The sequence below is a fragment of the Scyliorhinus canicula genome, chromosome 19, assembly GCF_902713615.1.
Source record: "Scyliorhinus canicula chromosome 19, sScyCan1.1, whole genome shotgun sequence".
Taxonomy (NCBI): domain Eukaryota; kingdom Metazoa; phylum Chordata; class Chondrichthyes; order Carcharhiniformes; family Scyliorhinidae; genus Scyliorhinus; species Scyliorhinus canicula.
The window spans coordinates 11,073,836-11,145,924 of NC_052164.1; the positions used below are offsets into that span (position 1 = coordinate 11,073,836).

The 72,089-nt window shown below is 47.5% G+C and overlaps 1 protein-coding gene across 3 annotated transcripts; it reads left to right on the forward strand.

Moving 5' to 3' along the window:
- Positions 1–2,810: 2,810 nt before the first annotated feature.
- Positions 2,811–55,476, forward strand: LOC119954494 (transcription factor CP2-like). 3 transcript variants are annotated; one of them, XM_038779776.1, is made up of 15 exons: positions 2,811–3,008; positions 12,473–12,624; positions 15,069–15,145; positions 16,249–16,354; positions 25,203–25,309; positions 26,308–26,460; positions 27,555–27,665; positions 27,758–27,858; positions 31,940–31,994; positions 34,372–34,465; positions 41,968–42,058; positions 47,039–47,136; positions 52,036–52,178; positions 52,312–52,363; positions 54,525–55,476. In XM_038779776.1, exons 1-15 carry the CDS (start codon positions 2,923–2,925, stop codon positions 54,560–54,562), a joined length of 1,464 nt encoding a protein of 487 aa, XP_038635704.1. In that variant the 5' UTR covers positions 2,811–2,922; the 3' UTR covers positions 54,563–55,476. The 3 variants fall into 3 exon arrangements, with proteins under 3 accessions (XP_038635704.1, XP_038635705.1, XP_038635706.1); XM_038779777.1 differs by having other exon boundaries at positions 31,943–31,994; XM_038779778.1 differs by lacking the exon at positions 2,811–3,008 and having other exon boundaries at positions 12,543–12,629.
- Positions 55,477–72,089: the final 16,613 nt, after the last annotated feature.

Sequence of the window (72,089 nt, forward strand, 5' to 3'; positions counted from 1 at the left end):
GTGATTCTGGGAAAACAGCTAACAGCTGTTTCCATTGGGGGTCAATGGGTGTCAAGTCCGAACTGAACTTTGACCTCCGCATTTCCAAACCCAATCAGCCTTGGGCAGCAGATCCCATGGGTAGCTATCAAGCTGGCAAACACCTTTCACAGTTCAACTGTTTCCAATGTGCACGAGCAAAAACCATAAAAGAGCAGCCACTCTCATTAGATACATCACCACAGAGTAACCACATTGGACTTCTTTTCAAACACTAATCCTCACGTTTTTAGAAGATTCCTTCTTGTTTTTCTTTGATTTTCCAGTTTTGGTTTCACCAAAGCTTCTTAACGGGAGAAGTGGGAGTCCTTGGAGCAGAGATGGTGAGGGCCTTTGACCAAAAGTCTTCTCAAAGAGAGAAGGAAAGAGAGGTGGAAATATATGCAAGGCGAGAGACTTGTCAAAATGAATAAATAGCATTTGCAAAGTTAATCCTGAAGGTGCATGAAATTGTTTCACAACTCCAGGGTCCCAGGTTCTATTCCCGGATTGAGTCACTGTCTGTGCGGAGTCTGCACATTCTCCCCGTGTCTGCATGGGTTTCCTCCGGGTGCTCAGGTTCCCACGGTCCAAAGATGTGCAGGTTAGGTGGATTAGTCATGATAAATTGCCCTTAATGTCCAAAAAGGTTAGGTGGGGTTACAGGAAAAAGGTTGGAGGTGTGGTCTTAAGTGGGGTGCTCTTTCCAAGGGCTGGTGCAGACTCGATGGGCCAAATGGCCTCCTTCTGCACTGTAAATTCTATGATCTATGATCTATGATCTATGACCGCACATTCTCAGGAAACAAAATGTACAGCTGGAGCTTTCTGTCCAGCTCTGGGCCCAACACAATAGGATGGACATCAACGTTTTGGCGTGGGTGCAGAGGGGATTTATTCAAATCCCAGGGACAGTGGCTTTTATTTCTGTGGAGAATCTAGAGGAGTTGGTATTGTGCATCTTGGAGCAGAGATGGTGAGGGCCTTTGACCAAAAGTCTTCTCGAAGAGAGAGGGAAAGAGAGGTGGAAATATATACAGAGGGGATGTCAGTAATTAAATTCTGGCCACCAATGGTGCAACAATTAAAATCTGGGTTGTGCATGATGCTTGAATTTCCAGCCCTTCCCGCTGCTGGAATCTTCTGGTCTTGTTGAAGGTGACCTCCTCTGCCCCCAGGGCTGCGCAGGTCAGGGCAGGGCAGCTGGGGGAATGGCAGGGCAGGTTAATGAACACAGGGGTGAAGCGTGAACAAGAATTGGAATGGGTGAGAATACCAGCAGCGAAGCTTTGAATGGGCTGATGTGTTCAGATAAGACAAGGTTGCAAAAGTGCCTGGACTCACTGATACCTCACTCAAGCATATCACCCGGATGTCCAGTTGAGTTGCACCACACTATTCCACCTAGTGGAGTATCATGGCTAGCCCTATCCTCGTCCACGTGTCAGTGCAGGTGGAGTTTTCCACTGGGATCATGATCAGCGATGTGAATATTCACTAATTCTGAGCCACTTGCCACAACCCCAGTTGCCACCTTGGAATCAGCAAACTCCACAACAGCCTGGGAATCAAAGTTAGATTGTTCTGCATTGTGTAGCACACCATGCACTGTACGCTTCACCCACTAGAGCAACCAAGTCAGCATTGGGACAAGAACCACATGCATTTGTACAGCGCCGTTAATATACTAAAATGTCCCAAGGCCCTTCTTCACAGGAGTGTCATCAATCAAAATCTGACACCGAGCCACAAAACAAGCAGTTAAGTCAGGTGTCCACAAGCTGGGTCTGATGATTCGGTTTAACATCCCAGTCTAGAGGTGGCACCTCTGGCAATGCAGCACTCCCTCGGTGCTGCACTGGGGTGTTGGTTTATATGCTCCGAGCCTAGAGGGAATTCTAACCCTTCTGGCACAGTTTCAGGAATGTGATCACTGCTTCCCAATGGAATGAGGGGGACATTTTCAGAAGGAGATCTATGTCAGTATGGGCTCCGTTAGAAAAGGTGAGGTGGAGGGAATGTGGATCCATAAGGATAGCAAATCTTTCTGAATGAGTAACTAAATATTGGAAGAACACATGATATTCTTCCCTCCATTACTGGGCAGCACGGTAGCATAGTGGTTTGCACAATTGCTTCACAGCTCCACAGTCCCAGGTTCGATTCCTGCTTGGGTCACTGGCTCTGCGGAGTCTGCACGTTCTCCCCGTGTGTGCGTGGGTTTCCTCCAGGTGCTCTGGTTTCCTCCCACAGTCCAAGGTTAGGAGGATTGGCCATGCAAAATTGCCCTTAGTGTCCAAAATTGGGGTTACTGGGTTATGGGAATAGGGTGGAGATGTGGGCTTGGGTAGGCTGCTCTTTCCAAGGGCCGGTGCAGACTCGATGGGCCGAATGACCTCCATCTGCACTGTAAATTCTATAAAATTATTTTAACCAATTGATTTTAATCAGTTCAGCTGCCCTGTGGAGGTGCCAATATTGCCAGCAATAACAGGTCAACTCATGAAAATAAATGGACAGAAAATAAAAAGAAGATTTGTTGCGTAAAAGACGTATACTTCTTTGCAAAATTCTGGACCAAAAAGCTTTCTTGTTGCTGGTTTGAGTCAAACTGTTGCAGCAATGTTTTGGGCCAGTAGCCAGGTTTCCCCAGGGCGTGCACTGATCATTCACCTGAAATGGCGTTTTAATGCAGTGCCTGAGGGGGTTGTTTCTTCTCTATTTGCATGTAAATTGCTGCGTAGAACTTTCCACCCAGTCCCCTCCCGCTCCACCTGCTGCAAGGTACTGCTTGCAGAATATAAGGACAGGCGTGCAGGTGCTCAGTTTCCAGCTCCCTCGGACAGCCAGCAAACTTTTGCTTACCCTTGAAACTTTCCCAACCTGGAAATTCATAGGAACGCCATGTTGTACTGGCACAACCAGACAGAGCATTACTGGCCAGCTCAAACTGAACACTACCACCAGTATGTCACTGCTAATGGAGGACGGTGAGTAAGAACATCGATTAACGTAAATCCAGTGCACTGAAGGCTATTTCGGGTTCTTTTTTAAATAAACCATGTTTGGTTGTTCATTGTAAGTGCAGCTTTAAGAAAGTTTTTGACAATTTGTGTGTGAACTTTGGTTTAGAGGTTGCGGGTTGGTTAGCTCTGTTGGCTGGATGGCTGGTTCGTGAGCGACGGCCACAGCGCGGGTTCAATTCCCGTACCGACTGAGGTTATTCATGAAGGCAACCTTGCCCCTCACCTGAGGTGTGGTGACCCCCAGGTTAAATCTCCACCAGTCAGCTCTCCCCCCTCAAACAGGGAGAGAGCAGCCTGTAGTTCTCTGGGACTTTTGCCATTTACATTTTTACAGCGGTCGCAGTTTGACTCGAAGGCTGTGGATTGAAAGTCATACTCCAGCGCCGTACTGAGGGAGGGTCGCACAGCCAGAGTTGCCAACTTCTGGGTGAAACATTAAACCAAGGGCTGGACTCTCCAGCCGCGTGTAACTCAGCAGTGCGGCCTTTGCTGGCAACGGGATTCTACATTCCTGTCGCTTGTCGATGGGATTTCCCATTGTAACCACCTTACACCGCTGGGACACCCATGGGCTGGGGTGCGCTGCCGGCGGGAACAGTGAATCGCCACAGCCGGAGAATTCTGACCCAAGTCTCCACTTGTCCCCTCAGGTGGATGTACTAGTTCCCATGGAACTACTTTAAAGCAGAATCCTGGTCAATATTTAACCCACATTCAACATCACAAAACCAGATTATCTAATAATTCTCTCATTGCCGTTTGTGGTATCTTTCTATGATTGCAGAGATTGCGCTACAAAAATATTTTATTGGGTTTAAAGTGTTTTGGGACAACTGGTGGTTGTGTAAGGTGCTATATAAATGCAAGTTTTTCTTATGACCACAGTAGATTTGTTGAAATGCTATTTACATGCAAATTAAAGTCATTTTGCTTCTGGGTCAAAAAAGTTGTTGATCCATATCCCGTGGGATTTGGACCACATCAACTAATCTGATGTTACAGTGCAACAGGGAGCGAATGCTGTAGTTGGAGCTGTCATCCTTTATCTAAGGTTTTCAACCAAGGCTCTATCTGCTGGTTACTGTGGTTCAGACAAAGGCTAAAGATCCGGTTAGGCCACACTTGTAGTACCGTGAACAGTTCGAGGTACCACACCTCAGGAAAGAATTATTAGCCTTGGAGGAAGAGAGGCGTAGATTTACTGGAATGATACCTGTGCTCCACGGGTCGTGTTATGAGCAGAAAGCAATCAAACTAAGGTCACATTCCCTGGAATTTAGAACGTGATTAAAATATTTAAACTTTTAAGGTAACAAATAGGATAGATTAGGAGAAATTGTTTCCACTGGTTGGAGGAGTCTAAGTCTCAGGCTCTTACCCTAACATTTAGAGATGGTCCCTTCTGGAGTAAAATTAGAAAACATTTCTTAGGGCAATAGAAGATTGGAATTCTATCCACAAATGATAATTTATGACAGATAATTGTTAATTTTAAAACTGAGATTGCTAGATTGTTGTTAGTTGAAGATATAAAGGTAAATGCAACAAAGTTAGGTAAGGTGTTACGCCACAGATTAGCCATGATCTTACTGAACGGAGCCACAGGCGGGAGGGACTAAATTGCCTCTTTCTGTACCCGTGCTTCCCTGATCCGAATGCCACTATCTGTAGAGCAGTTTCCAACATTACTGTATCTGGAGTTGCCCTGCTGTGTTTCTCTGTCCACTTCACCCCACCTCATAAAATTAATTGAATGTAAAGTGGTGTTTCTTAGTGGCATTAAGGTGGAAATCTCTTTTTGTCTAGGATGTACAGTTGCTGATATCTTAAATGTAAATAAATCGTATATATTTAATATTCTACATATGTTGCATGCCAGCTATTACCCATTTGGCGAATCATGACTGCATCCTGAGGAAAGCGATTGATTCCAACTACTGCCAATGTTATAAGAATCCAGAGAATCCATAGAATCCTAACAGTGCAGAAGGAGGCCATTTGGCCCATTGAATCTGCACTGACCCTCTGAAAGAGTACCCTACCCAAGCCCACTCCCCCACCCTATTCCGTAACCCCGCCTAACCTTTGGACACTAAGGGCAATTTATCATGGCCAACCCACCTAACCTGCACATCTTTGGACTGTGGGAGGAAACTGGAGCACCCGGAGGAAACCCACCCACACAGACACAGGGAGAATGTACAAACTCCACACAGTCACCCAAGGCCAGAATTGAACCCGGGTCGCTGCGCTGTGAAGCAGCAGCAGTGCTAACCACTGTGCTTTGTGATAGATTCAGTAGACCGAGTAGGGATCCAGCAGTTAGCAACTGAGTCCTGTGTTTGTGTGAAATTTCTCTGTCCATTATTTTAATGGACATATTTGCTATAAATTGATTAATGTCTCCATTAATGCAATAGTAAATAATTCCATGCAATCCATAAAGCAGTGATAACTAACATTCCTGACTATCTTTTTAGTGAGAGAACACTTGCTTAAAATAAATTCCCTGCTCCTGTGGTGATTCATGCTGGCTTTCACTCCAGATACACTTCACAAACCCACTGGTACTTCTGTGTGCAAACTTTTTTTTTGTAAATTTAGTGTACCCAATTCATTTTTTCCAATTAAGGGGCAATTTAGCGTGGCCAATCCACCTACCCTGCACATCTTTGGGTTGTGGGGGCGAAACCCATGCAGACACGGGGAAAATGTGCAAACTCCTCACGGACAGTGACCCAGGGCCGGGATTGAACCAGGGACATCAGCGCTGTGAGGCAACAGTGCTAACCCACCACTGCGCCAATGTGCTGCCCCTGGTGTGTGCAAACTTTATGGTGAACGACTATCAAATACTCCCAAGACTTAAATCCTGCTCTCATATCCATGGAGCAAGTTCTGAAAGTCACATTCATACTCCAGGACAGGATACAAGTAAAATCAAAGATCTACATTAATATGGAGCCTCTCTGGGCAGCACGGTGGCCTAGTGGTTAGCACAACCGCCTCACGGCGCTGAGGCCCCAGGTTCGATCCCGGCTCTGGGTCACTGTCCGTGTGGAGTTTGCACATTCTCCCCGTGTCTGCGTGGGTTTCGCCCCCACAACCCAAAAATGTGCAGAGTAGGTGGATTGGCCACGCTAAATTGCCCCTTAATAGAAAAAATAATTGGGTAATCTAAATTTATAAAAAAAAAAAATATGGAGCCTCTCATAATCTCAGGATATCCTAAAGCTTTACGTCTGAAGTGTACTCATTGTTGTAAGACACAGAGTAGTTAACCTGCACAACAAGATTCCAGTAACAGTAACTTTACAATGGCCAGGTCATCTGCTTTTGTGACGTTGAATTAGGGTTGAATATTGGCCAGGACATTGGGAACAATTCCCTTGCTCTTCTTCAAAATTGTGCCATGGGCTTGTTTGCATCTATTCAGAGGGAAGACTCACTGCAGAGTCTCCAGGTGAAAGTGAACTTTTGGCAGCCTAAATATTTGTGCTCAAGTCCCTAGAGTGGGACTTGAACCCACAACCTTCTGAATCAGGAGTACTACCGCTGAGCCAAAGGTGATAAACTGTAATCTCCCCCTCCATTCGAATTGTTTTCATCATTCTCTGCTTTATTGCACATACCGTTTCGGATCCTTTACATTTCCCTTTCTCGGTCCTTCTGAGCTAATGCAGCATGCCACACATTAATTCTTCTCACAATATCCAGATTCATTGCGCAACCTCTGATACTTTATTCTTTCCCATTATCGCAAAACTGTGGAATTCCTCGCTTAACCCCGCCTCCCCTTTAATGTGCACTCATCGTCTTTTTAAATGCTAAACTTGGTATCATTGTTGCTGTTTGGGTCACCTCAGCCCTTTGCTAAACCTCCACAGAGAAGCTGCACGCACACCGGGGACAATTGGATAACAGTGGCACTGACTGATCGCTCCCGTCTTTAACTGGAGCAAATGGCATCACCTCCATTTCTCCCTCGATTGAGATTAGTTAACATACATCCAGTACTAAGGCAGGGAGACTTCCTTGTCTGTATGGTGCTGCATTGCAGTGTGACCTTATCAGTCCATAATCTATGCAACTGACAGGTAACGTAAAAGACATGCATGTGTACTAATGGTAACCTCATGGTATTGCTAGCAGTCTGTTGTTAATATGAAAGCAAAGTAACAATATTTCATACTGTGCAAAACATATTAATCTGATTGCTGCCTACGGCACTGAGGACCTGGGTTCGAATCCCGGCCCTGGGTCACTGTCTGTGAGGAGTTCGCACATTCTCCCCGTGTCTGCGTGGGTTTCGCCCCCACAACCCACAGATGTGCAGAGTAGGTGGATCGGCCACACTAAACTGCCCCTTAATTGGAAAAAATAATTGGGTACTCTAAATTTAAAAAAAACATATTAATCTGTTGCTAAGATGACCATGAAGTTGAATTGTTGTTAAGTAAGCACAGTGTGAGTTAATCTGTTTAAGCTGCTGCAGATATTCTGGCTCTAGGATTTTCTACTGCTGGACAGTTTCTCTGTATACACAAAACCAGGGCAAAGCAGCCCATTGCATCAGCACCCCATCCACCACCTTAAATAACAACTCCTCCACCAACATTGCATGTGGCAGCAGCGTTAAGCTTATACGAGATGCACTCCAGTAACTCATAAAGCCTTCTTTGACAGCAACTTCCAAACCTACTGCCTCTACCTAGAAGGAGCAGGGTAGCAGATGCATGGGAACACCACTATCTGCCAATTCCCCTCCATGCCACTCAACATCCTGACTTGGAAATATATCGGCCGTTCCTTCATTGTCCCTGGAACTCCACCCCTCCCTCCCCCAGGAGCACTGTGGGTGTACCTGCACCACATGGATTGCTGTGGTTCCAGAAGGCAGCTGCCCACCACCTTCTCCAGGGCAGTTAGGGATGGGCAATGAATGCTGGATGAGCCAGTGATACTAACATTCATTGAAGAATCTTTAAAAAGCTAGGTTTCTTTAGACTATTTGTAAGTGTAATGGGCAAGTGTGGTGGGAAAAGGGCAGCACGGTGGCCTAGTGGTTAGCACAACCGCCTCACGGCGCTGAGGTCCCAGGTTCGATCCCGGCTCTGGGTCACTGTCCGTGTGGAGTTTGCACGTTCTCCCCGTGTTTGCGTGGGTTTCTCGCCCACAACCCAAAAATGTGCAGAGTAGGTGGATTGGCCACGCTAAATTGCCCCTTAATTGGAAAAAATAATTGGCTAATCTAAATTTATAAAAAAAAAGTGTGGTGGGAAGAAATGTATTACAGCAAGTGAGAGCGACAACTAAATGCGTTTGATGTAAAGAAGAAAATTCTTGGATTTTGTCCAGCACCTTTCACATCCTTGTCATGTTTCAACGCACTTGACAGCCAATGAATGTCTTTCAAAGGAGGAACATGGTTTACACAGCAAATCCAACAAATGAGATAAATAATAATTCACACTTGGTTTTGTAGTATTTGCTAAAGGAAAGAACATTGACCGGCACACTGAGAGAATTCTCCTGCTCCTCTTTAAGTTGTGTCACAGGATTTTTACTTACAGCTTGTAAAAGCTCGGGATGCCCCAGAAGGTAAACTCAAAAGAGGTTTAACTCGACAATAGAAGTAAAGGCTGCATCATGGCTGACTGCTCCAACGTTCAAACCAGGACGACTCTTCTACCCGGTCCCATTCCGGACTGGCTTCTATAGGTCAATCTCCACGAGCCCCTGCTGAAGGGCCTCCACCCCCTCATATTCCAAGAGCCCCAGGGGGGAGATCAATTGGGTTGTCCCTGTGGGATCTGTGAAGATTATTGCACAGCTGGACAGGCAGAGACATCCCCAGTCAGTCACATGAGCTGAAAGACGGCATCTCCGACAGCCGCTCAGCTCTGTGCTGACATGTCAAATCCAGACGGTAGCTCAGGCCTTGAAGTGGGGCTTGAACCCACAACACTCTGACTCGGAGGCAGGAGGACTATCCTTGGGCAAAATACGCCGTTCTTGTTCCTGGTCATAAGAACAAAAGAAATAAGAGCAGGAGTAGACCTCGCGGCCTATCGAGCCTGCTCCGCTATTCAATCCAATCATGCCTGATCTTGGGATTTAACACCATTTTCCTCCCCCGCTTAACCCTTAGTTGCCCGAGACACCAAACATCTGTCCATCCAACCTTAACCGTAATCAGTAATGGAGCCTGTCAACTTGCTCATAGTTAATCAGAGTTTGTATCCTGTTCGAACAGACCAAGCCCGATTGCAGCTTCTCCAAACCCGATGAGAATTGATGTTGCTGTGAGACTAATTTTGAGAGATTGCAACACCAATCTGTGAGGAAAGTAAGAACTAACTGTGGTACCACTGCCATTATAGCATCATCTATTATGCTAAGGGGGAGCTTGCATTTGTATAGCACCTTTCGCAACCTCAGAACATCCCAAAGCACATCTCAACAAAGTGCGGCAGCTGATTTGAGTGTAGTTATCTCCTACAAGCAGCAATGAAACAAATTACAGGATCACCTACTTCTCCACAGCCTCATTTGAAAGGCATCATCCCCTGTAGTGCAGTACTCCCTCGGCACCAGGAGTGAAATATCAATTGGTTGAAGGATAAATATTGGATGGAGACTGAGGGGAATCTCCCCTTCTGCCCTTCAGACAAGTGCCTTGGGATCTTTTACATTCACCTGAGACGGGGTTCGGTTTAATGTTTCACCTGAAAAAAATCACCTCCAACACAGTGCTGTACTCCCTTGGTGCCATACTGGAATATTAGCCAAGATAATGTGCTCAGGTCTCAGGAGTAGAACTTGATTTCAATTATGCTGGAGGAATGACAATATTACCCTTTGATTCCAATGAAAGAAATATCATGCCAAACTCAAAAACCCAAGGATTTTGATGCATTATTCACAGTCACAGATATTTTGGAGGTCTTGTGGGGCAGTGCGTAGCGTTCCTGCCACTGGGCCAGAATCTCCGGGTTCGAATCCCATCCCAGGACTTGACGGCCAAGGAAGTTGCGTTCATAACGCGGACAAATAGGTTGAGTGACAACCTGCAAATCCCTCCAAAACACGCCAATGGCTGGCGGTAAGAACAGGAGAGACTCCCGGTCAGCCTTGCTTGATGTGGATCGGAGCCCCTCAAGCTATAAGCCCCTAACGACAGGCTAGAGGGCCGTTCCAGGAATAACTAGTCACGGAAACAGACAAAAGTCTGCCTTACTGCATCACCAGGTGCTGGAAGGGAATTGGAATTTGGGCATATACTTTGATCCAAAAAAGCACGTGACTTATTTCCACATCATCCTGAATTGTAAATGATTTTAAAGGTTTTAAAAATTCTGAAAGACATATCGATATAATATGTTGACTGAAAGAGAAATTCCTCTCGAGGAGGTGAAGAGCATTGAGAAGTTAAAAATTAAGATTTCAAAAAATCACGGTCCTTGAGACTACAAAAAGCAGCTATTCGGAAAGTGAGTGCTTATTTTCCCTAGAATTTCTCAAGAGATGTTTTAATATCGTTAAATATCTCCCATCATTCTCGGAAGGTTCAAACCATCATAGGTTTAATGGTATGCCCTCGGTTTTACCGAGCCCCAAATCAGCATTCTTTTTGTTTGATCCTAGACAATGAGCACTAGTGAGCTATTCAACTGTAGCTGCATCACAGCAGAGCCCAATTTAGTCTGTATCCATGTGCTTAGGGGCATAGAAAATTGGTGTGGGAGTAGGCCATTCGGCCCTTCGAGCTTGCTCCACCATTCAATATGATTATGGCTGATGCGGTATCTCAAAACCATACTCTCACTCTCTCCCCATACCTCTTGATACCTTTAGTGTCTAGAAATCTATCTATTTCTTTCTTAAATAATTTCAGCAACTTGGCCGCCACAGCCGTCTGTGGAAGAGAATTCCACATGTTCGACACGAGCAGTGGCAGCTGTGTTGACACTTTTCCTGCAGATACAGAGCGAGGTGGTGACACCTCTCCGATTACCCAGGCAGAAGCAAGCGATTGAACATCACACCTGCCGACTCCATGCCTCAGCATCCTCCAATCAGCAACGAAGGAGGTCACTCGAACCGTCGCCCTTGTGTTTGCTCTTTAAAAGAACTATCCAATTAGCCCCATTGCCTTGCTCTTTTCCCAGAGCCCTGATTGTTCTTTTTTAATTCCTTTTTCAAGTTCCTTCTGATAGTCACTGTTGAATCTGCTTCCAAAGTCTTTGAGACATGGATCACCGATCTATCAGTGAAACTAAAAATAGGAGCTGTCCTGCACCAGCAATTTAGCTTAGTTGGTTTAAAGAAATAGAAACTGCTTCAATCTAGACCCACAGTTCAGCACCTTACTGAGAAAACCCTGCACCGTCAGATATAAGATAATAACATGAGGCCCTGTCTGCCTCCTAAAGTGGCAGTAAATGATCCCATGGCATAAATTCAATGAAGAGCAGGGGTGTTTACTCCTGGTTATTTATCCCCCAGCTAACATCATTAAAATCCAGCCATTATCGTATGTGTCTGGGAGCTTGCTGCGCAACATCACAACTCCGACACAATTTCAATTCCCTACTTCGGCAGTCCCTCGGGATCGAGGATGGCTTACTTCCACTCTGGTTTGATGGGTTGCGAGATGGCTGACGGGTCCTGGGCGGGAAGTGCGCACTCTGCCACAAGCGGGGTAGGTGGTGCTCGAAGGGCTGGGTTGTCGCTGCACTTTCCGACGAAGCCGCTCGACGTGCCTTCCCGAATGAGCCTCCTCCATCATGGTCAGTGTGGTGAATGTGTAACCACTATAATTCACACTGTACATTACTGTGTCCCTGTGGGCTCCATCTGTGAGCCGTTGCGCGGCTCTGCCCACAGGGGGAGATGAGGAGCATGTACTGGGCTCCACCCTCGGCTCCAACCCCTTCAAGAAGTATAAGTGCTGCGGTCCTGCGAGTCCACCTTCAGTTCAGCATAGTCGCAGGCAGACTCAGTTGTAAGCTGATTAAAGCCACAGTTTACTCCAACTCATATCTCTGGTTGAATTGATGGTCGCATCGGTCAGTCACAGGCCAGGGACTCCCATGAGTTAGCCGGTACAGTTAGCACCTTCAGGAATGCTTTGCGGTCGATCCTAAAACCTGGGGAATCTCCTGTTGCGACTGAGTTCCGAGTGGAACAGTTGCTTCCGGAACCTGGTGTTAGCACTCTCATTGGTTGTAAAACATTTTGGGATGTCCTGAGGCACTGTAGAAACGGAAATTCTTTTGTTTGTTTCTATCTCATGAGAAAACTGGTGTGCCACAGAGGTAGTATAGACAATGAAACCTCACTTCATCTTACTCCTGATATCAGCACTAGCGAAATAGTGATGGTTTTACTCTGTTCTGTGAAGTGACCAAGTTTTCTTCTTTCAGTGACATGCTGCCATTGCCGCTGTTTAAGCATGAAGACTCCACACTCTCTTCAGACCACGAAGCTAGTGCTATCACATTCCAGTACATACTGGGCGCTGCGACATCACCTGCCGTTAAACTACATGAGGAGACGCTCACCTACCTCAACCAAGGTACGGTGAGTAAAGTAGCTGAATTACACAAGACAGGCACAGGAGAGGAAAGTCATTCTCGTTCAAGCATCTAAATAAAAGCTGGCATATCACCCTCCCTAGCAAAGGGATCCTCTCCCCATTCCTCCCTCTTCAGGTACCATCTTCCCCATTAATCTACCTAAAAGCCCAGTTCACTTTTCTCTTTAAGTAAAGTAGAACTTCCAAACATCAGTTCAAATTAACCTATCAATTGGTTGAATCCATGCTGCCTTGACCAACTTGACCACAGTCCAAAGATGTGCAGGCTAGGTGGATTGGCCATGCTAAATCGCTTGGCCAAATCGCTGGCTTTGAAAGCAGACCAAGGCAGGCCAGCAGCACGGTTCAATTCCCGTACCAGCCTCCCCGAACAGGCGCCGGAATGTGGCGACTAGGAGCTTTTCACTGTAACTTCATTTGAAGCCTAACTTGTGACAATAAGCGATTTTCATTTTCAAATTTCCTCTTAGTGTCCAAAAAGATTGGGTGGGGTTACTGGGTCACAGGGATAAGGTGGATGCATGGGCTTAAGTCAGGTGATCTTTCTAAGGGCCGGTGCAGACTCAATGGGCCGAATGGCCTTCTTCTGCACTGTTGTTGATTCTATGAACTGTTACTCTTTAGTTTGAAATCATGTTCTGGATTAGGTTTTTAAAAAATTGTTTATTATCTCACATCTCACTCGGAGGTTGTCTCTCAATCATCTCCTTTTCAAAGTCCAAAGCCCCTCAATCTCTCCTCATAAGTCAGACTTTGTTTCGATGAAAGGTTTGCAACATAATACCACTGCTCTGTAAGCAGCTTGTCCCATTTGTTTTTTTTTTTTAAATAATTTTTATTGAGAAATTTTGATTTTATACAACATTGACGCACCTTAGTAAAATACCGAAAATAACAATAATATTAACAATCATATACATTCGCCCCATCCCCATGAACAACCCAGCATTTTAACAACAAGTCCCATTTGTTTCTCATTGCTGGACAGTCACAATCAATGAGGCACACAAGGAGGCCAATCGGCCCATCGAGTCAATGCTGGCTCATTGCAGTCAGTCACATTCCTCCTCCACATACCAGCGCCCTGAAAGTTTCTTCCCTCAAGTGCCCTCCAATTTCCTTGTGAAATGATTGACCTTCCCCACATCTGCCCCCCCCCCCGGATAGGCAGCAAGTTCCAAATCATTACCACTCGCTGCGGTGAGAAGGTTTTTCCTCACCTTTCAGACCATGTGTTCTTCACAGAATCGCAAAATTGTGACAGGGCAGAAGGAGGCCATTCAGCCCAATGTGTCTGCATCAGCTCCCTCAATGAGTAACTCGCGAGTGCCATTCCCCCGCCTCACTAACCTTGCACGTTCTTTCTTTTCAGATAACAGTCTGATTCCCTTTTGAATGCACTTGTAGTGTTATTACAATCTTTTTTCTTCCTCACTAATGTTCTCCCCTCATTGTCTGGAGATGTGGAGGTCTCCTTGTTAGGCAGCCTCTTGCACTTTGCACAAATGATAATCCTGATGGGGAACCCTGACCATCTGAGTGTTGCAAGGTTAATTGATCTGGGACAGTCCCACTGTCAATGCCAATCGTCTTTTCCTTCAGTATCCATTTCCGACAATCATCTCTGGATTAATCAACGTCAGCTTGCATTTATATAGCGCCTAAGGCACAGTAAAACACCCCAAGGGGCTTCACTGAAGCATCAGCAAACAAAATCTGGCATTGAACAACATTGAAAGGACAAGAGGTCAGGTGGCCAAGAGCTTGATCAAAGAGTTAGGTTTTTAGGAGCATCTTAAAGTGGGTTTTAAGAGAGGTGGAGAGTTTTAGGGAGGGAATTTCAGAACTCGGCTGAAAGCACAGACGCCAATGGTGCAGCTTTGGGAATCAGACTGCACAAGAGGCTGGTACTGGAGGAGCACAGAGATCTCGTAGCATTGGAGAAGCACAGAGATCTCGTAGCATTGGAGGAACATAGAGATCTCGTAGCATTGGAGGAACACAGAGATCTCGTAGCATTGGAGGAGCACAGAGATCTCGTAGCATTGGAGGAACACAGAGATCTCGTAGCATTGGAGGAGCACAGAGATCTCGTAGCATTGGAGAAGCACAGAGATCTCGGAAGATTGTGGAGCTGGAGGAGGTTACAGTGATGGAGAGGGGACAAGGCCATGGAGTGGGAACACTGGTTGACTTCCAACTTTGGACACTGCACACTGAGGACAATTATATTTCCGCTATCGCTGCCCTTCTGAGAACAGGTGCCTCAGTACATGCTGCACTTTGAACTTGGGCCCTGCCAAATACCTGTGGTTCCTTAAACGTAATGGATAAAGTTGCTGAGGCATCAGGAGAGTGATAAAGATGTTTGAAGGCATTTGAGTTGTTTCCTTGGCTACACGTGTCTGTTGTTTCTTATTCAGGTCAGTCATATGAGATTCGAATGATGTGTAATCAGAATATGAGAGGCCTGTTGGAACCAAATGGGAAGATGCTGAAGGTGAGTGTTGGGGGGAGGGGGGGGGGGGGGGGGGGGGAGAGGGGGGGGGAGGGAGAGGGGAGAGGGAGAGGAAAAGGGGAGAAGAAGGGAGAGGGGAGGGGGAGAAGGGCGGGGGAGAGGAGGGGAGGGGGGAGGGGGGGACAATAAAGAAGGATGTAAAGAATAAAGATCTGGGCCGGGATTCTCCGAAATCCCGGCCAAGTGTTGACGCCGGCTTAAACACCGGTGTCCATCGGTATCATCGGGCCTCCTGGCCCAGCAATTCACCGTTGTTCAGGGGGCTAGCATAGCGACAGAGAGCTGCGCGCTGCTCCGGCGCCGAAAGGCAGCCCTGCACAGTCAGCGCAGGTCTGTGCATGCGTGCGATGGCCTCCGCCCAACATGGCGGAGCCCTACAGGGGCCCGGCGCGGAGGAACAGGAACATAGCCCCCCCCCCAGAATGAGCATGCCCGCCGATCGGTAGCCCCCGACACCGTCCTGGCCACCGTGGAGGCCTCACCAGAGTCGGAGGTCTGTGGGCAGAAATTCCTAAGCATGGGGCCGAGGCAGTTAAAGGCATGACCACCAAGGCTGGAGTGAATGAAGTGAAGGATGGCCAAGAATGATAGAATCCCTACAATGCAGAAAGAGGTCATACGGCCCATCGAGTCTGCACCGACCCTTGGAAAGAGTACCCTAACTAAGCCCATTCCCCATCCTATCCCCGTAATCCAGTAACCCCACCTAACCTTTTGGACATTAAGGGTAATTTAGCACGGCCAATCCACCCAACCTGCGCATCTTTGGATTGTGGGAGGAAACCGGAGCACCCGGAGGAAACCCACGCACACACGGGGAGGATGTGCAGACTCCGCACTGTGACCCGTGGCTGGAATTGAACCCAGGACCCTGGTGCTGTGAGGCAGCGGTGCTAACCACTGTGCCACCGTGCCGTCCCTGGACTCCAGAATTGGAAGAAAGCAGGGTTCTCAGAGGGTTGCTGATTGCAGATGGCTGAAGATATAATATCAGGCGGTTAGGGAGGGAAAAAATATATCGCCATAACCTGTTTGAGTTCTGACTCCCCCTTCCCCACAGTCAACTTTGCCTCTTTCTTTTGCAGAGCACAGTCAGGGTTGTCTTCCATGACAGGCGTCTGCAGTACAGTGAGCACCAACAGTTCCAAGGCTGGAAGTGGAATAGACCAGGAGACCGACTGCTTGATATTGGTATGTTCCATTCACCGGCAGCATCATGGCTATGTTCTATTCACCGCCAGCATCATAGCTATGTTCTATTCACCGGCAGCATCATAGCTATGTTCTATTCACCGCCAGTATCATGGGCGGTGTGCTGAGACTCCGCTGAATCATGTTGCCATGACGCGAGTTCAAACGCAGGGACCCTTCCAGATATCAAAGAAACTGCACCAGCTATAGGGCTAATTCCACATTCTGCAATCCCAACAGGGCTGCAATGCTTAAAGCTGGCATGGGATACTGGACTCAATTATGTCTTCATAAAACCTAATTAGACGTTCCAATGATGCCTCAGTAGCTAAAATATATCGCGCAGCCCACGGTGAGCCATCCAAACTGTGAATACCCAGATTGGAGTCCCAGTCTGTGCTGGGCTAGTCTGCGAATAGATGATTGTGTTGTATGGAGATGCCAATTGTTTAAAGACAGCACAGCAACTCACGACAACAAACATTTGCATTATGTAGTACTTTTAATGTAAATAGTTGCTTTGTAGTGCAGAATTTGAGTGTTGCTGAAAGAAGAGTCAGGGCTATTGGACATTTTTGGTTCCCCATCGGGTATCAGGACAGATGAAAGAATGCCAAAATTCAAATTGAACAACAATTCATATTGCTTGAGAAGAGGGTGCTGATCGATTGGCAAGTTGACTTTGGTCAAGGGATTTGCACCAGGAATGCAACAGGAAAGTATTGTTCCCCACGCTTTTGCCTCATTCAAAAAAAAGCGCAGTGCCCGGACCTGTTCCTTTTGCCTGCAGAGGACAGGTCACCGAGTATGAAAATATGTAGCTTCTAGCAAACGGAAGTGAGCTACGTTGCGAGCCCAACCGATAATCTTAAATTGTTGATGTAATTCATAGTACACTTGGGATTGTTCAGTAAGTGCTGCCCCAATCGCAGAAACATTAGACATTATGGTGTGAGTTTTGCAAGCACGGGTTGACACAGGGGCCTTTTGGTGTCTCAAGGCACTTTGCAGAGAGAAACCGGACCAAAAAAAAGGAAAATTCAGCCAAAGAAGCAGATATTCGGATGGGTGTCCAGATGTTTGATGATGGTGCAGGTTTAAAGAAGTGCCTTAAAAGGAGAGAGAGAGACAGAGGCCAGAATTCTCCGGTTGTTGCAATTCAATTTTCCCACCGGCAGCGCAGCGGCTTTCCCAGCGGTGTGCGGTGGTTACAATGGGAAATCCCATTGACAAATATTATTGTTATATAGAATTTACAGTGCCGAAGGAGGCCATTCGGCCCATCGAGTCTGCACCGGCTCTTGGAAAGAGCACCCTACCCAAGGTTAACACCGCCACCCTATCCCCATAACCCCACCCAACACTAAGGGCAATTATGGACACTAAGAGCAATTTATCCAGGGCCAATCCACCTAACCTGCACATCTTTGGACTGCGGGAGGAAACCGGAGCACCCGGAGGAAACCCACGCACACACGGGGAGGATGTGCAGACTCCGCACAGACAGTAACCCAAGCCGGGAATCGAACCTGGGACCCTGGAGCTGTGAAGCGGTTGTGCTATCCACAATGCTACCGTGCTGCCCCCCACAATGCTACCGTGCTGCGGGAAGATAGAATCCCGCCACAGGCGAACAACGCGCTACCGAGAAACATGCGGCTAGAGGACCGGAAAATCCCGCCCAGAGAGTTTAGGGGGTATTCCAATGGAAGTGGGAATGCAACCTGACTGTCCTTATCTAGAGCCAGGATAACAAGATCAGTGGCAAATGCTTGAAAATCTTCAGGAAGATCTCAAAACAAATCTGCTTGATCAAGGGCAGGATTCTCCATTTGGGAACTCTGGTCAGGATTCTCCGTTGCCTGGCGCCGATATCGTAATCAGCGAATGGGCGGAGAATCCACTCCAACGCCCAAATCGGGGCCGGTGCGGGTTTGACGCTGGTCAGCCATGCTCCGCCCCCTTGGAAGTGGCGTAATCGCTTCGCGCGCTGTTGGAATGGCATTAGCGCATCATCAGCATGCCCTCCCGCGATGCTCCGCCCCCGATGGGCCATGTTCACGACTGCACGGTTGATGTGCGCCTAGAGCCGCCACACTCGGCCGGACTTCGTGCCGCTGGCCGGGAGGAAGCTTCCCGGAAGGCTGGGGGGGGGTGAGCGTGGGGGGAGTGGCCTGTGGGGTCGCAGATGGCGGGTCTGGTCCAGGCACAGGGGCGCCATGATGTACGCGCGACCGCTCCAGGTCGTCACCGTGCGCATGCGCGGTCAGGGACCCAGCCATTCTCCGTCTGTTTACGACGTGGGAGCCGGGAATTTCACCCGCCGTCGCTGCTGGCTCCTCACCAATTCCAGAATCGGTGAAGATTTGGTGCCCATTTTGGCGTCGTAGAATGCCCGCGAATTCTCCATTTGAGCCAGCACTTAGCCACTGAAACAAAGATTCCAACACCATGTAATGCTGCTGGGACTGAATTGTGTGCGGTTCCCACTCCTGTTGGGGGCGCTATTTGGGAAGGGAGTCAGGACATGCAAATGGGCCAGCACCCTGCCCATGTCAATCTAGAGCAATTCCTATTCCCGTTGGCGACTGATTCGCTGGAGCCAGAATTGGCACTGAAGGGCTGGACTGCCTATACGCACAAAGGAGGGCTGCCCGAGATTTACCGATTCAGAGCTCGATTGCATGCTGGACGTGCTGGAGGAGAGGAGGGACATCCTATACCCGAGGGTAGCAGGAGACTCTAGCCCATCATTGTTAACAGGGCCTAGGAGGAGGTGGCAGAGGAGGTGAGAGCTGCCAGTCTCACAAGGAGGACTGGGACCCAGTGCCGCAAAAAGAGGAATGACATCCCTTGGAGTAGATCGGGGGCCATCGAGCAGCCGAGGGAGGAGGAGGTGAAAGGGTCCATGTTGGTGCCTCCCCAGGGGATGTGCTGGGACACCTCTCTAAATCCCGCCCCCACCTTGCACCGACACATCTGATGGGCAGCAGGCAGAACAAGGTGGCACCTTGCCACCTGTGACATCTGAAGGTCGGCCGGGCCACACAGATTCAGGCCCTCCAGAGAAGAGCCACCAAAGGCATTTCAGGTCAGAGGGCGTGAGACGCCTCCATGTCTGATGTGCTGTCTGGTCTAACACCGAGACGATACGGTAGAGCACGTAATATTAGAAGGCTATACACTGTGGCACAGGTGTAGCACAAAGCAGTCACCGTTAAATAACTTTCTCACCAACATTCCGACCTGCCTCTACCCTCTGTCCAATGTGTGTTCAAGATGGGCTGGGCTGGGAGTAGAGAGTGTGCCATGTGGGGGTGTGAGGTTGGGGGGGGTGTGGCGGTTTGGGGAGATGGTTTGGTTTCTGGGCGGGGGGAGGGGGCTGGAGGTTGAGGCGGGACAGGAACACTTGAATGTCCCACCTGGGGTCACCCTCAGCGAGAGGTGGCAGGGTACGGGGCCAGAAGTGTGAGGCCGTCCTCTATGATCGTTTACCCAGTGAGTGAGCCCTAACTTCCCACCATCTCCAGAACCACCTGGAAAAGATATATAGGCCCGTGAGATGGAACGGCCGGCACACGTGCAGGGATCACTCGGGCAGTCGATGGAATAGAACATAGAACATAGAACAGTACAGCACAGAACAGGCCCTTCGGCCCTCAATGTTGTGCCGAGCCATGATCACCCCACTCAAACCCACGTATCCACCCTATACCCATAACCCAACAACCGTTAACCTTACTTTTTATTAGGACACTACGGGCAATTTAGCATGGCCAATCCACCTAACCCGCACATCTTTGGACTGTGGGAGGAAACCGGAGCACCCGGAGGAAACCCACGCACACAGGGGGAGGACGTGCAGACTCCACACAGACAGTGACCCAGCCGGGAATCGAACCTGGGACCCTGGAGCTGTGAAGCATTTATGCTAACCACCATGCTACCCTGCTGCCTGTTAACCTAACAGCCGCGCTTAGGAAACCTTGCGTGGGCGCCGCTTAGCACTGGGTTTCACTAATGTGGGCCAGGCATAACAGCACCTGGTGGGTCTCCCAGGCCATTATAGACCCCCTGGTGATCAGGGGCAGGGCACAGTGATACCCTTGCACTCTCACTGCCACCCAAGTAGCCTGTAAGTGCCTGGGTGTCACTGCCAGGCTAGCAGGGGCACTGCCATGTTGCCAGACCGGCAGTGCCCAGGTGCCAGGTTGCCCACACCACGGATCATTCCTAGGGATGCCTTACCCATAAGAGGTGTGGTGAGGTCGGGCCCGAGGACCCCGGAAGAGGTAAGTTGGGTGCAACGGGGTCTGGAGGCCGCAGTGGGGTCGTTCGGGGGGAGGTCGAAAGAGCGTGGCTGCATTTTAAAATGGTGCCTCAATCCGCAAGTAGTCTTCCTACGCTGTCAAGTTGGGCCTGCCTGTGCAGGAAATTAATAAAGTGCGTTCCTTCCCGACGCCAAAAGAAATGGGAAAGTACTGTTGAATAGTGGGATCTTTCTCAGCACTGCAGGCGCCTGAAACCAGACTCTGAATTTTAATTGTGAAATCACGCCCAGAGTTTGGGGGTATAGTGGCACAACATGTGGCTGCAGATTGAGAAGTGCCTGGTTCAAAGCCAGGTGCCCCCTATCGTTCACCTGGAATGCACTGTCGGAAAGTGTGATGGAGGCAGTTTCAATTGAGGCATTCAAGAAGGCATTAGATGATTATTTGAAGAGAAACAAAGTGGAGGTGGATGGGAGAAAGGGCAGGGGAATGGCACAAAATCACTTGGGGAGCTGGTGCAGACACGATGGGCCAAATGGCCTCCTTGTGCGCTGTAAAAATTCTGTGATCCTGTGAAACATCAACCAGCATGGTTCCCTTCGACAACAAGAAACCCGGGCAGTAAAAGGAAAATAGGAACGCGTTCAATGAATTAGAGTGATAATTAGTACATTATTAGACTCTGTTAGTGAGAATATTGGGACAACTTTGTGAATTTGCCCCCAGTGAGGAGCATTGCTTGTCGGGAGTACATATTGCGATTTGGAATGAAGATCAGCGAGCTTCATTATAGTTGCCTAGAGGGAATGCTAACCTGCACAAAGCTGTGGCGTGCACATTGGTAAGGTTTACCCTTGTAAGTTGTCAAGCGTTGATTAATGATTCAGGTATATAGGGAGTAGATAGGGTGCAGATAGGGCTCTGGTTGCCTTATGTCTTGTTTCTACTGCACACAATGAGACTTGTTCCCCCCCCCCCCCCCCCCCCCCATACCTGATAAGATCAGAGCATTGGCTGTTTACATGAGATGGTGATGGTGATAAGACTGCACAAGAAAGAACTAACGAGAGTGAGAAAAGAGAAAACAACTTTTGCTATTTCTGTTTTCAGAGGGAGGATTCAATACCGAAAGACCCACATTTATTTATTTTTTAAATATAAATTTAGAGTACCCAATTAATCTTTTTCCAATTAAGGGGCAGTTTTTAGCGTGGAGAATCCACCTAGCCTGTACATCTTTGGGTTGTGGGGGCGAAACCCACGCAGACACGGGGAGAATGTGCAAACTCCACACGGACAGGGACCCAGAGCCGGGATCGAACCTGGGACCTCGGCGCCGTGAGGCAGCAGGGCTAATCCACTGTGCCACCGAGCTGCCTGAAGACCCACATTTATTAAACACCATCTGAATTTGCACAGGACTCCAACGTAAAAGAGTGTCCGTCGTTGTCCTTGTTCCTTAACAAGAAAGACCTGCATTGATGTAGCACCTTCCACAGCCACATGATGTACCAAAGCACATTACAGCCAATTTTTGAAGTGTATTGTCATGTAGCAAATGCAGTTTGTGTCCAGCAAGATCCCACAAACAGCGGCATGATAAGGAGCAGGTTATATGTTTGGCTGATGTTGTTTGAGGGAATTCTAGAAGAAATTACATGATTAACTTAGGACTCTTATTAGCAAGTTTCCTTCCCTTTGAGTTAGGGCAGGAAGTATTATGATTCAAAATATAATTTCACTTTTGGTAGACGTGTATCCTTAAAATCGATAAGATTTAATGCGGAGGGTGCTCCTTTGATGGGAACTGAGTTGGGGAAATCTTTGTACTTGAGTAAACAAATACCTCACCGATTGGGGCAGCATTATCAAAATGTTAATATATACAAATTCCATCACAAAAATGTGTAATTGCCAATTGCCATGTATTGTGCCAGTGTACTGCAGGCAACAACATTGCTAGGAAAGAACGTGTACTTTGGTAGGAAGAATAAAGTAGCTGAATATTATCCAAATGGAGAAAGACTGCAGAAAGCTGCAACACAGAGGGATTAAATTACAAATGTCCAGCAGGAAGTGCAAAGGGCATGTTGGCCTTTATTTCAAAGAGAATGGAGTATAAAAACAGGGAAATCTTGCTGAAATTATACAAGGCACTAGTTAGACCTCACCTGGGATACCAGGAACAGTTTTGGTCACCTTATTTAAGGCAAGATCACAGAATCATCATAGAATTTACAGTGCAGAAGGAGGCCATTCAGCACATCAAGTCTGCACTGGCCCTTGGAACGAGCAACCCTACCCAAGCCCACCCCCCCCATCCCCACCCTATCCCCGTAACCCCACCCAATCCTTTTGGACACTAAGGGCAATTTAGCATGGCCAATCCTGCATATAAGATATACTGGCATTGGAGGCAGTCCAGAGAAGGATCACTAGGTTGATCCTTGCTACTGACGGTATTTCTTATAAGGGGAGGTTGAATAGGTTGGACCTGTACTCATTGGAGTTTAGAATAATGGAGGTGACATTATTAAGACAAATAGGATTCTCGGGGGGCTTGACAGGATCGACGTTGAGAAGTTGTTTCCCTGTGTGAGAGAGACAAGAGGGCATCATCTCAGAATAAAGGGGTTGGCTATTTGTTGTAAGACCTCTTACTGTGCCCACCCCAGTCCAACGGTGGCATTTCCACATCAGGGCCCATTTAAGACAGAGATAAGGAAAAATGTCTTCTCCCAGAGGATAGTGAAGCAGAGGAATTCTTTACCGCAGAGAGCTGTAGAGGTTGGGTCATTTGCTATGTTCAAGGCTGAGATAAACAGATGTTTATCAGTGAAGGAATCGAGGGTTACGGCGATAAGATGGGAGAGTGGAGCTGAGGATTGTCATATCAGATCAGTCATAATCTCATTGAATGGCAGAGCAGGCTCGATGGGCTGAATGGCCTATTTCTACTCCAATGCCTTATGGTCTTAACATAGATACAGTGAATAGTACAGCTTTCACGGCAATGTTTCCTCTTTCAAGTATTTAACCAATCCCCTTTATTACTGAATCTATATCAGTCACCCTAATTGAAATCCTACCCACTCATAACAGATATATTTCTATATAATACAACATAGATTTCTTACAAGCCAATATCCCACTGAAGGCTTCGCTTGACTTCGGCAATTAAATTGTTTGAATTTCTTTGATGAGAAGGAGAAATATCCTGAACACTTGAAAATAATCTAATGCTCAACAGATTTCTAACACAATTATATGAACAATGGAACACAATAGCTCCATGAGACTGCCTATATATCTACCGCTGTGAGTGCTGTACAGTCTTGGAGTCAGAGAGCCATAGAATTTTACAGCACAAAAAGAGGCCCTTCAGCCCATTGTGTCCATCAAACACCTATTAGTTCAAATCCCATTTTCCAGAATTGGGTCCATAGCCTTGAATACTATGGGGCTGGATTCTTCGCACGCCGCGACACATTTCTGCCCCGATCTGCCGGTCAATAGCTTAAATGCTTAAATACTATGAGGGTTCCTGCCTCTACCGTCCATTCAGACAGTGAGTTCCAGATTCCCACCGCCCAGTGGGTGGAAAAAGTGTTTCCTCAAATCCTGCCTGTCTTGTGCCTTTGCAAGAACTTGCCAGAAGGAGCTGGCCAAAATGAATTCTCTGAAACAGATCATTCCTGTTAAAAAAAAAATAATTGCAAATTACTAGTTGTTCATTTTGGAATCATACCCACATGTTTGTGCTGTCTGTGAGTAAATCTCGGCAGCAGTCTGATATAAGGCAGTGTAGCATTCAACATGCTTTCTGCCTTCCAGACCAGCAGAGCATGAGTTGTAGCTGGGCCGCCTGTGTGATCTGCAAAAAAACAATTTGCTGCAATTGGGGTGAATTGTTTGAGCTGGAATAGACAAGCACAGTGCAGTGGAGAAATAGCAGGTTTTTAACTCATTGAAGGACACAGCCTGCCTCCGTCAATAGTCAGCAAGGTATTACAAGAAGCATAAGCGATTGGGTAGTATGATGTACAGTATTGGTATGTTAACCAGTTCTGCCGCAAAGCTTATCGGCAACAGGTTTGAAAATGGAAAATAAAATGAAAATCGCTTATTGTCACAAGTAGACTTCAATGAAGTTACTGTGAAAAGCCCCTAGTCGTCACATTCCGGCGCCTGTCCGGGGAGGCCGGTACGGGAATTGAACCGTGCTGCTGGCCTGCTTGGTCTGCTTTAAAAGCCAGCGATTTAGCCCAGTGAGCTAAACCAGCCCCTCAGCTAAACCAGCCCCAGGTTTGCAACTACAATCCCTCAAATGGTGAGATGTCAATTTCCTTTGTGCCATCAGATGGGGGTTTGGGGGGGGGGGGGGGGGGGGGGGTGGGTCTATTAGGCCATTTTATTCCACACCCGTCAAGTCAAAAACACCCAAAAGCCTGGAGCTTGCTGCCAACTATTCTTTGGTCTGAAACATTCGGACTTAATTGAACTAATCCATCATTTGCTATGGTTTTCTTTCACACTGTGACATTCTCTTTCTTTCTCAAATGATTTTGTCACTTCAGATATTCCTCTCTCAGTTGGAATTGTCGACCCACGAATAAGCCCCACGTTGCTGAACGCTGCAGAATTCCTCTGGGATCCAAAGAAACAAACCTCTGTCTCCATCCAGGTTTGTGTCTTTCTGTCTCTTGTTCCTTTCTCTATTCCACTCCTTTTTTTCTTTCTTTAACTCCTCACAGTCTCTTTCCTTTTTCATCTATTCGAGTATTCCCTTACACTTTTTTTAGTCTCCTCCCCCCTTCCTCCCTAGCCCCACCACCCCCCCCCCCCCCCCCCCCCCCCCCCAACCCCCCACAGTTATTCCTCTCATTTTTGGGTCAGTCTATCTTCAGCCTCTCTCCACATTCTTTTGTCCCATGTCTCCTTGGGTGATGTCCTGTCCCTAGGGTGTATGTTTCCATAACCAGTTTGGCGATTAGATGTTTTTGCGCAGAAGCAGCCCACTGTGACCCAGCTTTAGCTTTTCTCTTCCTCTCTGGCATCATGTTGGCATCTCTGCTGCTTTGGCACAACAGAAAATGATGGTCTATTTATTCCACGGCACAACGCTTTGGAACTCAACTTGGTGTAACGCCGAGTTGCCGATCTCCAGAACGTCACAAGCAGCCAAAGTCTTTATCTCCTCACTTCCTCTTCATTCACACCTCGCACAGAGGAAGGAAACATAAGACGACTGCCACTTAGTCACAATGAAGTGATGCAATGATGTGTTTTTGTATCGGTGTATCTTACAGGTTAAAAAAAAAGAATTTTGTTAATGCAACCAGTGCATTTTTAATAACTACTATGCTGAGAGGGGAGTATTCTTCACTTTTAGTCATGAGTGCAGTCCAGGGTCTGGACCAAGAGAGGACAGTCTGACATTCATTCCATTCAGCACCAATAGCCAAACTCTGCCAGTTCTCAAAATTTACGTATTTAACATATTAATTTTCTCTACTAGCCATCTCTTACATTGAGATTGCAGGTGGAGTTCCAATTAAATAGCGCAGAGACGCGTAAATACTCATCCGCCACAAGAAATAACAGGCTCCCCCCCCCCCCCGCAGACTAAGGAAAACCCGCTCTGATTGCACATATTTCATTAACTCTGCTCCTCATCTTCAGGTTCACTGCATCAGTACGGAATTCACGCCCAGGAAAAATGGCGGTGAGAAGGGTGTCCCCTTCAGAATTCAGATCGACACCTTTAAGATGAATGAGAATGGAGACTTCACAGAACATCTGCACTCTGCGAGCTGTCAGGTTAAAGTTTTTAAGGTACCGAACTTTCCCACTACATTTAGAACAGAATGTGGTTAGAATCCATTCATCATTGTCAAAAACCAGCCACGGCTGCAAATAGCCCTCTCTGCTTCATGACGTGAGACATGATTTTGTTGTACAGTATTAATAACACAACCAAGTAATTAGATGAAGAATTTAATCAAGCATTGTTAGAAGATTCATGTTTTTTATCGGTTCCTTTTCAATTCATCAGATCCATTAAATTCCATTGAAACCTTTTGTGTTTCTGTCATTTTCTTCTTGCACTTATAGGGGGGCACATTAGTACAGTGGTCAGCACTGTTGCTTTATAGCGCCAGGGACCCAGGTTCGATTCCCACTGTGGATCACTGGGTCACTGTCTATGCGGAGTTTGCATGCTCTCTCCAGGTCTGCTTGGGTTTAGAACATAGAACAGAACCTTCGGCCCTCGATGTTGTGCCGAGCAATGATTACCCTACTCAAACCCACGTATCCACCCTATACCCGTAACCCAACAACCCCCCCTTAACCCTACTTTTTAGGACACTATGGGCAATTTAGCATGGCCAATCCACCTAACCTGCACATCTTTGGACTGTGGGAGGAAACCGGAGCACCCGGAGGAAACCCACGCACACACGGGGAGGACGTGCAGACTCCACACAGACAGTGACCCAGCCGGGAATCGAACCTGGGACCCTGGAGCTGTGAAGCATTTATGCTAACCACAATGCTACCATGCTGCCCCTTTCTTCTGGTGCTCCGGTTTCCTCCCACAAATCCCGAAAGACTTGCTTCTTAGGTGAATGGGACATTCTGAATTCTCCCCCTGTGTACCCGAACAGATGCCGGAGTGTGGCGACTAGGGGCTTTTCACAGTAACTTCATTGCACTGTTAATGTAAGCCTAATGTAAGTGTCACTAATAAAAATTATTACAACATCATTCTTGATTGAAGGGCATCCCAAAGGAGCATTTGAGTCAAGAATTAATTTGTTTGACGAGTGATCACTGTTGTAATGTAGGAACAATTACAGCCCATTTACACATAGCAAGGCCCCATAACCAGCACTGTAATAATAACCAGATCGTCTGTTGAATCCTAGCCTAAAGGTGCCGACAGGAAGCTCAAGACCGATAAAGAGAAAATAGAGAAGCGCTCACCACAGGAGAGGTCCAAGTACCAGCCAGCGTACGAAACCACAGTCCTGACTGAGGTGAAACATTAGCCCTTATCAACCGCAGGGTTGTGGAGATCTATTCTTGCTATATTCTTGATACATGACTAATCTATCTTTTCTTCAATTAGTGTTCTCCCTGGCCTGACACCCCATCCTGTTCAAGCATTAGCCCAGCTGGAAGCCCAGGCTATAGCCCTGCCTCGCCAATTCCATTCAACCTTCCTGAGGGGTAAGTTCATTCTGATTGTGAACCTGTTGCTTGTGCAGAACCTCAACATGCCAAGACTTAGCTCTGTCAAAGACAAAACATGAGATTAGAATGCAAGGGGGCAGGATTCTCCGTCGGTGGGATTCTCTGTTATGCCGGCAGCCCGGAAGTTTCCCGACGGTATGGAGCTGCCCAACAATGGGAAACCCCATTGACCGACCGACGTAACAAAGAATCCCGCCGGCGTGGTGAACCTGAAATGTGGCGGGTTGGGGGCGGAGAATCCAGCACAAGGCCATTCAGCCCACAAAATCCCATTGCTTTTTTCAATAAATGTTTTAATTGGGCAACACGGTGGCGTAGTGGGTTAGCCCTGCTGCCTCACGGTGCCGAGGTCCCAGGTTCGATCCCGGCTCTGAGTCACTGTCCGTGTGGAGTTTGCACATTCTCCCCAAAGATGTACAGGCTAGGTGGATTGGCCACGCTAAATTGCCCCTTAATTGGAAAAAATGAATTGGGTACACTAAATTTATTTTTTTAAAATGTTTTTATTGGGTTTTTCAAACATAGTATATTTACAAGTGTACACAAAAAAGAGAAAAAAGTGAAGATAATACAAACAAGATAAAAACAACAACGCTATATAATTAGCAAAATCACGTAAATAAAAAGTAAAAAACCAAGGTGTGGGGAAGTAAAAACTGGGGGAGTGTATATACATCGAGGTACTGGAGAGATATTTGCAGTGTACATGTATACATGTATACAGGGGCAGCACGGTAGCATGGTGGTTAGCATAAATGCTTCACAGCTCCAGGGTCCCAGGTTCGATTCCCGGCTGGGTCACTGTCTGTGCGGAGTCTGCACATCCTCCCCGTGTGTGCGTGGGTTTCCTCCGGGTGCTCTGGTTTCCTCCCACAGTCCAAAGATGTGCGTGTTAGGTGGATTGGCCATGCTAAATTGCCCGTAGTGTCCTAAAAAGTAAGGTTAAAAGGGGAGGGGTTGTTGGGTTACGGTATAGGGTGGATACGTGGGTTTGAGTAGGGTGATCATTGCTCGGCACAACATCGAGGGCCGAAGGGCCTGTTCTGTGCTGTACTGTTCTATGTTCTATGTCTTAGGGGGGAGGGCGAAGTCATATTGTTTAGATTTGACAAATAGTTGTTTTTCCGTTATTCGTTAATGGGACCTGGATATCACTGGCAATGCCAGCATTTGTTGTCCATCCCTAATTGCCCTTGAAATGTATGGTTTGCTGGACCATTTCAGGGGGCAGTTTAGAGTCAACCACATCGCTGTGGATCTGGAGTCACGTGTAGGCCAGACCGGGGAAGGATGGAAAATTTCCTTCCCCAAAGGGTAGCGAACTAGGTGGGTTTTTACAATAATTAATCATGGTTGTCATGGACACCTTTAGTAATCCCACTAGCTCTACTTTCCAGATTTGTCAATTGATTTTTAAAAATTTCCTCAGTGGGATTTGAACCCATGTCCCCAGAGCATTAGATTGGCCTTTGTAGAGTAGCTTAGTGTCATTACCACTAACATCTTCCCCCGGGATATACAGAAATCGTGAAGGGTTTTGTTGAGCACAAATACCAAGAAGCTGTTTTTTTGACGGCAGAAGGGTTGGTAATTAGAGGACACAAGTTTGTGACAATCGTTCAGAGCTGGAATGCACTGCCTGAATGGATGGCAAAAGCAGGTGCAACAGTAACTTCCAAAAATGAATTGGATAAATATTGAATGGAAAATAACGACAGGGATGTGGAGAAAGAGCAGGGAAGTCAGATTCATTGGCTAGTTTTACCAAAGAGCTGGCACCAGCATGATAGACTGAATGGCCTCTTCTGTGCTGTGTGGTTTTCTGGTTCTATGGAAGCACTGGCTTGAGGGGCCGAAGGGCCTGTTCCTGTGCTGTACTTTTCTTTGTTCTTTGAAAGAGCAGCGTCCTGCACCTTAGGCCCCACAACTAATCAGAGAATCCACTGAACAAAGAGGCTGGATGTTTTCTCCTTCCCTCAATAATAAATCAAGTTAAATTCCGGCTGCTCAAGGTGGAGGAAGAGCTGCTGAATGATGAGGACTGAACAAGAGTTTGACATGAAGCACACTCTGGTTTTGAAGTGATTTTCACTTTGTAGGTTGAACAGGTCAATTGAGATTTGAGGCTCTGTGGGGTTTCACTCCCACGGCCCAAAGACGAGCAGCCTAGGTGGATTGGCCACATAAAGACCAGATATGAGGGGCGCGATTCTCCCAAAGGGAGACTGAGTGCCGACGTTGGAGTGAAACCCAGAGTGTTTCACTCCGGCGTCAGAGGCCGCTCCTTGCCCCCTATTCTCCCCCCCCCCCCCCCAACCAGGGGGTGCGTGAATCCCGAACGCCCGGCCTTGGCGCTTGCGTCAATGCGGGGCGCCGGGAATGACGCAGCCGGCGGCGCCGAAGTGACGTCAGCCGCGCATGCGCAGGTTGGCCGGCTCAAACCCGCGCATGCGCGGTTGCCGTCTTCCCCTCCGCTGCCCCCACAAGACATGGCGGCTTGACCTTGCGGGGCGGCGGAGGGAAAAGAGTGCGCCGTTTACAGACGCTGGCCCGACGATCGGTGGGCACCGATCGCGGGCCAGACATCTGCTGAGCTCGCCCGTGGTGCTCGATCCTCCCTCCAGCCCCCACAGGCCCCACACTCACCTGTCGCGCGTTGTTCGCGCCGGCAGCGACCAGGTGTGGTTGGCGCTGCCGTGAACCGGTCGGGTTCGGCAGGCCGCTCGGCCCATCCGGGCCGGAGAATCGGCGGTCATCATGAGAAACAGCGAGCGGCGATTCTCCGAGCGGCGTGTCGAAAAATACGACACACCATTTGTGGGGGGGTGGGAGAATCGCAGGGGGTGCCAGGGCGGCGTGGCGTGATTCGCCCGGCCCTCCCGCGATTCTCCCACCCGGCGTGGGGAGCGGAGAATCGTGCCCGAGGTTATATTTGTGCTCCCATGAACGTGCATGTATCCCAAGTGGCTTAGCTTTGGGTTTCAGCTTGGCATTTACCCATCAAGAGGGCAGAGTGCTTCTCAAAGACACACAATTCAACAGGGCAAACTAAGAGGTGAGGAACGCCAGTGTAAATAGTGCCGAATAGAGGTTGAGGGTATCTTGTGATTTATACGCTGCAGTATTTGATTATCCCTCGTCTAATGGACAGGGTGAAAATGGGCGTGCATAAAGATATTCTCCCAGCTTTCTTATCTTTTGTGATAATGTAAGAGGATGGATTATACACAGGCGTGACCGGAATTTTGTTATTCGTTGCCAGAACATGAGCTTTGCTGGCTAGGTTAACATTTATTGCCAGTAGAAATTGCCCTTGAGAGGGTGGTGATGAGTCGCCTTCTTGGACTGTGGCAGTCTGTGGGGTGTAGGTACACCCACAGTGCTGTTAGGGAGGGAAATCCCAGGAATTTGGGCCAGTGATAGTAAAGGAACAGCAATAACATTTCCAGTCAGGATGGTGAGTGACTTGGAGCTGGTGGAGTTCCCGTTTGCAAGCTGACCACCTCCTGGTTGTAGAGTGGTTAATAACCCTGCCTCTCATGTGGGTGATGGGGCTTCAATTTCTCGGCCGGGAGAAGCTGTTAATTATGGGAAGGAAATCCAAAGGCGGAATTTTCTGGCTGTTCCCGCTGGTGGGATCTCCCCGTTCCTCTAACGGTGAGGCCTCCATGGATTCCCTGGTGGCGGTGGGCACAAACAATGGGAAACCATGTTGACAGCAGTGGAACTAGAAGATCGCGCCCACTGGATAATGGCAGCCCTCCTCCGCTGCCGTGATACACCGCGGGAACGCATAAGACCCTGCCCAATGGGCTGTTTATTCCCAAATTGTTTTCCAGCTCCACATGGAGAGCATTGTAAAGGCAATGAGCATGGCTGCTAGAAGGTCACAAACTGCACCAGCTGTGTTTGCTCATCTCCATGATTGAGGTCAAGGGTTTGGAAGGAGAGTGATGACTATTGGCAGTGGTTTTGTGTGTGTTTGATTTTACACATGGAGCAAGTCCAGAGCTAATTAAGTGTAAGTGATGTCTGATAGATATTTTTCTTACTGCAGCAGCTGTTCAACTCCGAATCATCAGGTGGATGGATCAGTACAGAGCACCGTGGAGGTCAGTATTCCCCTTCCTATACGGGCCTGGGCAGTAATATTTGATGCAAGTTATTGTATGACAGAAGTCCCGATCAAGTAAAGCGCTGATGTCTGGGCCATGCACCTGATGGGTTGGTTTAGCTCAGTGGGCTGGACAGCTGGTTTGTAATGCAGAACAAGGCCAGCAGCACGGGTTCAATTCCCGTACCAGCTTACCCGAACAGATGCCGGAATGTGGCGACGAGGGGCTTTTCACAGTAACTTCATACTTCTGACAATAAAAGATTATTATAATGCTCGAAAATCTCGAGGACTCGACCACGTGTGACATAAAGAGAAATTCTGAGGGGGTGAATTATAATTTTTGGAAATCACGGGCTGGATTCTCCGGTCAGCCAGCCAGGTGTTTCTTGGCCGCTCACTGGCGACGGGATTCTCTCTTCCCGCTGCTTGTCAAAGTGATTTCCCATTGAAGCCGCCCCATGCCCCCGGGAAACCCATGGCCAGTGGGTGCGCTGCCGGCAGGGAAAGAGAATCCCAACGGCCGGAGAATTCCGGTCCAGTTCTTGACATTTTGATGATGCTAACACATTCGCAGTCATTATCCATGCCGGGGGTGTTATGGCAATGTTGGTGAGCTTTCTTTTTGAAGAGAGGGCAGCAACTCTTCATTTTCTTTTTAATTTGCTATTTTATGGGATGTGGATGTCACTATCAAGGCCAGGATTTGTTGCCCATCCCTAATTGCCCTTAAACTGAGTGGCTTACAAGGCCATTTTAGAGGACAGTTAAGAGTCAACCACGTTGTTGTGGGTCTGGAGTCACATGTAGGCCAGACCGGATAAGGATGGCAGATTTCCTTCCCTAACGGGCATTAGTGAACCAGGTGGGTTTATTTCATGGTCACCATTAATGAGACAAGCTTTCCAATTCCAGGTTGTTAATTGGATTTAAATTCCACGGTGGGATTTGAAGCCATGTCCCCAGAACATTTACCTGGGTCACTGGATTACTAGCCCAGTGACATTACCGCTATGCACTGTCTCCCCAACTTTATAAATGGTTTGCTGGCCCACCTCAGAGGATATTAAGAGTCAACTTGCGTTTATATACCAACTTTCACACATTTGCTAAGATGCTTCACAGGAGCGTGAGAAAGTAAAATTAGCCGCATTTGGAGATATTAGGGCATACGGCCAAAAGTTTGGTCAAAAAGGTAGGCTTTAATAAGTATCAAGAAGAAAGAGAAGCATAGAGGTGGAGAGGTTTAGCAAGAGAATTCCTGAGCTTAGGACCCTGGCCGCTGAAGGAATGGTCACCAATGTCGTCTGGGCTAGGCGGGCAATTGAGCTCCTTTACCTGAAAGATAATGGTGAAGTATCTGAGCTTTAAAGGACAATCTGCTATTTTCCACAGTCATTTACCTAGTGCCAATCCACTGATTAGCAAAATGTACTGAATTCAGTTGCATAGCCTGCCTTGGGATTTGAGTTTGCGACCATTTCACTAAGCTCCAATTGTACAGAAGAATGTCCAGGCACTGAATCGTGGTTGGGCAGAGAGGTTTTGGACAGCTAGGGGCTGAACTGTGTGACGTTCAAGGGGTCATCAGAAGGGCAGCACTGTGGCACAGTGGTAGCACTGCCGTCTCACGGCGCCGAGGACCCGGGTTCGATCCCGGTCCTGGGTCACTGTCCATGTGAAGTTTGCACATTAGAACATAGAACATAGAACATTACAGCACAGAACAGGCCCTTCGGCCCTCGATGTTGTGCCGAGCAATGATCGCCCTACTCAAACCCACGTATCCACCCTATACCCGTAACCCAACAACCCCCCCCCCCCCTTAACCTTACTTTTTTTAGGACAATTTAGCATGGCCAATCCACCTAACCCGCACATCTTTGGACTGTGGGAGGAAACCGGAGCACCCGGAGGAAACCCACGCACACACGGGGAGGACGTGCAGACTCCGCACAGACAGTGACCCAAGCCGGGAATCGAACCTGGGACCCTGGAGCTGTGAAGCATTTATGCTAACCACTATGCTACCGTGCTGCTACATTCTCCCCGTGTTTGCGTGGGTTTTGCCCCCACAACCCAAAGATGTGCAGGTTAGGTGGATTGGCCATGCTAAATTGCCCCTTAATTGGAGAAAAATTAATTGGGTACTCTAAATTTATTTTTAAAAAGGGGTCACCATCATCGAGTAAACCCCTGAAATGGCACAAGAGCATCACCGGAGAATATTAATTTCAACACCTTTAACAAAGTGGAGAATGCGTGTAATCAAAATTCACGTTAATTGGAATGAACCGTGGTAATTTTGAAACAACTTAAAATCTTAACTAATCTTGACTGAATGCTATTTCAAGGGATTTCCGTCTCTTTCGCAGCACCTCTCGCCAACACTAACCATTCAGGAAACACAACAGTGGCTTCACCTACACCGATTCACCACCTTCTGTAAACTGTTTGCAAATTTCTCAGGTAAGAATTGAGTGTTCCGTCCACCTGACCTGAAGGTAGAATGGCAGAAAGAGAGGTGGATCTGCTCAAGGAGAGGACTGAGGTTAGGCAAGAAAATGAGGAAGATTGGAAAGAAGTCATATTCTTTGAGAGAATTCTATTGCAGCCCATCGTCCAGTAAATGAAGTAAAACACTTTGAATAATTTTGTTACGTTGGGTAATCATTCCAATGTAGAAATTCAATCAGGCATTCAAAATTATTTTCCAAACAATGAACATTTTGCAACAGACTTGGTGTTCCCTTGCATGATCATCTCTTATTACCTGTGATTTGTACTGCTTCAAACTTGCAGGACATTTATTTTGGCTTGTCAGACGTCTGTTGAAAATGTACCCCACTCATATCAATTATGATGGCTTTTACACAAGAGGTTAGGTTTAGCAGGAAATAGTGAGTGGCAACGAACACATGTTGATCGATATGTATCGCCGCCTCTTCGGTCAGGTGCCATGCATTAAGAGGGCGTTGGCAACCATGACTCCCCTTGGATTGCTGCCCATTATGTTTGGCAAAGTGCTCCAGTGGGTTTCTGTTGCCTCTGCAGCATGGCTGACCAGGAGACTCTCCCGCTCTTTACAACCAGTCAGCTGGTATATTGGAAGGATGTACAGGCTGAACATTAACCTGTTTTGCATATGATTGCAGCTACCATAGTCATCAGGTCCTTGGGACACAGAGCGTCTGGCCTAGGGGTAGGTTTGTTCCCCACCTGCACCGAAAGAGCTCCCTACATGTGTCAGATTTACTTTAGTGCTATATTTACTTTAGGTTTTTAACGGACAGCCTTGTTTCTCTTGTTTTCAACAGAACTTTCTAAAACTGTAAGCCTCAGTCCACATGTCTTCCCACGGTGTTTGCAAAGAGGCTACACTCCACATCACCTGATATTTATCTTGCGATTTATCCCTTTCACTACGTTGACCCCTGGAAGTATTCTGTGCTGTGGGCCATGAACCTTCACTTGTGTTTCTCAATGGAGAAAGAATATTTTAAAACCAGAAGTGCATTTTATCATTCCATTCTGCAGCCACATGGATAACACGCTGTGTGTGGGATCTCTGGACTGACTTTGATCACCTGAGCGGAGTCAGGGTGAAATTTTCTAAAATGCTCCCCCCCCCCCACCTCCCTCTTATTGGCCTGGTGGTGGGGGAGGGGGGGTTCTGCTTTTGTGCCTCTTGCAGGAGCTGCCGAGGGTGGCTGTGCAGTGGGGTGGGGCTGGCGCAGTGTTGGGGGCAGGGTGGAGGGAAGAAGGATAGGCTTCCCGTCAGATCTTGGGACAGGTTAGATGGATCAGCTGATGTTTCCCACCAGTCAGTTTTGCCAATTCTTACCTCGAAGTGAACCATTCGGGGCTAATGCAGCTTTGGAAACCAGCTGCTCTCCCCATCCCTCAACCTGCCCTTATTTTGCATCTATCCAATTTTGAATGTTTGTATCGGCAGCACATAACGTTAGCGTAGTTAGCGGAGAAATGCTAATAAAACAACAGGGCTAGAGCCTTGCTAATGTCTCAGTGAGTTACTGGTGATTTTATTCTTGCTTCCAGCTAACATTTAATTGACAAGAGGGCCAACTTAGCTCTTCTCCAACTAAAGGCCGTGTGTGAAGCTTGCGGCAGATTGCTGGAGACAGCAAAGGCAAAGCACGTCAGGTTGTCACACCTATCAGTGCAGGGAGCTCCACACTGCAAACAAAACAAATCACAGAAAATTCTGACTCACCGTATTAGCATTAGTCGGACAAAAAGAATCATAGAGAGAAGGAGATAATGGGAGCTAGAAGGTGAAAAATAGCAAGAGAAAAGGCAAAGGAAGGAAGAAGGAATGGGAGGGAAGAGAACAGGAAGGAAGAGAAAGAAACAAAAAGCAAACATGGAACTTTTGAGAGGCTCTGGCCAAAGAACTGGGGCAGCACGGTAGCATGGTGGTTAGCATAAATGCTTCACAGCTCCAGGGTCCCAGGTTCGATTCCCGGCTGGGTCACTGTCTGTGTGGAGTCTGCACGTCCTCCCCGTGTGTGCCTGGGTTTCCTCCGGGTGCTCCGGTTTCCTCCCACAGTCCAAAGATGTGCGGGTTAGGTGCATTGGCCATGCTAAATTGCCCGTAGTGTCCTAAAAAGTAAGGTTAAGGGGGGGGGGGGTTGTTGGGTTACGGGTGTAGGGTGGATACGTGGGTTTGAGTAGGGTGATCATTGCTCGGCACAACATCGAGTGCCGAAGGGCCTGTTCTGTGCTGTACTGTTCTATGTTCTAACTTGGATCGAATGGATGAGGACAAGAAGGTTGTGATGGCAAGAGCTTGGAGGCCAGAGGTCAAATGAAATTGTCTATCAGATGGGTCAAGGGAAATGGCAATGCAAAAAGACTAAGACATCAGTCAGTTAAAGACGTTTGCTCAACTAGGTGGGTGGCACGGTAGTACAGTGGTTAGCACAGGTGCTTCACAGCTCCAGGGTCCCAGGTTCGATTTCCCAGCTTGGGTCACTGTCTGTGCGGAGTCTACACCTTCTCCCCGTGTCTGCGTAGGTTTATTCCGGGTGCTCCGGTTTCCTCCCACAGTCTAAAGATGTGCAGGTTAGGTGGATTAGCCACGCTAAATTGCCCTTAGTGTCCAAAAAGGCTAGGTGGGGGTTACTGGGTTACGGGAATAGGGTGGAGGTGCGGGCTTAAGTAGGGCGCTCTTTCCAAGGACGGGTGCAGACTTAATGGACCGAATGGCCTCCTTCTGCACTGTAAATTCTATGATTCTAGATCGAAGAACGTTATTGACTTTGCCAGCACCAGCAGCCCGCTTACGTGTCCAGGCTATTTGGCTATCTGATTTGTGAACAATCTCTTCCTGCTCTACTGTTAGACTAGGCTCCTCAGACAAGGAAGTCTTGGAAAGGCTTGGGTTGTACAAAGAGTTCAGATGAAAATAACTGTTTGGTGTGATCATGGAAAGAAAGCGGTTAGGAAGATAAATGGTATGCTTGCCTTCATTGCAAGAGGATTAGAGTACAGGAGCAAGGACATCTTACTGTAACAGGAGGAGGGAATGCTGGAAAAACCCACCAGGCCTGGCAGCATCTGTAAGGAGAGAAACAGAGTTAATGTTTCGAGTCTGTTTGGCTCTTCGTCCAGATTTGATAAAGAACCAAATGCACTCGAAGCGTTGACTCTGATTTCTCACCACGGCGTCGAGGGTTCGGTTTCCATCGCAGCCTCGGGTCACTGTCCATGTGGAGTTTGCACATTCTCCCCGTGTCTACATGGGTCTCACCTCCACAACCCAAAGACGTTCATTATAGGTGGATTTGCCACGCTAAATTGCCCCTTGATTGGAAAAATAAAATGGGTACTCTAAATTCAAAAACAGAAAAACTATTTTCTCTGCCAGACCTGCTGAGTTTTGCGACATTCTCTGTTCTTGTTTCAGATCCCAGTGTCTGCTGTGGTTTGCTTATTTAGATGTCTTACAGCCCCTGCACACGGCCTTGGTGAGATCACATCTGGGGTATTGTGCGCAGTTTTGGTGACCTTACCTAAGAATGGATATGCTTGCCATAGAGGGAGTACAGCAAATGTTCACTCGACCGATTCCTGGGTTGGCAGGATTGTCGTATGAGGACAGATTGGGTTGACGAGGTCTGTATTCACTGGAATTTAGAAGGATGAGAGAGGGATCTCCTTGAAACATATACAATTTTGGCAGACCTGGACAGACTGGATGTTGTTTCCTCTGGTCGGAGGGTTTAGAAAAACGGGTTCCAGTCTCAGGATACAAGCTAGGCCTTTAGGATTGAGATGAGCAGAAACTTCTTCATTCAGAGGATGGTGAACCTGTGGAATTCCCGAACGCAGAAAGCTGTGGAGGCCAAAACACTGAATATATTTAAGGAAATAGATGGATTTTGAGACTAGGCATCAAGGCTGAGGGGGAGAGAGTGGGTGTATGGCATTGAGATAAGAGGATCAGCCACAATCATAATGAATCGTGGAGCAGGTGAGAAGGGACTAATGATCTCTTCCTGCTCCTACTTTCTGCGATAAAAGCAGCTGTAAGAAATAGAGAAGGTGGAGAATTCTATTTGAGTTCAGGAAAGATAATGATAGGCGAAGGAACCATTGACTGCAGGGGATTGGCTCTTTGCTTTGTCCTGAAGACATGAGAAAAGCCCGAACAATTGAAAGCTGAAGAGCACGGAGATCAAAGTCCAGTTACTGCAAGACAAGATTTCTGGAGTTTGTGTGAAACGTGAGGTCTGAGGGGTTCTGAATGTCGGACAGATTTATCAGCAAGGATGCACAGGCCTGGGCAATGAGTGGAGGAGATTACTGATATGAAGGGGCAATGTGGGAATGGGGGGGGGGGGGGGGGGGGGGGCGGGGGAGGAGTACAGAATCCTGGAGGACCCTTGATTAATGGAAACGAGAATGCAAGAATGCTGTAACACATCAATCATTGCAAAGAAACTTGTTCAACTAAATGAGACGAGCAGAATGTTCCAGTGGCCTGAGGCATTTCTTCCGTCAAGCCAAGGACACGTTTGGAGTGGGGAGGGGCACTGACCAGTTTATTTGGCAACTGAGACTCCTCCACGTTTGAAATGTCACCAAAGATTGAGTGGGCAACGCACAAGGTGTGACTGGTTTGACCTTTACGTTTCTGCACTTTCAACCATTTGGAAAAACTGGTCGATCGAACTCATTTTGAAGGAAAAGGATTTCAGAAGTTTGAAAATTGTTCGCACCTGCAAAATACCTGTACAGCCCTTTGACCGGCAGTGTTCAAAAAAGGCAGAGCATGTCAGACATTACACTGCAAACACCTCCCAGTGAATGCAGCAAGGCACAGCCAGCTGAAACCCACCTGCATTGCAGTATTAATAATAGTCTGACGGGAAGAATGAGAGAAAAGAAAATGAGAACAAGGAGGTGAAAAATAGGAAGGGAAAATGCAACTCAGGATAAAAGAGAGACTGCCAACAATCCCAGGACAGTCCTAGAATCACAAATGATAGATTAATGGCCTGGACACTGCAGTGGGAAAATTGTGCACTTTCATTTCATTTTCTTCGAACATTTCTGTTTACCAGTTCTAAGGATATTGGAGAGGGGAGAAAAACCTGACGGGGCTGAGTCATTGGAGGCACAAAATCCTGTGACAAAGTCTCCAGTAATAACATCAGACAATCGTTGACACTCATTAATTGAGAAGACTAGGATGTTGGATTGGACAGAACAAGAACCAGTTGGAAGAAATTAAATGAAAAGAAGAATGAGACAGAGCAGCAAAGACCAGTGAAACACGCTAAAATTAGACAGATTTTATAAAAAATACTATTAACTCATTGAAACATATGGGCGGGATTCTCTGATCCTGAGGCTAAGTGTTAACGCCGTCGTAAACGCCGGGGTGTTTTACGAAGGCGTCATCTGGCCCCGGGGAGCAGCGATCCTGCGCCGCACAGGGGGTCAGCATGGCACTGGAGAACCTCGCGCTACTCCAGCTGCCGATATCGGTTTCAGAACGGGCGTCGCGGGTCCGCGCATGTGCACTAGTTGCCTTCTCCACACCGGCCCCGACGCAACATGGCGGAGAGCTACAGGGGCCCGGCGCGGTGGAGCATAGGCCCCTCACCAGGATAAGCTCGCCCGCCGATCAGTCGGCCCCGATCGTGGGCCAGGACACCCTGTAGGACCTCCTGGGACGGATCCCCCCCTCCTCCCCACCAGGTTGCCCCCCGCAACATGAACGCTGAGGTCCCGCCGGGTAGGACCACACGAGAACGGCGCCGGCGGGACTCGGCCTAACCCAGCGGGCACTCGGCCCATCGCACGAGGAGAATTGCCGGGGGTGCAGCATTCAACGCCCCCGACAGGCGCCACGCCAACCGCGCCAGCGCCAATGGCACCGGTGACCGGAGAATCGGCGGACTGGCTTCAGAGCAACGTCGGGTGAATCGCGCCCCCCTTCCTCCCCCCCCCCAGCGATTCTCCGACCCGGCGCGGGATCAAAGAATCCCGCCCATAGAATTCATACAGGTTTCATGAACGTAGATGCAGAAAGACTTTTTCTCTGGCTAGGGAATATAGTCTCAGAATAAGTGGTCATCGTTTATAATAATAAACTTTATTCTATGAAGTAGGCTTACATTAACATTGCAATGAAGTTACTGTGAAAAGCCCCTAGTAGCCACATTCCGGCACCCGTTCAGGTACACTGAGGGAGAATTCAGAATGTCCAAATTACCTAACAGTACGTCTTTCGGGACTTGTGGGAGGAAACCCACGCAGACACGGGGAGAACATGCAGACTCCGCACAGACAGTGACCCAGCGGGGAATCGAACCTGGAACCCTGGCACTGTGAAGCCACAGTGCTAAACAGTGTGCTACCATATTGCCCTTAGAATTGAGGCGAGGACGAAATTCTTCACTCAGAGGGTGGTGAACCATAGAATTTACAGTGCAGAGGCAGCCATTCGGCCCATCGAATCTGCACTGGCCCTTGGAAGGAGCACCCTACTGAAGCCCATGGCTCCACCCTATCCCCGTAACCCAGTAACCTCACCTCATCGTTCTGGACACTAAGGGCAATTTATCATGGCCAATGCACCTAACCTGCACATCCTTGGACTGGGGGAGGAAACCGGAGCACCCGGAGGAAACCCACTCAGACACGGGGAGAACATGCAGACTCCGTCCAGACAGTGACCTAAAGCCGGAAATCGAACCTGGGACCCTGGAGCAGTGAGGCAACGGTGCTAACCACTGTGTACCGTGCCACCCCGTAACCTTTGGAATTCTCTTCGCCAGGGCGTTATGGAAGCTGATGATCTGATTGGATGGCAGAGCAGACTCGAGGGGCTGAATGACTTACTCCTGCTCCAGTGTTGCTATGGCGAGACGCCGGATGCCTGATGTGAAAGGACGCAGCATTCAAGGTGGAGCTTGACTGGACACCTGCCCCGTGTAACGTCTTCGGAACTATAGTCTGATGTTTGGTTATATCCAGAGTAAAGTTGCCCAGCAGGTTCCCAGTCATCTTTCAGTCTCTACAAAAAGGATGACTTGAATAGTCTCAAGGAGAGGCTCCCTGGCTAATATTTCCCAACAATTTCAATAGACCTGTGAAGAAAGAATGCGGAGGAGTTGAATGATTTATTTTTTCAAATAAAACATGAGAATGCACTCAGATTTAATTTGCTGAAAAATGTTTTTGGCATTTGAAAGAAGTTAAACTGGAAATCTGTTCAGGAAATTGGATTAAAAACCACCCTAATGGAGCGAGCGGGTGTCTGTGTGAAGTGTTTATTTTATAAAATGACTCATTCCTTCTCTGGGTTTTCTGCCCAGCAACCGACCCACGCTAACCTATTACCCGCCCAAGCCCATGAGCCCTAACTTTCTGCAGCACGGTTGAATTTTAATTTTTTTTTTAACACTTGCTAAATTGTTCCGTATTCAAATCCCTAGGTGCCGATCTACTTAAACTCTCACGCAGTGACATCATTCAAATCTGTGGCGCAGCGGATGGAATCAGACTCTTTAACGCACTCCGGCTAAGGTACAGCTGTCACCATCAGCCAGAATCTCTGGGCAGATTAATGACTAATCAACTCTGTTTTGACAGGTGGCAGCACAACACCTAAGGCACCAGCTGAAACCTTCAGGATAATGAAAGGATAGGCTGTGGAGAAGAAACTTGCACTTGTGTGTGTGGGGGGGGGGGGTGACCGAAAAAAGGGGCTATAAATATTAGATCACTCCAATAGGGAATTCATTTTTTTTCCAATTAAGGGGCAATTTAGCATGGCCGATCCACCTAACCCCGCACATCTTTTGGGTTGTGGGGACGAAACCCACACAGACAGGGGGAGAATGTGCATACTCCACACGGGCAGTGACCCAAGGCCGGGATCAAACCTGCCCTGAGGCAGCAGTGCTAACCACTGCTCCCGCCGTGCCACCCGTCCATTAGGGAATTCTGGAGGACCTCCTTGGCCCAGAGAGTGACAGGAATGTAGAAACTTGTACCTCATGGAGTAGTTGAGGTGAGTAGATAGATATGTTTACTGGGAAGCCAGATGAGGGCCTGAGGGTGAAATGATTGGAGGATGATGTCAGTTGGGTTCGATGGAGAGGTGGGAGGAGGTTGTTGCGGAGCAGGAATACCAGCAAAGATCAGCTGGGCTGGAAGGTCTGTTTCTGTGCTTCAACCTCTGTGTAAGTTAAAATGTTGTGATAGGCTGGGAACAGGCATTATTCCCTGTGATCAGCAGTATACATTGCCTAATCTGGGAGAGCTGGAGATGACAACAATAGGTGGTGGATCCATAACCCATTCACACAATCTTTCGATGATGTATTCCACTATGCTAACAGCAACACAAACCAACCTGTTAAAATAAAGGAGCGGACGTATATGACAACTGGTTCAGTGTTTGTCATTTGTATCACCACCTGTTATTGCTAGGATTCAGGATTACCTGGTGTCATAAGATTTAAGGTAAAACTTTATTGATGGGTCTGCCACATGTCCAAACTGAAGGGAAATAATCAAGGCTGGTCCCTGGGCATGGATTCTTGGATATTCTCTCATATAAACTCCCTTTCCAAGATAAAACAACTGTTTACAAATAATTAATTAATTATTATACTGCCATTTAGCATACTTCGATAACTCGCAGTAGCACAGTGGTTAGCACAATTGCTTCACAGCTCCAGGGTCCCGGGTTCGATTCCCGGCTTGGGTCACTGTCTGACCCAACTCCACTGTGCGGAGTTTGCACGTTCTCCCCGTGTCTGCGTGGGTTTCCTCCGGGTGCTCCGGTTTACTCCCACAGTCCAAAGACGTGCGGGTTAGGTGGATTAGCCGTGTTAAATTGCCCTTCGTGTCCAAAAAGGTTGGGAGGGGTTGCTGGGTTACGGGGATAGGGTGGAGGTGTGGGCTTAGGTAGGGTGCTCTTTCCAAGGGCCGGTGCAGACTCGATGGGCCGAATGGCCTCCTTCTGCACTGTAAATTCTATGAAAAAAGTTCACGTTCTGTTTTGTCCAATATACAGGACATGATAAATACAACTCTGTACTTGGGTAAAGATTGCCCCCTAGAGGCAATGCAAGTCCTTTGCTGTTGGCCATAGAAACATAACGGGCTCGAAAACTTCAGCAGGTCTGGCAGCATCCGCTGCGGCAAGAGAAAGAGTTAACACTTCGAGCCGAATGATTCTTCCCAACACTCTTCCGCTTTTTCCAAAGAAGAGTTATTCAACTCAGAACATTTACTATGTTTCTCTGGCCGCAGATGCTGCCTGCCCTGCTGCGTTTTTCCAGCATTTTGTTTCGATTTCCGATTTCCAGCATCCGTAGTATTTTGCTTTTACCCGAGTTGTTTACTTGTTCAGATTGAAATACAGAAACAGATTTCAATTTGTGGTGATTTTTGAAATATTAAGCCAAAGGTGAACACAAGTGCCAGGTGATGCCCATCTCCCACAAGACAGAATCTAACCATCTCCCCTTGACATCACCATTGTTGAATCCCCCACCCTGGGGGCTACCACTGACCAGAAACTGAACTGGACCCAGCCATACAAATATTATGGCTACAAGAGCAGGTCAGAGGTTAGGCAGCCTGTGGTGGGTAACTCACCTCCTGACTCCCCGAAGCCTGTCCCCCACCTACCAGGTGCAAGCCAGGAGTGTGATGGAATACTCTCCACTTGCCTGGATGAGTACAACTCCAACCAGGACAAAGCAGCCTGTTTAATTGACACCCCATCCGCCACCTTCAACATACACTCCCTCCACCACTGTCGCACAGTAGCATCAGTGTGTGCCATCTACAAGATGCACTGCGCAACCCACCAAGGCGCCTTCGACAGCACCTTCCAAACCTCTGACCACTTGCCATCTAGAAGGACAAGGCAGCAGGTAGATGTGAACATGATTACCAGCAAGTTCCCCTCCAAGCCACTCACCATCCTGACTTAGAAATATACCAGCTGTTCCTTCGTTGTCATGGGGAAAATCCTGGAACTCCCTCCCTAACAGCACTGTGGGTGTATTTACACCACATGGGCTGCAGCGGTGAAAGAAGGCAGCTCACCACCATCTTCTCAAGGTCAATTAGGGATGGGTAATTAGGCCCCTTATAATTGCAGCAAGACAGCCCTGCTCCTGTACTTGAATCCTCTCGCTTTGAAGGGCAACATAACATTTTCCTTCTTTACTGCCTGCTTATCTTCAGTGACTGGTGAACGAGGACCCCCGGGGCCTTGCACATTCCCCTCTCAATCTATAGCCATTCAAATAATAGTCTGCCTTCCTGTTTTAGCTACCAAAGTGGATACTCCCACATTTATTCACATTATATTGCATCTGTTTCCCACTAACTCAACTTGTCCAAATCACACTGAGGCATCTCTGCATCCTCCTCACAGCTCACCCTCCCTCACAGCTTTGTCTCATCGGCAAATATGGAGATATTAAATTTAAATTATCTAAATCATGAACATATATTGTGAGCAGCTGAGGGCCCAGCACCGATCTCTGCGGTACCCCATTAATCACTGCCTGCCAATTTGAAAAAGACCCATGTATTTCTACTCTTTGTTTCCTGTTTACCAAACCGTTTTTTAATCCATCTCAACACACTACCCCCAATCCCATGCACTTTAATTTTACACACTAATCTCTTATGTGAGACTTTGTCAAAAGCCTTCTAAAAGTCCAAATAAACCACATCCACTGACTCCTCCTTGTCAACTCTACTAATTATATCCTTGAAGAATTCCAGTAGATTTGTCAAGCATGATTTCCCTTTCGCAAATCCATGCTGACTCTGTCCGATCGTGCCACTATTTTTCAAGTGCTCTGCTATAAAATCTTTTATAATGGACTCTAGCATTTTCTTCACTACCAACGTGAGGCTGACTGGTCTACAATTCCATTTTCCCTCTGCCTAATTTCCCTTGTAAGCCATGGTTTGACCACCTTTCCCATTTTATATTTTTGTGCCAGGGAGGAATGAACAATTGTTGCTGTTCACCCAAGCATCTTTGAATGCCTGCCATTGCCCAGCCACAGTCATCCCTTTAAGTAACATCCCCCAATCTATCATAGCCAACTCACACCTCATATCAACGTAGTTTCCTTCATTTAGGTTCAGGCCTCTAGTCCTAGGATCAACGATATCACTCTCCATCTTGATGAAGAATTCGACATGTTATGGTCACTCATCCCCAAAGGCCTCGCCCAACAAAACTGCCAATGATTCCATTCTCATTATGCAAATGGAGGCAAGGTAGCACAGTGGTTGGTACTGTTGCTTCACAGCTCCAGTGTCCCAGGTTCGACTCCCGGCTTGGGTAACTGTGCAAAGTCTGCACGTTCTCCCTGTGTCTGCGTGGGTTTCCTCCGGGTGCTCCAGTTTCCTCCCACAAGACCCGATTGACATGCTGTTACGTAATTTGGACATTCTGAATTCTCCCTGTGTGTACCTGAACAGGCGCAGGAATGTGGCAACTGCTGTCTTTTCACAGTAACTTCATTGCTGTGTTAGTGTAAGTCTAGTTGTGACAACAAAGATTATAAAAAAAAATATTATTATACAATACCAAGTCTACGATGGCCTGGTTTCCAGTTAGATCAATTCCTCTGAGGAATTGATTCTTATGGGAAAAGTAAACACTTGTCTTTTCCATTTCAATAAGTGCATATTAACAAATTAGTGACCAGTGCAGACATGCTGAAGATGTAATGAACTTGTTCAGTGGTGCATCATGGGAAGATTTCCTTTATGACAATGTCTGAAACAGCAATAAATTGCTTTAATATAGCACTTATAATTTAGTAAAAGTCCCAAGGCACTCTACAGTAGCGACAGAATTTGTACTGAGCTACCGAAGGAGATATTAAGACAGATAGGTTTTAGGGAGCATCTTAACAGAGGTTAGAGAAGTAGAAAAGGCTGAGTCAGAGATTTGCTATTGTTCAGCACTTCTCACAACTTCCAGACTCTGCAAATCACTTTACTGCCAGTGAAGAAATTTTGAAATACAGCCACTACTGTAATTGAAGAAAACACAGCAGCCAATTTGTGCACAGCAAGCTGCCATAAACAGCAATGCGATGTTACTGACTAAACAACCTGCGGGTCGAGGCATAAACGTTGGCCAGGACGCCTGAGGTGAATTCTCCATCCCTTCTTTAAATTGTGCCATGGCATCTTCTGCATGGATCCAAGAGGGCAGCCAGCTCTCAGCTCAACACCTCAACCACAAGGTGGCAGCTCTGAGAGTGCAGCAACTCCCTCGGTGCAGCAACTCCCTCAGTGCAGCAACTCCCTCGGTGCAGCAACTCCCTCAGTGCCGCAGCGTTGAGTGATCAGCTTAGATTTTGTGCCCCGTTCTCCGGAGTGGGGTTTGAAGCCACAACATTCAGGCGCGGAGGCAAGAGCAGAAAGTGAGGAGTTCATTTTTTAAACAGCAGAGAGAGAAGCTACGGTCGGCAAACAATCCCGTGATCGTACTATTTTTGTCCACAGGTCCATTCGGCCACGTCTGACAGTTTATATGTGCCAGGAGTCACAGCAAGGAAAGGAGAAGGAGGATGGTCAAGAATCTCCCAGCGCTGCCATGTGTGGTATGTAGCCACATCAGTATCAAAACACCATGGCTAGGAGCACTGAATGACGGTGACGATAATTAGGGCAGGGAGCCCCAGCAGAGATCCTGGCTGGTTGAGTGGAGACACGAGGGAAAGTGGGGTGGGGGAGGTGGGTGGGGGGGGGGGTAGGGGGGGGGGGGGAGGCCATCACGGGCCTGCTTGGTCTGATCTTCACCCACCTTCTGCAAGGGTGAGTAACTCTACAGTATTGATCTGAAACCTCCAGGGTTAAAGCTTCATCTCCTGGGCATCGCTATGAGCAATCCCAGACGAAAGTATTTAAAAAAAATTCTTTCTAACTAATAAAGAAAAGTATTCACAGATGTTGGAGTGGGGGGAAATGGCTGCTCGACAGTCAAGGATTATCCAATTGGCAACAAGGAGTCTTTTTTTCTTTCTAATTGGTGTAGAGATGTCAGAAAGTTTGCAATACTGAAGGAGAGCATTCATCCTGTTGTGTCCATGTCCAACATTCTCTGCAACAGCTCCTCAGCGAGTTCCACCCCTGTCTTTCCCCACCTCCCCCCAAGACCTGGATTTCTTTCTCTTCAGAAAATTATCCAGTTCTCTTTTGATTGAATCTGCCTCCTCCACACTTTCACCGGAGATCTTTGCCAACGCTGCATCGAAAAGCTATTCCTCGTGTTCCCATTGTTGCCATTTATCTTGAATCTGTAACCTCTGGTTCTCTACCTTCCTGCTGATGGGAACAGGTTCTCGTGACTTGCTCGGTCCAGGCCCCTCAGCATCTTTCTCAAATATCCTCTCAACCGTTGCTTCTCCAGATAGAACAGCCCAGCTTTGTAACCCTATCCTCAGAAGTGAAGTCTCTCTTCTCTTTATTAATAAGGGGATTATGGGGAGAAGGCAGGAGAATGGGGATAAGATGATATCAGCCATGATTGAATGGCGGAGCAGACTCGATGGCCCCGGTGGCCTAATTCTGCTCTTATGTCTTATGGGCTTATGGTCTATCCCCGGAGCCAGTTTTGTAAATCATGTCGAAGGGACACAGAAAAGACTGTGGGTCAAGGGGTCAGACATGTTGAGAGACCAATCGTGGAAGTGTGACAGATCGAGGCTGAAGGTCAAAAACCTCTGCCAGATGTCCAATCAGAGCTGGCACCCTTGCATCCAATATTCCTTGGGCACAATCTGATTCTCGGGCTTTGAATGTGTTAAGATCTCACCCACTGAAATTCTAGGAGGCCTGTTTAGACACTAAGAGTAGAATCTTAAGGATGGCAAGCAATTGGCTTGCATTCTCGCTGTCATTTAACACTCACTTGAGTGTTGATCAACAGGGGGCAAGACTTCTGCCCGACCTTGGAAAGAAGTTGAACCCGTGAGAACTGCTGGCCAATCTGATTGGCTGACAGCTCTCAACCCAGCCAGTCACAGCGCGTCAGTGGCCAGAAGCAGTAGTACAGCGGCTTGCCAGGGACAAGGTCCCGGGATTTTGAGGTAAACCCCAGTGGGGCGATTGTGGCATCAGGGGGTAGGCCAGGAGGGAGAGGGTCCCAGAGCTCCAACATTCCGAGGGGTGAGTGGGGCCCCCCCTCCACCCCCACTTCCCACCCGAGATGGGGAAAATTGGAAATGTCACTTTCCCAGCCTCTGCACCCTAAAAATTGAGGCTGGGTGGATAAGGCCCTTGTAGCCACTTAAGGGCCAGAAGGTGGATGGATGGGTTTCTCGCCCGAGGCCTTGCCCGCCAAACCGTGAAGTTGCATCTCGGTTTGGGCGGACAGTTTCGGGGGGGGGGGGGGGGGGGGGAATCCTGTTCAGTCAATTTTACCGGCTTATGTGGGTTGGTGCAGACTCGATGGGCCGAATGGCCTCCTTCTGCACTGTATGTTCTATGTTATAAATAGGGCCAAGATCCCTGGCTGAACCATAGTGCCTGGAATGCCACCCTGGGATCTTTATGGCTGAGCTATAGCGGAGTAGAATTGACACTTTTCACCCACTTCCCCCCTATTCCCCCAAGGGAAAAAACACTGAGAAGATGCTCTCTGAAAAAATGACACTTTAGAGTTAGCCGTCCTGTGACTAACACAAAAGGACACTAACTCCCTCTAGTGACAAGAATACAGGATTACAGCTTCACTAACTTTGTACTGTTTTGCAGAAAGGAATTAAAACAATCACTCCCGTGTGAATTATTTTTTTGTTTCACTTTAATATTATGTCAGAGGATCTCCACCCCCTGATTATAAAGAATAATGCACGACGCCATTCTGCATCATAAGTGACACAACATAATTCATGATTTTTCAAATTGGGGTCCTTGATGGAGCACTGAAATGATTCCTGATGGGTCAGTGAGATCATCGGAGAGCGTCGGATTGTCCTCGAGGGGCAGCAACATTTTAATTTATAGCGGTATTAGCACAATAGAGAGGAATGATGTTAGTTCAGGAAACCAATAAGTAGAAGCAGTCCCTGAACAGTAACCACACAATAGGCCAGGGTCTAAAGCTAGAAATAATGAAAGCTTGTCAGAAAGGTATGGTGATAACCATGGGGGATTTTAATTTACATATAGACCGGAGAAGCCAGATGAGCAAAGGGAGCGTAGAATGTTTTCAGGATAGATTCTTAGAACAGCATGTTCTGGACCAACCAGAGAGCAGGCTATGCTGGACCTGGCATTATGCAACAAGATAGGATTAATTAATCACCCCAGTGAAAGTACCCCCCGTAGCAGTGATCGTAATGTGATTGAATGGTCCATTCAGTTTGAGGGAGAGAAGATTGGGTCCAAGACTAGTAATTTAAATAAAGACAATTACAAGTGCATGAAAGCAAAGCTAGTTAAAGCGAACTGGCAAAAAACATCAGGAATAGGTCAATAGAGATGCAGTAGCAGACATTTAAGGGGATATTTCAGGAAATGCAGAATAAATACAGTTCAATGAGAAAGAAAAATTCCAAGGGGAAGACCCACCATCTATGGTTAACTAAGAAGTTAAAGATAGTACCAAACTTAAAGCAAAAGCATATCAATGCGTAACGATGGGTGGCACGTCAGCAGATTGGACAGAATGTAAAAATATAAAAGGTAAAGACGCCATAGTCCCAGATGACCCTAGGCTGCTTTCTCCTTTGAGGGGGGAGAGCTGACTGGTGGAGATTTAACCTGAGGGTCACCACACCTCAGGCGAGGGGCAAGGTTGAGAAGGCGGGGCCTTCATGAATAACCTCAGTTGGTATCAGAATTGAACCCCTACTGCTGGCTTCACTCTGCATCGTGAACCAGCTGTCCAGCCAACTGAGCAAAACTGTCCGCCAGACGGTTTAAACAATGGATGACTAAAAGATTAACGAAGAAAAAATTGGAGTACGAGAGAAAGCTAGCTATAATTTGATAGTACACGTTTCGATTGATATTTTAAAAAGAGTGAGCATTGTGACGAAAGTGAGGATCGGTCTTGTGCAAAGTGAGCCCGGGGAATTAATAATGGGAAATGAGCAGATGAATTGGACAGGTATTTTGCATCGGTCTTCACTATAGAGGATCATCCCAAAAATGGCCGTCAATCAGGAAGTGGAAGAGAGGGATGAACTCAGAAATATTACAATCACCAGGGAAGAGGTACTCAGCAAATTGTTGGAACTGCGGTCGATGCATCATGAAAGATTTCTTCTTCGGGCCATAAAATAAGTGACGAGTGAGATATTTGATGTATTGATTTTAACTTTGCAAAATTCCCTACCTTTGGGGAAGCTTCCGTTAGATTGGAGATAGCAAAATATAACTCCTGTATTCAAAAAGGGAGACAGAAAGCAGAAAATTATATGACAATTAGCTTACCATCTGTCATAAGAAAATGCTAAGAAGCTATTATTAATGAGGCTACAGCAGGAGACTTCGAACAAATCAAGGTAATCAGTGGTTTTGCAAAAGGGAATATTTAACCAACTTATTGGATCAATGCGAGGGCCTCAACATTTTATGATTTATACAAATTACTTGGATGAAAGGACTGAATGTGTTGTTGCTAAATTTGCAGATGACTCAAAGATAGATAGGAAAGTAAGCTGTGAAAAGGACATAAGGAGGCTACAAATGGCTACAGATAAGTTAGGCGAGTGGGTGGAGATCTGGCAAACTGCGTCTAATGTGGGAAAATATGAAATTGTCCATTTCATCAGTGAGAATAAAAAAAAATGATCTAAATGGTGAGAGATTGCAGAGCCACAGATACCGAGGGATCTGGGTGGCAGCAGACGCTATGCTTCAGTTATACATGGCGTTGGTGAACTGTGTACATTATTGTCACCTTATTTAAGGAAAGATTGGAACCAGTTCAGAGACGGTTTACTAGACTAATGCTGGAATGGGCGGGTGATCTTATGAGGAAATGTTGGACAGGTTCAGGCAACTTGATTGAAACATATAAGATCCTGAGGGATCTTGACAGGGTGGATGCGGAGAGGATGTTTTCTGATGTGGGAGAACCTAGAACTGGGGGTCACTGTTTAAAAATAAGGGATGGCCTATTTAAGACAGAAGCAAGAACTTTTTTCCCTGAGGGTTGCGAGTCTTCAGAACTCTGCTTCAAAAGGCGATGGAAGCAGAGTCTTTGACTACTTTTAAAGCAGAAGTAGATAGATTCTTGATTAACAAGAGCGTGAAAGCAATGTGGAGTTGGGGGTCACAATCAGATAGCCATGATGCTACTGAATGGCGGACCAGGTTTGAATGGCTTACTCCTACTTCTAATTTGTATCAAACTTCCTCCTAACAATGTTACAAATTAGTCTCAATCGTTACATTACAGTTACGTTACATTGCTTGCCAGTTTGATGGCTTTCACATGAAGGCCTATCGAATAGAATTACTCCTCATCTTCTGTATCTTCCTCCTAGTTTACAAGGAAATCTATCTGGAAGATTTAACCAAAGCTGAACTAACCAACAAGTTAGCAGCTCTGTTCAGCATCTCACCAAACCAGATTCTTCAGATCTACAGGCAGGGAGCAGCTGGGATCCATATCCTGGTTGGGGACCAGGTGAGTTACTGAAAATGCCTCTGGGGGAAGACTGTTGCACAGGGAGAGTTCCTGGATGCACACCATGAGATTTATTAGCTTAATCAGCAGATAGAAGGAAGGTGATTTTCTAGTATTTGTATCTGTTTTGCAGATGATTCAGAACCTTCCTGATGAATCCAGTTTTATAATTAACTCACTGAAAGGTAAGAGATCCGCCATGTAGATACCATGAATGAGCTCACCCTCGCAGAGGTACACAGGGTAGGGCAGCATCCAAGAATAGTGAGGTGGGTTCTTGAGGGAAGATAGGTGTTCTTCGAGTTGAACCTTCTGAAAGTGATTTTGCGAGACACGGTGGGCAGGATCTTCTGGTTCTGCCGACAGCGCGCCCCCGCCATGGGTTTCCCGGCAGCGTGGGGTGGATTCAATGGGAAATCCCATCGACGGCAGCGGGATCAGAAGATCCCACAGCCGGCCAATGGCAGGCTGCCTCCCGCCACTGAGAAACGTGCCACGGGAGAGGGCAGAGAATCTCGCCAGTGTTGTCTCTGGTGTGTGCTGAGTTAGTCTATCCATCTTTAATGCACAGGAGAAGGAACGTGTTGGGAAATGAGGCAAAGGGGCTGTCCGTGACCAGAGAGGATGACCACCTCCACGTCTGCCGGTTGTGCTTCTGCTGCCATCACGAGGAGCATGAGAACTCCATTTAGGGAGATGGTGGCATGGTAGTGATATCACTGGATAAGTAATCCAGAGGCCCAGGCTAATGCTCCAGGGTCACCGGTTCAAACCCCATCATGGCAGCTTGTAGAATTTAAACTCAATTAATTAATCTGGAATTATAAAACTAGTCTCAGTAATGGTGACCATGAAACTGTCATCTATTGTCATTAATAAACCTATCTGCTTCACTAATGTCCTTTAGGAAGGACATTACACCAGACCCACAGCAATGTGGTTGAGACTTAACTGCCCTCTGAAATGGCCTAGCAAGCCACAAGGGCAATTAGGGATGGGCAACAAATGCTGGCCTTACCAGTGACACCCACACCCTGGGAAAGAATAAAATTTCCTGGATTGTACAGGTGAGAATCAGACCATTCATCCCACCTGGCTCAGACTTGGTTTAGAGCTCTGAGTCCTCCTCGCACCCCCCATGTCCCAGCTTTTCAGTATGACCCCTTATTTTCCACCCCTTTGTGTTTATCTAGCTTCTCCTTGTTTTCATTTCTTGCAGAACCCACAGATCTTTGTGGGTATCAGATGCTCTGGAGGTTAGCGAGGAACATTCAATTCGCAACCGAAGAGGAAAATGCCATTATTGACAAGAACTGGCTCTGAAATTTGAGAGAGGCTTTTGGGAAACACATTTGAGGCAGTGGTAAAGTTCCAAGAAGGAAGCAGGGAGCTTTACGTTGAATTGGAAGCACAACTAGAGCAGGCAGAACACAGCAATAGAGATTTAGTATCTGGCAACCAAAGGCTAAAATTTGATATGGATGTTTAGACTGACATATAGCTTTACTTTTGTGCATGTCTGCAGAAGTTGGGATGTGTTATTGGTGTTACTGTAGTAAACGGAGGTTGTGTCTTAGACTAAAAGGCACTCTTAGATTTATTTTTTCTTCTGAACTGGGACAATCGACCCTGTAGCATCTTTCTCCCGCCTTTACATATGTGTCGGTTGTTGTTCTCACAGGCCGACTGCACTCCACTAGCAGGAGACCTAGTTTCAGAGAAGTCCAGACGCACAGACACGTATCATCAGAAGAGGATGATTTGATGTAATAAACAGGGAGTCGAGTCAGCCTAACCGCATCAGGTCACTCCCACTATCCCCTTCTCTCCCTTCAGGAGACAAGATCACTGATATCTTTCCGAACTGGTATAACCATACTGATTTTATAATAAACTTTGAAGAGTTAACTCAAAACGGTTCAATCTAGCCAGTCGGTTGATGAGATGAAGGGCTAGCTCAAGATACTGGGCTCATTGAAAGAATGGCTGCCAGATGGAGACAGTAAGATTGGTAACACCAACCAGGATTCCATATTCTGGTGCGGGTGAGGATAAAATGGGTTGAAGAACCATTTTCGTTTGAACCCATCTTGCTGACTGAGAGGTACCTAGTAGCCTCGTTTACTTGTGCCCACTGCTCCATACCCGGAATGCAACAGAAGGACAACCAAGCATTTGCAATCTGTACATGACTTGAACGTAAGAAGCACTTTTAAATATACCTTTGTACGCTAGTGGAGGATACACCATAATTCAATCTGCATAATTCAACCTACACCTAGCAACGTGTGATGTGTATTGAGTTACAAATCTGACTTTGTAAGAGTCTTTGTATTTCTCTTGCAGTGGACAGTTTGGATGGCTACTACATGATTTTAAAATAACAAACCGGGAGCTGTACACCTGAAGATGAAACCAGTGAAGTAGTGAACGTTGATCTTTCGCTCTGGAACACAGTTGAACCCTGTGAAAATTATCGCACAATCAGATCAGCAATTTAAATCACAGGCCAGTTCCTCCTGCAAGGCACAGCACCGAATACAGCCGAAGAATTCACCTTGAACCGCCTCGGCGGTACAAGACTGCGAGATGAAATGTTGAGTTCTTCCCAACATGCCTTTGGGTCCATCATTGACCATAAGACATGACAATAAAACAAAAACATCCAAAACTGACAGTTCAGTTCTCCTCTATATTCACACAACAGTTTTTATTTTTGAGTAGCACAGAGTTTCATTTCAAAAACAGCCCTGTGGAGAAAAATAGTGTTCTTTTGGTGGACATTGGGAGTGGAAGCCAGCTCAGGACTGGGGGTGCCTCGGAACCTCTATTAATTTCCAAAGCATTGTTTTTGGCGGGAGGGGTGCAAGAGCCTCCAAAACCCGTGTGCTATTCACGCACATGCTTCAAACCTTCCAGCAGAAACCTGCAACTCAACCCAAACACTTTCCCACCAACTTTTCCTCAAGGATTTAAAAGGAGAGCTAATCAGAACAATACAATAGCAATAATAAAGCGGGGCATCTAATGGAACTTTCCAGAAAAAGAGCAGAAACAAAGCAGGTCAGATTTTAAAGTCAATCTTTAATGGCTGTCATTAGCATCCCCCAGCAGTTTTGGCTGTCACTCAAGAACCCGTGTAATAAATTTACTTTCTAATGTTAATGTCAATACAATGCCTTGTAGGTATTTCATATTTAATCATTGTAAAAATGTAAACATTTTATATGAGAGATGTTGAATTCACTTTTTTTAACGCATAGGTAATAATAAAGACAAATAAAACTATTACATAATTTCAGGGCAGTCCATTCTTTGTGACTGGGGTTTATAGCAAGTGAATGGATTGTCTATCGGCAGATTATGGAATTTAGAATGATTGAAACATGCTCTAAGTTGCCCTCTACTGGCTGGTTCAGGTTTGTTTTTCTTCCAGCTTGTCTGCCTCACTTCCAGTTTCTCTTTTTCTGTTGAACTTTCTTCATGGGGTACAGTGCAATGGGTGCCAGGAGCTGTGTGGCATCTCGTCAAAGTGGCCCTCTTACTCGTACGTGCAAGCCTAGCCAGTAAATACTAGCAGGCAACTGACCATAGATGGCATCAAATCCATCCTCATCCGTGTCGGTGTCCGAGCTTCCCAAACAAGCAACAGCAGTGGAAACAGTAGTCGATCTTTCCTCAGTCGAGCCAATGAGGCATTTAGTAGTGTCCGATAGCAGATAGCAATGGTTAGCACTGCTGCCTCACAGCGCCAGGGACCCGGGTTCAATTCTGGTCTTGGGTGAGTGTGTGTGGAGTCTGCACATCCTCCCCGTGTGTGCGTGGGTTTCCTCCGGGTGCTCCGGTTTCCTCCCACAGTCCAAAGATGTGCAGGTTAGGTGGGTGCGGGGTTATGAGAATACGTGAGGGAGTGGGCCTAGATAGAGTGCAGAATGGCCTCCTCCTGCACTGTAAGGGTTCTATGATATCACAAATCAAAGCTGAAATCACTTGGGCAAGATGGCTGACTATTACAACTGGTTTTAATCTATTTTCTTCTCTCTCTCTTCCCCATTTTCATCGGCCTCCAATATGAACAATGCAGCTTAATACTAATGGCCTCTCTCTGTCCCACTCCCTAACATTAACGGTATCAAATGACAACAACCCCATCGTCACATAATGCAGGAACACTATCTGACAAAGTGGTGCAGAAAGATACAAATATGTTGTACGTATCTTCACATAAATGCTTCACAGATCCAGGGTCCCAGGTTCGATTCCCGGCTGGGACACTGTCTGTGCGGAGTCTGCATGTCCTCCCCGTGTGTGCGTGGGTTTCCTCCGGGTGCTCCGGTTTCCTCCCACAGTCCAAAGATGTGCAGGTTAGGTGGATTGGCCATGCTAAATTGCCCGTAGTGTCCTAATAAAAGTAAGATTAAGGGGGGGGGGGGTTGTTGGGTTACGGGTATAGGGTGGATACGTGGGTTTGAGTAGGGTGATCATGGCTCGGCACAACATTGAGGGCCGAAGGGCCTGTTCTGTGCTGTACTGTTCTATGTTCTATGTTCTATGTTCTTTGTGGGTCTTGACAAAATATGTTTGTGTAAATACCAGGTTCGTCACTGGTTTACAATTGCCAGCTTGCACTCATGTGAGACACACAACTGAACAAAAACAAAAATGATGGGAAAACTCAGCTTGTCAGGCAGCATCTGTGGAGAGAGAGAGCTAGAAATGAAAGAGTTTAAGCATTTTGAAGGGGTGAAGGGGCCAGCAGAACAAAAGGAAAGCTCTGTCATTGTGTAAGGGCAGAGATGATCAAATAAAATATTTCATGACATAACAGCCCAAGCAAATATAAATATATATATATAATATATATTGTAAAAAGGGTAACGTCTGCGGTGCTGAGGACCCGGGTTCAATCCCGGCCCTGGGTCACTATCCGTGTGGAGTTTGCACATTCTCCCCGTGTTTGCGTGGGTTTCATCCCCACAACCCAAAGATGTGCAGGGTAGGTGGATTGGCCACGCTAAATTGCCCCTTAATTGGAAAACAAAAATAATTGGGTACTCTAAATTTTTTTAAAAATTAAAAAAGGGTAACGTACAAATGTGACATGAGTGGCTATGTATCCATTGAACCCTTACAGTACAGGCCATTCGGCCCATCGAGTCTGCACCAACCCTCTGAAAGAGCATCCTACCCAAGTCCACTCCCCCATCCTGTCCCTGTAACCACCACCTAACCTGCACATCTGTGGACACTAAGGAGTCATTTGGCATAGCCAATCCACCTAACGTACACATTTCTTTAGGAAACTGAAAATAGCAAATGTACAAACCACCTGGATGCAACATGAAGGGATAAAGAAAGAAGACAAGACATTGCAGCAAAAAAAAACACCAATGGGATGAAGGTAGCTAGCAGGAAAAGAAGTTTCGGGGGAGTGAGTGCCAGGAGTGACTGAGGAGTGGACTCTGGTGTCATGGAGGGAACAGCTGAATGTTGAAAGGGATTGTGGTCCGGGAGTGCAGGAGGCGAAAGAGGCCGGTGTGCTGGCCTTTGCGTCCCTAGTAGCCCGGCGAAGGATCTTGCTACAATGGAAGGATGCGAGGCCCCCAAGCGTGGAGACCTGGATCAATGACATGGCAGGTTTCATTAAGCTAGAGAAGGTCAAATTCGCCCTGAGAGGGTCGGTACAAGGGTTCTTTAGGCGGTGGCAGCCTTTTCTCGACTTTCTGGCTCAACGATAGGGTACGGGGACAGCAGCAGCAGCAACCCGGGGAGGGAAAAGGGGAGGGAAAAGGGGAGGGAAAAGGGGGAGGGCCGACAATGACTATGTTTGTTTATTTAATTTTAATATTTTTTAAGTTCTTTTGTTGTTCATTAGGGTTGGGGGGGGGGGGGGGGGGGGATGTGATACATGCGCCGATATGGTCTGGGGGTGTCACAGTTATTATGGGTTATTTTGTTGCATTTCATTGTTTGTCGTTATGTTTTATATTTTCTGTAAAAAATTCCAATAAAAATTATATAAAAAAAAAAGAAAGGGATTGTGGTGATATGCCTATGGGCTATATTGTAGGTGGATGGTGTGCAACCTCCAACCAGCAGGTGGTGGTGCAGACACCCCATGCGGTCTCAAGACCAAGGCCATGTGACCAAGGACTGTCTTATAAGTGAACACACATCCGGCCTTCAGCAGTTGGTGCCAGATGGCAAGAAGACACACGAGCAAATAGTCAGTGCGAAGGGTAGTTAGAGGAGTAACAAACAGATTCCATGATAATGTGTTTTGTAACAGATTGCTATCTTACCACACGAGACTCAATAAAGATCCTGGTTTGGACAAGTCGAGGTGTTTGGTGCATTCCTTTGTAAGGTATAAAAGACAAAACACAACAGGTGAGAGCATGCAAAGATGGGTTTGGTGGTAGCATCACACTGGCGTTGGTGAAAACAGAGGGGGAAATGCGACACCTGTCCTTTCCCTTCCTCCCTTCTTAACACCCAAGGCCTCAAACACTCCTTCCAAGTGAAACAGCGATTTAGTTGCACACTTTTCAATTTAATATAGTGCACTCACTGTTCATGGTGTAGCCTCTTCTACTTTGGGAGATCAGATGCAGACTGGGTGACTGTTTTGCAGGACAACTCTGTCTGTCCACAAGAACCTGAGCTTCCAGTTGCTTATTTAAGAAATAGATTTCAAGACACAAAAGACATCAAGGGGAATGGGGAAGAGTGGAAGAATAGCATCGAGATACAGAGGATCAGCCTCGACCACATTGAATAGTGGAGCAGGTTTGATGGCTCTGTCCGGCACTTCTATTTCCTATGCTTGTGTTTTGATTCTTTTGATTTGGTATCTACAGCTGTCTCAACTCATGTCGCGTTTGATCATAACTGCTGCCTTCATCTTGTTCTTTGATTTTATTTTTTTATTTTTATTTTGTTGGGATGTCTCATCTTCAGTTCCGATGAAAGGTCATCAGCCTGAAACATTTATTTTCCTCTCCAGAGATGCTGCCTACGTTTTTCTAATGTTTTGTTTCTAGTTCCAACATCTGCAGCAAAATAAGTTGCTTTGTTCGTTATTGTAACAGGTCTACAGCACAGAAAAGGCCATTTGGCCCATCACGTCTGCGCCAGTCAAAAATTAACTATTCTAACCCCATTTTACAGCACTTGGCCCATAGCCTTGCATGTCCTGGGATGGCAAGTGCTTCTTAAAAGTTATGAGGGTCTCCGCCTCCACCACCCTTTCAGGCTGTGAATTCCAGACTCCCACCACCCTCTGGGTGAAAAGGTTTTCCCTCACATCCCCTCTAAACCTCCTGGCCCTCACCTTAAATCTATACCCCTTGGTCACTGATCCCTCCACCAAGAGGAAAGGTTTCTTCCTGCTTACTCTATCTATGCCCCTCATAATTTAATACATCTCAATCATGTTCCCCACTCAGTCTCCTCTGTTCCAAGGAAACAACCTCAGCCTATCCAATCTCCCTTCATAGCTTTTATCTCCTCTGCACCCTTCCCAGTGTATCACATCCTTCCTGTAATGTGGTTTCTATAACTGCACACAATACTCCAGCTGTGTTCCAACCAACATTTTATCCAGTTCCAGCATAACCTCCCTGCCTCGGCTAAAAAGGCAAGTATACCATACGCTTTCTTATCCACCTGCTCTTCTACCTTGAGGCACCTGTGTACATGCACACCACGCACCAAGGTTCCTCTGATCCTCGGTGCTTCCCAGGGTCCTCCAGTTTATGTATTCCCTTGTCTTGTTTGTCCTGTCCAAGTGCATCACTTCACACTTATCCAAATTGAATTCCATTTTCCACTAGTCAGCTCATCTGACCAGCCCGTCGAAATCCTCCTGCAATCCAAGGCTATCCTCCTCGCTATTTACCACCCCACCAATTTTTGCATCAGCCACACACTTACTGAGCAACCCTCCTACATACATGGCAATCATTTTTGACTTGCAGTGAGCGAGTAGAGTGTTGTGTTATGTACTCTGGGATAACACAGGCTGCAACTGGACGCAGCTTTAACCAAAAGATACTCCAGATCTTGAAGTTAGTTCAATCTGATTTATTGAACCAGTAGTATAGTTCTCTACGAGTTTGACTCTCTGCTAACCTAAGTGTGGTTACTCTGTCTGACTGAACCAGACTAGCTCTTAGCCACGTGCTGGAGGTGTGATACTGTACATACACCCTGACTCACTCTGTAGATGTTCATCAGTGGAAAGAGGCGAAGTGCAAGTGCCTCGTGCCTTTTATACTGAGATACCACCCGGGTGTCCTGCCTGCTTGTCGGTCATGTCCTGTCCTCTGTGTTCATTAGCTGCCTGTCTGTATATCATTATCTGCATGTCTGCATATCATGACAGAGGTTTATTTTTCAGGATTGTTTAGACACCAGCTTGTCAGACCAGACAGGAATGTGTGAAGGTGATCAATTTCCAAGTCGAAACTTCAAAATATGACTCAAACAAAAACATTGCTTCCAAAATCTGAATTTACATAAAAGCAACCATTTTGAGGCGTTTGATCGGGTAGAATGGGGGTACCTGATGGCAGTTCTGGAGCGGTTTGGGATTGGACAAAGTTTTGTGAACTGGGTAAAGCTATTATATAAGGAGCTGAAGGCGAGTGTCCGCACAAACAACATCAGTTCGAGATACTTTTCTCTCCACCGTGGGACGAGACAGGGATGTCCTATGTCCCTCCTGCTGTTTGCACTTGCGATTGAGCCGTTGGCCATCGCATTAAGAAGTTCGGGAGCATGGAACGGAATAGTGCGGGGGGGGGGGGGGGGGAAGAGATAGAACATAGGGTGTCCTTATATGCCGACAACTTGCTGCTGTATGTGTCGGAACCGAGTGCGTCGATAGGAGGAAAATTGGAGCTACTGCGAGTATTTGGGCCTTTCTTGGGGTACAAGCTGAACCTGGACAAGAGTGAGTATTTTGTGGTGTCTCGGCCGGAGGTGGGGGGGCTGCCATTCCATAGGGCTGGGACTCACTTTAGGTATCTGGGGGTGTAGGCTGCCCGGGAGTGGGGAAGGCTTCGCAGGTACACCATCACTAGTTTGGTGAGGAGAGTGAAAACCAATCTGGCAAGATGGGATGGTCTCCCTCTGTCACTGGCGGGTCGGGTACAGGCGGTTAAAATGAATGTGTTGCCGCAATTTCTGTTTATTTTTCAATGCCTACCGATTTTTCTGCCAAAGTCTTTTTTCAGGGAGATTGAGGGAAGGATTACCTCGTTCATATGGGGAGGGAAGGTGGCCAGAGTGAGGAAGGTGCTGCTACAGAGGGGAAGGCAGGCAGGGGGTTTGGGTCTCCCGAACCTGATGTACTACTACTGGGCGGCGAATGTGGAGAAGGTGCAGAGCTGGGTCCGAGGGGTTGATTCCCAGTGGGTCAGAATGGAGGAAAGTTTGTGCAGGGGGTCGGGGCTGAAAGCACTAGCAACAGCGCCGCTCCCGATAGCTCCGGGGAAATACTCAGGGAGTCGGGCAATAATAGCTTCATTGAAAATCTGGAGGCAGTTTCGGCAACACTTCGAGTTGGGGGCAGGGTCAAGGGAAATGCCGATTCGGGGAACCATAGATTTGAGCCAGGGAGGTGGGATAGAAGTTTTCGGAAATGGGAAGAGAAGGGGATTAAGACGCTAAAAGATTTGTTTCTTAGGGGTCAGTTTGCAGGATTGAGGGAGCTGGAAGAGAAGTATGGGCTGGAGCAGGGAGAAGTGTTTAGGTATATGCAGGTTCGAGATTTTGCCAGGAAGGAGATACAGAGCTTCCCGGAGGAACCGGCCTCCACATTGCTGGAGGAGGTTCTGATGACAAGTGGACTGGAGAAGGGGGTAGTGTCAGCGGTGTACGGAGCTATTTTGGAAGAGGATTAGGCACCACTGGAAGGGATCAAAGTAAAGGTGGAAGAGGTGGGAGAGATTAGAGAGGACGGGGTCTGGTGTGAGGTGCTCCGGAGAGTGAATGCCTCCACCTCGTGTGCGAGGTTGGGGCTGATACAACTGAAGGTGGTATATAGAGCGCACCTCACGAGGACGAGGATGAGCCGTTTTTTCGAAGGAGTAGAAGATGTGTGTGAATGTTGCGGGGGCGGGGGGGGGGTAACCACGTTCATATGTTTTGATCCTGTCCAAAGCTAGAGGAGTACAGGAAGGAGGTTTTTAGGGTAATTTCCAAGGTGGCGCACTTGAAACTGGACCCGGGTCCCCGGGAGGCTATATTTGGGGTGTCGGACCAGCCAGGGTTGGACACGGGTGCGGAGGCAGATATCATAGCCTTCACCTCATTGATCGCCCGAAGGCGGATCCTGCTGGGATGGAGAGCGGCCTCTCCACCCTGTGCCCTGGCGTGGCGAGGGGACCTGTTGGAATACTTGACCCTTGAGAAGGTCAAGTTCGAACTGAGGGGAAGCTCGGAGGGGTTCTACAAGTCATGGGCACTATTTATTATGCACTTTCAAGAACTGGATAACATCGAACATTAGTTGGGGGAGGGGGGTGGGGCTGTGTATATTAGGATGACTATGGGTAATCCCTGATTCCTTTTTGTCATTTGTTTATGTAGACATGCGGGCTGATGTTTGGGGGTTGGTGGGAGGATGGGATCGTTGTTATGGCGTTTGACATATTTGTTGCTGATTATGGTTTGTTGTTGGTGGGTGTAAATTCGGGAGAATGTGAAAAAGAAGAATAAAAATATTTTTAAAAAATGCAACAAAAAAAAAATCTCAAAATCTCTTCAGCACAACTCCAGAGTGTGTCGCAAATGTATCAGTAGCTTCCACTACTCACTGAATATTTAGAAATGTAATCCCAATTTATCGAAGTGTGACAGTGTTTGGATGGGAATTCCAGACCAGAGGATCCAGGCATCTGAAGGCATAGAGGCTGGAAATTCAGGGAAATAAGACTTCAATGCTAAATGACGTTGCAGAGCTAGGAAGGGGCAAAGCTATACTGTAGCGGGATTTGAAAACATGCATGAGAATTTTTAAATGAAAATCGCTTATTGTTACAAGTAGGCTTCAAATGAAGTTACTGTGAAAATCAAGGGATTGCCCATCTGGGACACAATTTAGGACGGCAAGCAACAGTAGTGGTGGGCGTGTGGAATTAGGATGTGGACAGGATGAAGTCGTGGAAGAATGAGGGGACGTAATTACAAATTAGATAAGACACCAGTATTTTTTTCCTCTCTGAATCATCGTTCTCTTATTTATTTTGTGAATGCAAATCCCTAAACCGAAATGAAGACCTCCTCATTTGCTGCATTTAAGGTTATTAATCCATCACTTAGTCTGGAAAGGCACCATCCCTTGGTACTGTGCAACCTTGTTTGCATCTCTCCACAGGTACACATAAAAGATTACTGAACAGGTGTGGTAAGGATTCCTCGACTACTTCCTAATGGAGGAAAATGGGTTCCTGAAAGAGAAGAACATTTCAAGTAACAAAAGCCAAGCTGCAGGTCAGCTTGACATGGGGAAGTTCACCCATTAATTATCAATATTTCCGGGATATTATTGCCTTCGGGGGTCACCGAGAAAACTCCCCAGAGGTTTTTCTATTCCAAAATGGGCAGTTTGCTTCTTTCTATTTTGCCAGTGTCACGTAACGCTCCAAGACCCCGGTGAAGGCTTAACGGGCCAAATAGTCTGTTTTTTTAAGATTTGGTTCGGGTGAGGACCAAGGATCCATTTGCTGCCTCAGGGTGATTACAGGGCACTGTTCAGAGAAAAAACAGGGAGGTTTTCCAAGTGTCCAGGCCAATATTTATCTTTCAACCAACATTAACCACTAATGCAGAATATCTATTTATTTAATTACCGTTTGGGATTTTTCTGTTTGTTAATTGGCTGCTGCGTTTCCTACAACAGTAAATATACTTCAAAGACGTTTAATTGCTTGTGAAGTGCTTTGGGACATTTCCAGGTTGCGAAAGGCACTACAGTTCTTTCTTCCTCTGCTCCACTGGGCTCTGAATAGGCTTTACTATGTTGTCCATTTCTTTACAAACAAACCACCCATTAAACCAGCATATTTCTACATTAAAGATGCAATATACGTCTGAAGGCAAGCCCACTGGAGAGTTAAACAGAGGAATGGATGAAGGGGAATGTTGACTTTTCAAAGAAAATTAGAGGCTTTACTCCTGAAGGTGACAAACAGGGAATAGAACAGACATGATTGGGGAGCAACAGAGAGTGGAATCACCCCAGAATTCGCCCAAGTCTGACTTTGGGCAGGGAAAGCTGCATTTAACCCGCTGATAGCAATGGTGGTTTTATCCAATCGAATTGTGCAGCACTTGGTCCCAAATATTTGCAGGCACGGGTTCCACGTCATATTGCTGGCGAATAGCCTCGGATTCACCTCGTCCAAGGACGGCACAGTGAAACAGTGGTTAGCACTGTTTCTACACAGCCCCAGGGACCCAGGTTCCATTCCCAGCTTGGGTCACTGTCTCTGCGGAGTCTGCACGTTCTCCCAGTGTCTGCATGGGTTTCCTCCAGGTCCCCCGGTTTCCTCCCACAGTCGAAAGATGTGCAGGTTAGGTGGATTGGCCAACTAAACTGTTCTTAAGTGTCCAAAAGTGTTAGCTTGGGTTACGGGGATAGGGTGGAGGTGTGGGCATAAATAGGGTGCTCTTTCCAAGGGCCAGTGCAGACTCGATGGGCTGAATGGCCTCCTTCTGCACTATAAATTCTATGATTCCACCATCATCTCTGTGCTTCAATGATCCGGGAGACGCATTTAAAGGCTGCCCCTGCACACAGCGAGCATACACGTCATTGGACAGTTCTGGCTGCCAAAGCCAAGAATCATACCGCCCTGAAATTCAGGCACACAGCAAAAGGGAAAGGTCCCAGACTAGTGGAGGAACGGCTTAACTAAAGGTCCTCACAGACTTTGAAGCCATCATGCTTCAGCTGGCCAGAGAGGATGTGGACCATTCCAGAGCGAGTGATATCAGCGGTGCTCAATAAAGTGAGGATCCAGAGCTGCAGCATTCAGCTGGTTCCCATGCTGTGAGCAATGGTTCCTGTTTTGAAAGCCCCAGCCACACACGAATGGCCTCCCCTTTCTTCTGCAGGCACATCGGGGAAGCAGGTCAACAAGCCAGGTCCTCGACTCCAGGCCCAACAGCAGCACAGAGGAGGAATTTACAGATCCCGCCATTGAAGGCTCGTCTCACAGCGCTCACCCACACCCTCCACCAGTGCAGACACACACACCTCAGTGGGACCTTCTTCTTGACCAGCCTCAGGGTATCAAACTGGTGAGCACATCACAATGTCCAAAGCACAGAAGGCAGAGACTAGGTGGCACTCAAAAGATTGGAGACTGGGAATATGCTGAGTCAAGAGTCAGGTGACAAGCCTCGGGACTTTAATGCCTTAGTTGCTGGACCTCCAAAGGCAAGGTTGGGAAAATCAGGAATGGATGTCAGCTGCACTCAAGGCTCCATGGAGGAGTTAATCTGCCTTCGGAGGTGACTGTGCCAACATATTGCAGTCACCATTGAGTCCTTGTCCTGCACTGCTGCAGAGCGGCACTGCATGGCAGAGGCACTTGCTGGCATCCACCAGCAACAATGGCAGGGGGTTGACTTTGCGAGCTCACTGCAGCTGCCCCTCTCTCAAGGGTACATCCAAGGAGCCCTCAGGCACTCACAGGGAGGAGGATCAGTGAGTGCACACCTTTAGGCCATCCAAACAGGCAAGTCCAGGCAGGTGCCATCCATCACAATCCCCTCTTTCTGTGACCACATCAGCTCCACCGGCCGAGGGTGGCACTGCCAGACAGTAGGAACCCCCCCCATCTCAACCCATCAGAAGATGCCCGCCAGTCATCACAGAAAACAGGGCACAGCAGTCAGCAGGCTGCCTCCACCTCCACTGTGGATTTTGGGATTCACCAAGACGTAGAATCAGGGTAAGGAAGGTTAAGTTGTAGCTGCACAGCACAGGTGTCAATCACTTGTATCTACCGTTCACTTCTGTAAACAACTGAAGACTGATTTCACCCTATGGTCCCTTGTTATGATGAGCATCGTTGCTGTCAGTCTGAGGTGATTCCTGCACTAAATAAAGGCAGGTGCTCAGCTAAGGTTTTCTTCCTTGCTTTGTTCAACCTTCCCAGTTATATGTCCTCACAAAGATTGCATCCATGGCCTCCTGGATGCACTTTGAAGCTTCACAATCCTGCAAATGTCACTTATGGAGTCTGAGGAGGCATTGGCATAATAATTGAGAGCCGCAAACTTTCAGCAACACTGGCATCAGATGCCCTTCCAAGTCCCTGCAACGCCAAATCCTGCGGAAGGTATTGCGGCCAACCAATTCCCTGGACATACACAGTCTTCGATTAACCTGGTTCTCGGACGTCTGCAGGTTTGTTGAGTGTCCTCTGTGGACCTTGGGTCTAGCGAGGCGCTTCAGAGCGCCAGCTGTCTGGGGTTCATCCTCTGCGTGCAGAGCAGCCCCTGCCACTCCTTCTACTTTTTTTTTTTTTTTATAAATTTAGATTACCCAATTATTTTTTCTATTAAGGGGCAATTTAGCGTGGCCAATCCACCTACTCTGCACATTTTTGGGTTGTGGGGGCGAAACCCACGCAGACACGGGGAGAATGTGCAAACTCCACACGGACAGTGACCCAGAGCCGGGATCGAACCTGGGACCTCAGCGCCGTGAGGCGGTTATGCTAACCTGTAGGCCACCGTGCTGCCCCACTCCTTCTACTTGACGGTTCGGCTGCTGCCTTCAGCAAACCAGGCAGCGGCGCCATTGACACCATCTTCGCTCCTGGCGAGCAGAATGACAGCGTGATTACCAGGCTCCATGTTCCTGACAGTGCCCGAACTGCAGTATCAAAGAGAGACTTGATGGCCAGCATCTGTCTGCCATGGACCATTCTTTGTCCGTTCCTCACCTGAAGGTGCTTCTCAAAGCCCAATAACCCATGCCCTGGTCACTAAATTGATGCTTAGGAAAGACCACACACCACCCCAACCGCACATGACCAATCAGCAACAGCTTTGGCCCCTCAACTGCATCCTGAGCTCTCATCTCAGGTGCATTCATTAGCCTAACATTTACTCCCAAGGCCTTGCACTCAGCTTGGCCCATGGGGGCCGCGACCATCAACCTTTCAGCGAAGGATTAGGAGTACTATCCTCAGGCAGTGCCATGGCAACTGTTCGAAAGGGTTTTGGTTGTTTGCGCACTCTGGCAATAGTACAGCCACACCAAAGCAATCATTGAATTTTGAAATCTGTAGCCAATGGTTAAATGCTGAGCAGCAATCATTGACACTCGCACAAGTGCTGCTTGAGCGGGTACAATTCCGTGACTAGTGATAGCGAGGAGAGCGGTGGGGACACAGTGAGAGCGAGGAGAGCGGCGGAGACTCAGTGAAAGAGTGCAAGGAGAGCGGCGGGGACAGAGTGAGAGTGAGGGGAGAGCGGCGTGTTTCAGCAGCAGGAGGCGAGGGAGTGCTGTCCAGGGGACTGCCGGGAAGTAGTTGGGAAGTTAGTTCAGTGGGAATGGAGGCTAGGGCAGTTGAATGTTCATCCTGCAGAATGTGGGAGGCAAGGGTCACCTCGAGTGTCCCTGCTGGCTACATCTGCGGGAAATGCACCCACCTCCAGCTCCTTGAGAACCGCATTAGGGAACTAGAGCTGGAGATGGCTGAACTTCGGATCATTCAGGAGGCGGAGGGGGTTATTGAGAGGAGTTATAGGGAGGTAGTCACACCTCAGGTAAAAGAAGAAGGTAGATGGGTTACCGTCAGGGGAACGAGAGGGAACCGGCAGGCAGTGCAGGGATCCCCTGTGGTCGTTCCCCTCAATAACAAGTATACCGTTTTGGATACTATTGGGGGGGGGGGGGGGGGGGGGGGGGATCACCAGGGGTAAGCAATGGGGCACAGGTCTCTGGCACAGAGTCTGTCCCTGTTGCTCAGAAGGGAAGGGAGAAGAGGAAGAGAGCACTTGTCATTTGGGACTCCATAGTTAGAGGAACAGACAGGAGGTTCTGTGGGAACGAAAGAGACTCACTGCTGGTATGTTGCCTTCCAGGTGCCAGGGTTCGTGATGTCTCTGATCATGTTTTTGGGATCCTTAAGGGGGAGGGGGAGGGGGAGCAGCCCAAAGTCGTGGTCCACATAAGTACCAACGACATAGGTAGGAAGAGAGATGGGGATTTGAGACAGAAATTCAGGGAGCTAGGGTGGAAGCTGAGAGCTAGAACAAACAGAGTTGTTATCTCTGGGTTGTTACCCGGGCCACGTGCTAGCGAAGTGAGAAATAAGGAGAGAGAGGAGTTGAACACGTGGCTACAGGGATGGTGCAGGAGGGAGGGTTTTGGTTTCCTGAATAATTGGGGCTCATTCTGGGGTAGGTGGGACCTCTACAAACAGGATGGTCTTCACCTAAACCAGAGGGGTACCAATATCCGGGGGGGGGGGGGGGGGGGGGAAGAGAGATTTGCTAGTGCTCTTCGGCGGGGGGGGGGGGGGGGGGGGGGGTTTAAAACTAATTCAGCAGGGAGATGGGAACCTAAATTGTAATCCCAGTGTACAGGATGTTGGGAGTAGTGAGGTCAGGGATAGGGTTAAAAGTTTGAAAGAGGGCACCGGCAAGCAAGACGCCAGTTTGAAGTGTGTCTACTTCAACACCAGGTGCATCCGGAATAAGGTGGGTGAGCTTGCAACGTGGGTTGGTACCTGGGATTTCGATGCTGTGGCGATCTCAGAGACATGGGTAGAGCAGGGACAGGAATGGTTTTTGAGGGTTCCAGGATTTAGATGTTTCTGTAAGAACAGAGAAGATGGTAAAAGAGGGGGGGTTGTAGCATTGTTAATCAAAGAAAGTATTACGGTGGCAGAAAGGACGTTTGAGGACTCGTCTACTGAGGTAGTATGAGCCGAGGTTAGGAACAGGAGAGGAGAGGTCACCCTGTTGGGAGTTGTCTATAGACCTCCGAATAGTTCCAGAGATGTAGAGGAAAGGATAGCAAAGATGATTCTCGACAGGAGCGAGTGTAACAGGGTAGTTGTTATGGGGGACTTTAACTTTCCAAATATTGACTGGAAATACTATAGTTCGAGTACTATAGATGGGTCAGTTTTTGTGCAGTGTGTGCAGGAGGGTTTTCTGACACAGTATGTAGACAGGCCAACAAGGGGCGATGCCACATTGGATTTGGTACTGGGTAATGAACCCAGCCAGGTGTTAGATTTAGATGTAGGTGAGCACTTTGGTGATAGTGATCACAATTCGGTTATGTTTACTTTAGCGATGGGCAGGGAAAGGTCTATACCACAAGGCAAGAATTATACCTGGGGGAAAGGCAATTATGATGCTATTCGGCAAGATTTAGGATGTATAGGATGGGGAATGAAACTGCAGGGGATGGGTACAATTGAAATGTGGAGCTTATTCAAGGAACAGCTACTGCGTGTCCTTGATAAGTATGTACCTGTCAGGCAGGAAGTGGTCGAGCAAGGGAACCGTGGTTTACTAAGGAAGTTGAAGCACTTATCAAGAGGAAGGCGGCGGCTTATGTTAGGATGAGACATGAAGGCTCAGTTAGGGCACTTGAGAGTTACAAGTTAGCCAGGAAGGACCTAAAGGGAGAGTTAAGAAGAGCGAGGAGAGGACACGAAAAGTCGTTGGCGGATAGGATCAAGGAAACCCTAAGGCTTTCTATAGGTATATCAGGAACAAAAGAATGACTAGAGTAAGATTAGGGCCAATCAAGGATAGTAGTGGAAAGTTGTGTGTGGAATCAGAGGAGATGGGGAAGCGTTAAATGGATATTTTTCGTCAGTGTTTACACTGGAGAAAGACAATGTTGTCGAGGAGCATACTCAGGTTCAGTCGACCAGGCTAGATGGGATTGAGGTTCACAAGGAGGAGGTGTTAGCAATTTTGGAAAGTGTAAAAATAGATAAGTCCCCTGGGCCAGATGGGATTTATCCTAGGATTCTCTGGGAAGCCAGGGAGGAGATTGCAGAGCCTTTGTCCTTGATCTTTATGTCGTCTTTGTTGACAGGAATAGTGCCGGAAGACTGGAGAATAGCAAATGTTGTCCCCTTGTTCAAGAAGGGGAGTAGAGACAACCCTGGTAATTATAGACCTGTGAGCCTTACTTGGGTTGTGGGTAAAATGTTGGAAAAGGTTATAAGAGAAAGGGTTTATAATCATCTTGAAAAGAACAAGTTGATTAGCGATACGCAACACGGTTTTGTGAAGGGTAGGTCATGCCTCACAAACCTTATTGAGTTTTTTGAGAAGGTGACCAAACAGGTGGATGAGGGTAAAGCGGTTGATGTGGTGTATATGGATTTCAGTAAGGCGTTTGATAAGGTTCCCCACGGCAGGCTATTGCAGAAAATACGGAAGTATGGGATTGAAGGTGATTTAGCGGTTTGGATCAGTAATTGGCTAGTTGAAAGAAAACAGAGGGTGGTGGTTGATGTCAAATGTTCATCCTGGAGTTCAGTTACTAGTGGTGTACCGCAAGGATCTGTTTTGGGGCCACTGCTGTTTGTCATTTTTATAAATGACCTGGAAGAGGGTGTAGAAGGATGGGTTAGTAAATTTGCAGATGACACGAAGGTCGGTGGAGTTGTGGATAGTGCTGAAGGATGTTATAGGCTACAGAGGGACATAGATAAGCTGCAGAGCTGGGCTGAGAGGTGACAGATGGAGTTTAATGCGGAAAAGTGTGAGGTGGCTCACTTTGGAAGGAGTAACAGGAATGCAGAGTACTGGGATAATGGCAAGATTCTTGGTAGTGTAGATGAACAGAGGGATCTCGGCATCCAGGTACATAAATCCCTGAAAGTTGCCACCCAGATTAATAGGGCTGTTAAGAAGGCTTATGGTGTGCTAACCTTTATCAGTAGGGGGATTGAGTTTCGGAGCCACGAGGTCATGCTGCAGCTGTACATAACTCTGGTGCGGCCGCTCCTGGAGTACTGCGTGCAGTTCTGGTCACCACATTATAGGAAGGATGTGGAAGCTTTGGAAAGGGTTCAGAGGAGATTTACTAGGATGTTGCCTGGTATGGAGGGAAGGTCTTACGAGGAAAGGCTCAGGGACTTGAAGTTGTTTTCGTTAGAGAGAAAAAGGCCGAGAGGTGACTTAATAGAGACATATAAGATAGTCAGAGGGTTAGATAGGGTGGACAGTGAGAGTCTTTTTCCTTGGATGGGGATGACAAACACGAGGGGATACAGCTTTAAATTGAGGGGTGGTAGATATAGGATAGATGTCAGAGGCAGTTTCTTTACTCAGAGAGTAGTAGGGGTGTGGAATGCCCTGCCTGCAACAGTAGTAGACTCGCCAACTTTAAGGGCATTTAAGTGGTCACTGGATAGACATATGGATAAAAATGGAATAGTGTAGGTCAGATAGGCTTGAGATGGTTTCACAGGTCGGCGCAACATGGAGGGCCGAAGGGCCCATACTGCGCTGTAATGTTCTATGCTCTCTGTAGTCTGACTCCAAACATACCAATTGAGCTCAAGCGAAACAGTTTCACTGTAACAGAGTGCTCATCTTTGACATGTTTCCATTTGCCTTGCCCTGGTTTTCAACTCGCTTCCATATGCACTCCCACACCCCCATGACTTTGCCACACCTTCTGTCCATGCTGATATCACAGCTGTCCCCGTCTCCACTCAATCAATCAAAGCCAGTGTTCAGGGCTTCCCTTCCTTCCTCTCCCCCTTGACACTACGAGGAAGCCAGGATGCTGCTGCTGTGCAGACCTGCCTGTAACACCGCTCCCTCCACCTTCCACCCCAGATGTGGAGCCACTCCGCCGGAGGTGTGCCAGACTGTGCGCATCCACCTCAGAGTTTGCCT

Coding starts and splice junctions, on each gene's coding strand:
- LOC119954494 (XM_038779776.1), top strand. CDS start 2,923: ATGTTGTACTGGCACAACCAGACAGAGCATTACTGGCCAGCTCAAACT. Junction 3,009..12,472: donor GTCACTGCTAATGGAGGACG/GTGAGTAAGAAC, acceptor TTCTTCTTTCAG/TGACATGCTGCCATTGCCGC. Junction 52,364..54,524: donor TATAATTAACTCACTGAAAG/GTAAGAGATCCG, acceptor TTTCTCTTGCAG/TGGACAGTTTGGATGGCTAC.